Source organism: Pelmatolapia mariae, linkage group LG13 (genome assembly GCF_036321145.2).
Source record: "Pelmatolapia mariae isolate MD_Pm_ZW linkage group LG13, Pm_UMD_F_2, whole genome shotgun sequence".
NCBI classification, from domain to species: domain Eukaryota; kingdom Metazoa; phylum Chordata; class Actinopteri; order Cichliformes; family Cichlidae; genus Pelmatolapia; species Pelmatolapia mariae.
In genome coordinates this window covers 27,602,011-27,674,099 of record NC_086238.1, presented here as the reverse complement: position 1 = coordinate 27,674,099, position 72,089 = coordinate 27,602,011, and the positions used below count along the sequence as shown (strand labels likewise).

General features: G+C 42.7%; 1 protein-coding gene across 5 annotated transcripts; it reads right to left on the bottom strand.

Annotated features, from left to right (window-relative positions):
• Positions 1-31,747: 31,747 nt before the first annotated feature.
• On the bottom strand, positions 31,748-36,566 carry LOC134640355 (peroxisomal membrane protein PEX13-like). 5 transcript variants are annotated; one of them, XM_065471882.1, is made up of 5 exons: positions 36,460-36,566; positions 34,460-34,831; positions 33,327-33,550; positions 32,815-32,937; positions 31,748-32,646 (listed from the first exon to the last, which is right to left on the bottom strand). In XM_065471882.1, exons 3-5 carry the CDS (start codon positions 33,484-33,486, stop codon positions 32,525-32,527), a joined length of 405 nt encoding a protein of 134 aa, XP_065327954.1. In that variant the 5' UTR covers positions 33,487-33,550; positions 34,460-34,831; positions 36,460-36,566; the 3' UTR covers positions 31,748-32,524. The 5 variants fall into 5 exon arrangements, with proteins under 5 accessions (XP_065327954.1, XP_063348160.1, XP_063348161.1 ...); XM_063492090.1 differs by having other exon boundaries at positions 34,464-34,831; XM_063492091.1 differs by having other exon boundaries at positions 34,464-34,880; positions 36,460-36,560.
• Between the last annotated feature and the right edge of the window lie 35,523 nt (positions 36,567-72,089).

Below are 72,089 nucleotides of genomic sequence, written 5' to 3'. Positions count from 1 at the left end.
AAAGCTTTGCAGTTCTGTGATAATGGGGAATCAGCCCACAAAACTCACTGTTGACGAGCAGTGACTAGAAAAGAAATGTCCAGGCGCCGGACAAATCAGTGCTTGTAGATGAAGAAATCCTAAGAAAAAAAATGTCCCAATATACATTCACCCATATCAGGAGGAACATAGTAATCCCTTATCAAGTGAAAAATTAGAGATCAAAGTAGAAGTTTAAAAAGAGTTGGATACAGACCCAACTGAATATATATAAACACTCTTAGGAATAAAGTGGAATAAACAAAAGGTTAAATCAAATTAGAGCTTATCTCTACTATATTCAAACTAATAATAGGGAGCATAGCAACCTGTAAATTGGCATTACCAAATGAAACAAAATTGGTTAAATAACCATGCCCAGAATGAATAGAATGAATGAAAGTAGATAATTCACACGAAAACATCTTAAATAAATTAGAGAAATGTATAAGGTATATTAAGGCTGCGTCATTGTTCAGCCAAGGAAAGAGTGTGAAAAGGTAGATGTCTCCAGCTTGGGAGGGGTGAAACTGCAGATCACCCCCAGCCCTCGATGGATACATAATAAAATATAAAATAATAAACTATTGTATATTAGTAGTATAGTAGTATATTCTAATATATTAATAAATATTGTAATGTACTATTGCTGTTATAAAAAAATTATAATAATAATAACATTAATAATAATAATAATAATAATAATAAGAGGCACCTGAGTCAGTTATGATGTGAGGTGGGTAATTGTTAAAAGTAGTCTGATTTACGCTTAAGGTTTGCTCAAATTCAGTATAATGATATATGAGATGAAGAAAATAAGGAAAACACCTAAACTAATCAGGTGCATAGAGACACTTGAACTGATTGAAAACCTGTCATCCTAGATGAGACATTGTTAAGATGAAGAGCAAACCTATACTAACAACTAATACGCCAAAACCCTGTATACAACAACTAGAGCTACAGGTTTGAAAAGCTGAATTAAATATGTGGACACTACTAAGCTAATGAGCAAGTTACACACTTTTTATTTTTATTTTATTTGTCTTTTAGAGCAGAAGCTGCATATTAAAAGCCATTTGTTTTTTGTTTTTGTTTGTTTGTTTTGTTGGTTTGAAAAATAAATTTGTGATCATACTTGTGGATCACAATGACAAATAATGATTAGGCATATGATTTACTAATGCCTAGTTTTAGAGCTGTGAGCAATGAGCTGTAAGCAATGCAAAGTTTTTTCCAAGTTAGAAGTTTGACATATGTAACATGTGTGAGATGTATGAATTCTTTGATAAAAATAGAAATGACCTAAATGCCTTAAGTCAAATTGTAGTCTTGCATCTACAAAGAAAAGAAATCAGAAGAAGCATTCAGTAACTTGAAAATAACCTTTCTACTTACATGTAGATGGGGGTGAAGGTTATATGAGGTGCAGTTTTACCACAGGCATTTGGAGAAAAACAACGTCCGCTTGCATTTTACTCCTGCAAATTAGACTCTGTTGTTTGCAGGCCTGTGCAGCTGCAGCAGAGGCAGTAAAAAAGTCAGCTGACATTGTTTTAGGCCACACTTTGATCATCCAAGTACCCCACGCAGTGACCTCAATTTAAAAAAACAGGAGCAAATTTGTCTTGTCTCACACATGTGAGTCAACTCTCAAATGCTGGACACTTATTGTCGCTATATGGAAAGTTCGACAGAGAGTTCGATTAGTCTGCAAAAACTAACTAATGCAAAAACAGGAAATATGTGTGCCTGTGGTGTGTCTGTGACAGGAAATCGTGTGTGTAACAGGAACTACATGCCCATAAAAGGAGCTGTCTGTGTCTAAGAAGCAGACAGAGAGACGCACAGAAAGTCAGTATGTTTTTTTTAGCAGTACATCGTTTTGCATTTGGCAGCATAGAGGAATGATTAAATCTACTGGAAACCCAGTACAACATGGAGATCTTCTAAAGATACTATTAGAAGTGATTACATTGCCAAAACAGTTGGCATTGGGTAAATGTGCTGCACATCAGAAAGATAAATCAGAAATAACTAAAGGTAACAACTTTGCAGATCAAGCAGCTAAGTTAGCCGAACAACAAACTGTAGACACATTAATGTCTGCATCCATTATGCAAATATGAATAAAGAGCAGCGCCGACTACAGAACAGGAGAAATGGTTAAAGTGTGGAGCACAACTATAATATGATTTGATGTTGTGAAGGTAAACCGATACTCCCCAAGTCCCTGTGCAGAACAGCAGCATTAGTGACACATGGGGTGACCCATGTGTCCTCAGGGCGGATAGTCCAGGTCCTTAATACACACTTTTATACTCTAGTGATTATAGATTTATTCACAAAATGGCCAGAGATTTATCTAGTGTAAAAAGCAGATGCAATCTCAGTTGCAAAAAGTGAACCTTAGAAAAATCCGTCAGAGAAACAACTCTGGCAGAATGGATGGCAAAACTACTAGAAAATAAGGATATTGTTTTGAACAATAAACTGCCGTAAGACTCTCTAGTCTCTTGCAGGTTGAAACCAAGTGTTATTGACAACACCCACAGCCTGTAAAATTGCAGAGAGACCCTCCTGGATACATCAGAGCCACTGCAAAAAGGTTGAGGTCCCGGGAAGCCCCGACACCAAGGAGGAAGCGCCTACGCTTGGTTGTTTCGGGGGTGAGGGTGGTAAGTGCGTTCTTGGGGCCCCCGTAGGGTAAGCCCGCACTCCAATCTCTATCCGATCAACTTTAGGCAGCCAGGTGTAGGTGTGAAGGGGAACCCTGATGGTTACCTTGACTACAAAGCTCACCCTTAGAGGACCCCAGCCGATGCCAACAGCAGCCGAGCCACGAGGCAGACAGGGAAGATGGACGTACGACAACTTACACCTAATGGACATGACACAAGATCACATCCATCCTTGGATGAAAAATGCCTGATACAGATATGTGTTTAACAAAACCACAGAGAAAGACTGTTACGTCTGCTCGCACATGCCGAGCACATTAACACAACCATATATGGGAAACACCCTGGGACAGGTGCACTAATTCTGATCTCTGACCACCTTCAGAGTGACATTTGTAAAGTGCACAACAACAACAACAACAACATCATCCTGATCCAGGAAGAAACGCTCAACTTCAACAGTCAGACCACATGACTCAACCTGGGAAACCGACGTACCTGAAGAATTCAAACTCTGGACAATTGGACAAAAGGTACTCAACTCACTCTTCCTGTGGGCAGGAGTTGGAAAACATGCTCTCAGAAGTGAGATAATGGACTATAGATTCGGCTTGTTTCTCAAAGCATCCTGCAAGGTCAACGAGGGACAAAATCAAGAAATAGACGCTCTCAGAATTGCTGTAATGCAACATTGTGTAGCACTGCACATGATTTTGGCTGATAAAGGAGGATTGTGTTTTATTCAACACAAACGCTACATGCTGCACCTACATACCAGATGATGTACATTATTGGAACATGGCTTCAGATGCTATAGAGACTGTTGACTGTTTTCCTGATTTTATTTTGTTTTCTTTATTTGAGTTATTCCTTGTTTAAAAGCTGTAATTTCACAGATGATAAGTTTATCATTCACAGCATACGCAGATGTACTGAAATCTATGAAGATCATGAAGACTTCTTTTCCTGTTTGTTTTATGAAGATGAAGTGTAACTTATGATGTAGTAACTAAGAATGTGAAAGACAAGGAGTTACTTATTGTACATTTCATTTTTCTGATAAACGGGGCCGGATGTCAGAAGAAAATTATGTTTTGATCAGTTACATGAAATGTATTCTTTTTATAATTAAGCACATGTCTATGTGACTTTTCACCTAGTAACTTGTGTGATGAACCTATGCAGCTACTAACCGCTTCCTGTCTTCAGAGAACATTTAGATGTAGAGAAGAGAAAGCTCAGCTCTTTTACGAGAACATACAGATATAGAAAAGGGAAAGTCCCGCTACTGGAGTGATGATGTTATCTTTGTAACACACACACACACACACACACACACACACACACACACACACACACACACATATACAGATCAATCTTGTATAAATAAAGAACGCAGACGGTGACAAAGCGCGAGTCCATGAGTGTCTCCTGTGCGAGCGCTCTGTGACCGTCCTCGCGAGTAAAGAACTGCAGTGTGCTAGTGTTTTCTAACTCAGACATCTCAGCTGAAGAACGGCAGGGTGATTTGAAGAAAACCCCTGTCAAGTACATTGGTTTTGCACACAGATGTTTTGCTTTGGCAGGAGCTTAAACAATTGAGTTGAATTAACACAAGTTATCCATATTCAATAAACCTGTGCAATTTGTGTTGGTAAAATATAATTGAAACATGTTTTGGTGAAGTAATTTGAGCTCTTGGAATATTTTAATCCTTCAAAATTTTCACACTTTATTCCAACACTATTCAGTGACAAACAAACAAAACACTACATTTTCTGAAATACTTGTGGCTTTTTTTTCTCGTTTGTTTTTATACTACTTGAACACTAAAGTGACCCTCCAATGTGATGACAGTGCCAGCAGTGGCCCACAGCTCATTTAATGCTTTCTCCTAATCGGCTCATAATAGTCTCTCATATGTATGAACTATGTAGGCTATCTCTATTTTAAAATAATGAGTGGGCAATGAGAGCATTTCCTCACGGTGTACTTTACTGAAAACAGGAAATCAGGAAAATACAGGGTGAAATTAATGATATTTACACCCAGGAGGACCTAAATAATTTAACCTTTTTGAGGCAGAAATACTATGAGATAGGAGGGAAATCTGCAAAATATTTGGCACATAAATTACGCAAACAACTAGAGGAAAGTACGATATATCAAATTAAGGATCCCAAAACTAACATTTTGGAAACTAAATTAGAAAATATTCAGGAATGTTTTGAGACCTTCTTTAGTGAACTGTATTCACAACCGAATGCTACTGAGGAGAACTGTATTGATGCTTTCTTAAGTCATTTAGAATTACCTTCACTCCTTGTTTCTCAAAATGAGTATTTAATACATCCCATTTCAGCAGAAGAAATTAATGTAGCTCTTTCCAGATCAAAACCAGGTAAGGCAGTTGGGCCGGACGGGTTCAGTTCCCAGTGGTACCGGACCCTGAGGGCAGATCTACTCCCCATATTGCTGAAGTCATTTAACTATACTCTACAGGAGGGAGAAATCCCACCCTCTTGGAGGGAGGCAATTATTTCAATCATCCCAAAAGAGGGGAAAGATAAACGAGAATGTGGAAATTATCGACCAATCAGTGTCCTTAACCTGGATTACAAGTTATTTACTTCTATTCTTGCTCACAGACTGGAGAAGTTACTACCTGTCCTCATCAATTTAGATCAGACTGGTTTTATTCATTATAGACAAACAAGTGACAACATTAAGAGAATATTACACATTTCTACTCAAATACAAAAAAATAAAATTCAATCAATAATAGGAAGTTTCGATGCCGAGAAAGCCTTCGACTCTGTCAGATGGGTATTTCTATACAAAGTTCTGGGGAAGTTTGGCTTTCAAGATAAGTTTATTAGAATAATTCAAGGTCTTTATGCTCAACCCTCAGCCCGAATTAAGGTGAATGGCGATCTCTCTAAACCCTTTATCCTGGAACGTGACTGTAGACAGGGTTGTGCAATTTCGCCACTTCTCTTTGATTTATTCATAGAAACATTAGGCCAATCGATTAGACAAAATTATAACATTAAGGGCGTTGCACTATCAGGAGTTGAACATAAAGTAGCAATGTTCGCCGATGATGTATTGGTTTGCCTGGAGGACCCAGAGAGGTCTTTTAGTGAGTTGATGTCTACCTTAACTGATTTTGGGAAGTTATCTGGCTATAAGATTAACATTTCAAAAACACAGGTGATGACCTTAAATTACACAGCTTCTGCAGCTTTACGTAGGAAATTTAAAATAAATTGGGATAATGAGAAAATCAAGTACCTGGGAATATACCTGACTGCAGACCTCTCTGGGCTCTTCCAGGCAAACTATGAGCCAATATCTGCAAGTATAAAAGATGATCTGCATAGATGGAATCTGATCCCTTTTTTGAGTCTCAGCTCCCGGATATCCGCAATCAAAATGAACATACTTCCCAGACTGCTTTACCTTTTCAGAAATTTGCCAATAGAAGTGTGTGATCATCAATTTATTGAGTGGGACAAATGGATCTCCAGATTTATCTGGCAGGGTCGAAAGCCAAGGGTTAAATATGCCACCCTACAGCTCCCCAAGGAAAAGGGAGGATTGGGCCTCCCCTGCCTCAGGAACTACTATTATGCCGCTCAAATAACCCCTCTCCTATACTGGTGCAACGAAACATATACAGCTAGGTGGAAGGAACTGGAATCCAACCTAGTGGACCGGCTCCCTCTACAAGCTGCTATGGCAGATAAGGGTTTAATGTGTCGGCTGGAAACCTTGGGGAACCCCTGGCTAACTCACACGCTCCAAGTTTGGCAGAGGGTAATTAGTATTTGTGGGATACATAAAATGTTAAAAATTTTCAGGTGGTTTGCTTTTGATTCAGATTTTATCCCAAATAGACACGACTCTAATTTTAAAGCATGGATATCCTACGGCCTTACGACTTTCCTCTCTCTTACTCATAGAAATATTGTGCTCAGATTTGAGGCCCTGCGGGATAACCATTATTTGACAAAATACGATTTCCACAGGTATCTACAGCTGAGATCATATATTGATCATGAATGCAAATTGTCTGACTTTAGTGATGTTGAGTCGCATTTTTTCCTTATTCTGAAAAATGCTACAACCACGATTCCTACTAAATCCATCTCCAAATTATACAAAGCTCTCTCTAGTGCCAGCAAGGATAATACTTTATACACCAAAGATAAATGGGAAAGGGAATCAGGGATTGTTATTTCTGGGGGTGAATGGGAAAATGTTTGGCACTGTCAGTGGGCTACATCCAGTTCTATGAGTTGGAAGGAACATGGCTGGAAAAATATCATTAGGTATTTCAAGACACCATACCAGGAGAGATACAAAGGGGTCCATATGCAATGCTGGAGTCAATGCGGCTTGACCGTGGCTAACAACTTTCATGTCTTTTGGGATTGTCCCAAGTTAAAAAATTTCTGGATGGGTGTCCAGACCTCTTTAAGTGCAGTTTTCAATGTCCAAATACCTTTAGATTTTAAGGTTTTATATATGGGTCTGGTCCCCTTTCTGGAGCGTAAGAGTGAGATTAAGTTGGCACAATTACTTTTGGTGGCAAGTAAAAAAACAATTACTAGAAGATGGTTAAGCCCAGTCCAGCCTACACTAGAGGACTGGTTTGGGATCATTCTAGAGATATTTAGGATGGAAAAATTGACATATTTGCTAAGAAACCAAAAGGCCAAATTCTACGAAATTTGGAACAACTGGATACAATTTATTACCCCCACCAGAGCTGACTTCACATGATTCTCACTGTTACCTGTTTTTTTTTTTTGTTTTGTTTTGTTTGTTTTTTTTGTTTTTTGTACCATTATTATTTGTTTATTTATTTACCTGTTTACCATGACAGCAGCACGGACCTCCCCCCAATTTGTGCTTATAGTTCTATGTAATGTGTTCTAAGCATCTCCCTTTGGAGAGCAGGTGAACAACTCTCCCAGTAATGGCCAAAGGAGGGTAATATGTATTTGCTGATTATTGTTGTTTATCATCTGCTCTCCTAAACTAAATTTAAAAACCCGGAATGGACTCTGCTCATATGTTACTTGTATACTGCTATGCAGATGCTTTATGTTGTCCTATCTCTACTTGTCCAATCCAAATAAAGATATAATTTAAAAAAAAAAGACCAGAATAGATGTGAGCAGGTCTCTGGGGCAATCTTATAGAAGGAGCAAAGAGTGTCTATATCCCTCTTATATTTTTGGAGGAAGCATTTAACAGGGTAGAATCTATGAATTAGCTTAAATGAAATTTCCTTCATTTTGTTAGAAAGGAGGAATTTTTGTGGCAAACACCAAACTTTTTTCCAGTCAATGTCCTTGACAAAATTAGACCAGAAGGAAATGGAAGGAGGAATGGAGACAAGTGACTCTTGAAAAAGAGACCTAATTTTGGCATTCACACCTTTAGAAGAGGAGAAACAAATCTGACCTAAAGGAGTCTCCCAGGACAGGGCGGGACAATAACAGGAGTAAGGAGGCAGTGGTATTTCTAAACAACATGGACAGACCAGACGGTATGACATGAAAAACAATACAAAACTCCCTTGGGGATACTGGGATGTTATATCTGGATAGGAACTCTGAGTAATTGTATAATAAGCCTGCGGTATTCAACAGCTGACTTACCAGAAGAATACCATTATTAAACCAGTTTTCAAAGAACAGCGACTTATTCTTGTAAAGAATGTTACAGTTGATCCAAATATAATACCTTTGTGCATAAAAGTTATGTTTATAGATTAAAGACCATGCCAAAAGAGCTTGTTGATGAAAGTTTGAGAGTTTAATTGGGATTTTCTGAATATTGTAGTTGCAGAGTAGTTGAGATTTTTTTAATCCAATTTATTTTGAAAGTGTAATTTAGGGAGCTGAAATCTATAAAATTTAAGCCACCATTGTTATAATTGTTCATAACTACGGATTTGAAAATGTAGTGAATTTTGTTTTTCCACAGAAAATTAAATAATATTTTATCAACAGATTTGCATGTAGAGTTATTGACATGTAAAGATTGAGCAGCATAGGTCAGACGAGACAAACCCTCGGCTTTGGTGAGCAGTGTTCTACCCTTTAGGGACAAATCCCTTTGCAACCAATTGTTGAGGACATTTTGAGTTTTATTGATGATAGGGTTAAAGTTTAGAGCGTTCCTAGAATTCATATCCTTGGTAATAACGATTCCCAAATATATTACACAACTTTTCACTGGGATACCGGAAACATAGGACACGGTACACTTGTTCACTGGTAGCAGTTCACACTTATTGCGGTTTAGGAAGAGGCCCGATGCTCTGGAGAAAGACTCAAGGGTGCTGATTGCAACTGAAACCTGAGAAACATCTTTAAGGAAGAGCACTGTGTCATCTGCCAGCTGACTGATAAAAATCTCTCTTCCTGAGGTCTGAGTCCAGCTTTGCAACTCCAGCCAGGTCACATGACACAGGGGTGTGTTCTGATGTCAGCAGGCAGGTCAGTGGAGCCCTCTGGTGATGGATATATGTCAGTGAAACAGGAGGAGGCCTGAGAACAGACAGCAGGCTTAACTAGCAGGACAAAGTAGCATGTAGTACTTGAAGGAGTCATCACAGCCAATCAGTTCTCAGGAAAATGGAACATCACATAAATATTTCTCTTCTTTGATTTTCATCAATGTATTTCCTTTGATATTTTTTCTGTCAATACTTCTGCCTGATTAGAAGCTCATAGGCAGTTCCTGTCACTCTACAATAAAATAATGTAAAGGCTGCCCTCTCTGCCCTCCCACTAGCTGACCTAGCTGACACAAGTAAACTGTGCTAAGATACCCTACATGGACTAAGGTTCTTGGCCACATACGTATAGATTTGCTTGGCTCCCCTACCCATTTATTATGAACAAACAGCACAACGGTTTTTGCTTTTTCTTTCTTTCTATAATACACATGTATGATTTAGATTTGTACTTATGTGGCATTAGAAAAGCCCCGACATCGCACAAGTAGTTTGGTGTTTAAGTGGCTCAGAGGATCAAGGACAGGAGCAGTGACAAAAGTTATCCTCTCATCACGGTGAATTGTGTGCGCCTTATACAACAGGACAGCAGAAGAGAGCTGGACCATTTTTGGTGCCTAGGTATTTTGTGCAGGTGAAGCAATGAAAAACTCACAACTGCATTTCTTAGTCTGACAGGACAGGATGATCACCCTGAGGCGCTTAAGAGAAGAAATCCAGACCCTTTAACGTTCAAGGAAATTGTGTCGCATTAGTACAAACAAATAATCGTTAATAAATCAATATCAGTGACTTAAAATCACAGGAGATGCAGGATGAGTTTTCCAGATTCATTTAATAATTAACCAACAAATTTAGATTGTCCAATTAATGTTGCTACTAATTCCCTGATTGATACATTTCTTTACATTTGCCCATTTTTTTGTTGATTCAGAAATAATTAATTGATCAAATTAAACTCCAATTCCTCCAAGCTTTGGCAAAGCTGAGCATGTTCGGTCTGTTGTGTATACAGTTGTGGCTCTAAATACAAACTGAAGTGGCAAAGTGCACAAAAGCAAACTTTGTACCACTGACAAAACATTAGACCACAACAGTATTCATAACTCAGGCTGACTCAGGCTCTGTTAGAGCTTCTGCTCTGTAACCCTGTTTTGCTTGGCATCAATAAGTCATTTGAGCCAGGGATGATTCTGAAGTTCCTCTAGGGTGAGGCGGTCTTCATGGTTCTGACAGTAACAACCCAACAGAAAACACTTGCAATCTGTTCAGAAATACAACAGAGGGGTCTGAGTTGATCACGTTGGTGTTTATATAAGTCTGCGTGTGCATTAGTGATACAGAAAAGACAGATAACACCGAAAACAGAATTTTCAAGCCTTGTAATGCGACAGGTTAAAGAATTAACATTCAGCTTACCCTCTGAAATGTCAGTGTGCATCTCAGATGTGTTGTTGTCATCAGGGATGATGTGACGTAGCAGCCAATCCATCACCGCACCCAGCTGCAAAGCTGTGACGCAATCTGCTGTGGTGGCATTAAAGTCCTGCCAGTTTACAGCGGCTGATTTGGTCCATAAAATCTAGAGAGTAATTATTCATGGTAAGGAATTCATGTGGACACTAAGCGTGTGGACACTAAGCGTGTGGACACTAAGCGTGTGGACACTAAGCGCGTGGACACTAAGCGTGTGGGCAGGCAAGGACATTTAAACAGTGAGGCTGACGACCTACCATTTCTTCGTGTGACTGCTTCTGGTCTAAAAGGGACTCCAATGCCAAAATCGATCAATTTGACACATAGAAATGCTGGATGATCAGGCGATGTGTCAAACACAATATTGTCTGGCTTAATGTCTCGATGGAAGACACCCTTGGATTGCATTTCAGCGGTTGCATGTACCAGCTGTCTCATTATGACCTGACAGACAAATGAAAAATACGTTCAAATAATCAGATTTACATTATCCATTAAAGATTGCCATATATGTTATCTTGCCACTCGCTGACCTTAACCTCCCTCTCGTGCACAAAGGTTCTTCTGTTTGCCAGGTAGGCTTCCAAGTCTATGTTTTTTTGGCCTTTCAAAGACCATAATGAGTTCCTCTTCCAAGTCATACCAGTCGTTTAAAGCGGGCGTCACATTGCTGCTCGTAGCCTCTGGTCCTGCCCCCACTTTTATTAGCAATGCCACCTCCTTGGGAATCTCGGTCATTTTACCATTAAGAAGCTTGAGAAACAGAACATCAAGGTCAGTGTTCAAACATTAGGCTGCTTGAGGTACATGTTGGGGGAAAACAACAGAAAAAGACAAACATTTCTTACCACTGGTAGGTAGCTGACTAAAAACTGAGCAACATGCTTAATCACCACCTGCATTACAGAGAAAATGTGTTTTAGAAAAAGAGAACAGGAGGAACTAGAAGAACTGTAAAGTGCACACATAAGAAGCCATACTGGGAAATTGTCTTCTCTGCGTTTTCCAAAGAAGACAGTCCCAAAGCCTCCTTCACCCAGCTTATCCTGCTCTTCGTATTTTTCTTCAAAGTCCTCTACAGAGAGACAAAACTAACACAGGGGTTGTGATTAGTTGTATGTAGGAAAGCTGACTTTGCCTCAATGTACACATTCATACAGTCTTTGTTAGAAGCTTCCTAGTGATTAGCAGATGGATACCAGCTAAACTCTGAGAGCTTGGGAAAGAGGCTCTATCACTGCAGGTGTGGTGTGAACTTACCTATGTACTTCTTACCTTTAGTGTGACTTTTGTATGTGCTGTGTGTATCTGACTCGTAGACGGAGCAGCTGGCCTCCTCCTGTGAGCTTGATGTCTTGCTCTTTTTACTGCGTGGTTGTTTTGTTCCATCGCTGCTTGACTTTCCTTTGCTGCTCTTCTTTCTGAAAGCAGCTGCAAAAACCAAAACCAATTAGACCTCTGAACTCCACACAGGCCTACAGATGATCAATAACTGTAAAACAAAAAATCTCTGAATGTCTCACTTACACTTCTCCAAGACAAGATGGCTGAGGCCTGGGGTTGGACTTTTGCTGTCCTTGCTTCTTTTGGAAGCTTTTTCCAGTCTTTCTGTGGCACAATCTTTGCGTTTGGAGCTCTTGATTCGCCCATCTGACGTCCTGTCCTCTATCCTGAGGAACCAGGGATCAGTGTGGCGGTCTGCAGTTTGTACAAAGATCACTTGGTTACTACTGAATCAAAACACCTGAAGTAAAAGCCCCAAATTAAGATGAATTTAACAGGTAAAGGAGACTTTACTCACCTAGATATTTACGCACACCCACAGCACGTGGTGTGGTAAAGGTCGGCCAAGATTTTGACCACATGTCAGAAACTGGTTCAAAATTGTACTAAACTCACTTGAACTCTGACTTTGTCTGCACTTAGAACTATCACAAGACATTAAAACAAAACATCGGGCATTGATGACATCACAGCAATCTAACATTCTAATCTATGCAAACTGTCTCCAAGGCTACATAATATCAAATTAAATCATAGCAAAGGAGTAAAAAGCAGGATCAGTCTTAGGGTGTATGTTACATGTTTGCCAGTTTGGATGAGTGAGTGCAATACTTCATCGGCCTGTGTTGTAGCAACCTGTTAAACCTGCTGAGAAACTTTTCTTTGTCCACTCTGCCCCAAACTTCACATGCTCCATAAAGGTCGAGGCCTAGAGACCTCTGCATAGTTATTGCAATTAGCATTAGGTTATCAGTGTCATCTGATATACAGTGGATTGCAAAAGTATTCGGCCCCCTTGAACTTTTCCACATTTTGTCACATTACAGCCACAAACATGAATCAGTTTTATTGGAATTCCACGTGAAAGACCAATACAAAGTGGTGTACACTTGAGAAGTGGAACGAAAATCATACATGATACCAAACATTTTTTACAAATAAATAACTGCAAAGTGGGGACACCTGGCTGGAGATGCTCACTCAAGGACAACACCATACCATCCAAATGGCAACCCATTTCCAGCTGAGCCATTTAATTGGATATTTCTTCAAATGCTAAGGACACTGGAGGAGAAGGCAAAGAGCAGCTGGAAAGAGCATCTGCCTCAGATAGTACATGCATACAACTGCACCAGGCATGAGGCAACAGGCTTTTCACCCCACTACCTCTTGTATGGTCGACACCCCCGTCTCCTAGTAGACTTAATTTTTGGCCTGTTAGCCAGAGATGGGACTGAAAGACCTCAGAGCTATGCCAGATTTGCGTCTCTACTGTGATGTCAAATATCAATACCAGAATGTGTGTCGATGTATGTGCATTCATTTGTGCATGCGTGGAGATCTGAGGTTGGCTGGTAGGGTGGACCTCTGTGCATAATCACAAGTGTGTGCAACCATTTCCATGATTGGATTTCTTGGAATTTGGTTTCTTTGGGGGATTTTTTCAAGTTTTTGTAATGTGACAGGTTAAAGAATTAACATTCAGCTTACCCTCGGAAATGTCAGTGTGCATCTCAGATGTGTTGTTGTCATCAGGGATGATGTGACGTACCAGCCAATCCATCACCGCACCCAGCTGCAAAACTGTGACGCAATCTGCTGTGGTGGCATTAAAGTCCTGCCAGTTTACAGCGGCTGATTTGGTCCCTAAAATCCAGAGAGTAATTATTCATGGTAAGGAATTCATGTGGACACTAAGCGTGTGGGCAGGCAAGGACATTTAAACAGTGAGGCTGACGACCTACCATTTCTTCGTGTGACTGCTTCTGCTCTAAAAGGGACTCCAATGCCAAAATCGATGAATTTGACACATAGAAATGCTGGATGATCAGGCGATGTGTCAAACACAATATTGTCTGGCTTAATGTCTCGATGGAAGACACCATTGGATTGCATTTCAGCGGCTGCATGTACCAGCTGTCTCATTATGACCTGACAGACAAATGAAAAATACGTTCAAATAATCAGATTTACATTATCCATTAAAGATTGCCACTAGAAGAATTGTAAAGTGCACACATAAGAAGCCATACTGGGAAATTGTCTTCTCTGCGTTTTCCAAAGAAGACAGTCCCAAAGCCTCCTTCACCCAGCTTATCCTGCTCTTCGTATTTTTCTTCAAAGTCCTCTACAGAGAGACAAAACTAACACAGGGGTTGTGATTAGTTGTATGTAGGAAAGCTGACTTTGCCTCAATGTACACATTCATACAGTCTTTGTTAGAAGCTTCCTAGTGATTAGCAGATGGATACCAGCTAAACTCTGAGGGCTTGGGAAAGAGGCTCTATCACTGCAGGTGTGGTGTGAACTTACCTATGTACTTCTTACCTTTAGTGTGACTTTTGTATGTGCTGTGTGTATCTGACTCGTAGACGGAGCAGCTGGCCTCCTCCTGTGAGCTTGATGTCTTGCTCTTTTTACTGCGTGGTTGTTTTGTTCCATCGCTGCTTGACTTTCCTTTGCTGCTCTTCTTTCTGAAAGCAGCTGCAAAAACCAAAACCAATTAGACCTCTGAACTCCACACAGGCCTACAGATGATCAATAACTGTAAAACAAAAAATCTCTGAATGTCTCACTTACACTTCTCCAAGACAAGATGGCTGAGGCCTGGGGTTGGACTTTTGCTGTCCTTGCTTCTTTTGGAAGCTTTTTCCAGTCTTTCTGTGGCACAATCTTTGCGTTTGGAGCTCTTGATTCGCCCATCTGACGTCCTGTCCTCTATCCTGAGGAACCAGGGATCAGTGTGGCGGTCTGCAGTTTGTACAAAGATCACTTGGTTACTACTGAATCAAAACACCTGAAGTAAAAGCCCCAAATTAAGATGAATTTAACAGGTAAAGGAGACTTTGCTCACCTAGATATTTACGCACACCCACAGCACGTGGTGTGGTAAAGGTCGGCCAAGATTTTGACCACATGTCAGAAACTGGTTCAAAATTGTACTAAACTCACTTGAACTCTGACTTTGTATGCACTTAGAACTATCACAAGACATTAAAACAAAACATCGGGCATTGATGACATCACAGGAATCTAACATTCTAATCTATGCAAACTGTCTCCAAGGCTACATAATATCAAATGAAATCATAGCAAAGGAGTAAAAGGCAGGATCAGTCTTAGGGTGTATGTTACATGTTTGCCAGTTTGGATGAGTGAGTGCAATACTTCATCGGCCTGTGTTGTAGCAACCTGTTGAACCTGCTGAGAAACTTTTCTTTGTCCACTCTGCCCCAAACTTCACATGCTCCATAAAAGTGGAGGCCTAGAGACCTCTGCATAGTTATTGCACTTAGCATTAGGTTATCAGTATCATCTGATATTCAGTGGCTTGCAAAAGTATTCGGCCCCCTTGAACTTTTCCACATTTTGTCACATTACAGCCACAAACATGAATCAATTTTATTGGAATTCCACGTGAAAGACCAATACAAAGTGGTGTACACTTGAGAAGTGGAACGAAAATCATACATGATACCAAACATTTTTTACAAATAAATAACATAGGTAAGAAGTACCTATGTACTTCTTACCTTTAGTGTGACTTTTGTATGTGCTGTGTGTATCTGACTCGTAGACGGAGCAGCTGGCCTCCTCCTGTGAGCTTGATGTCTTGCTCTTTTTACTGCGTGGTTGTTTTGTTCCATCGCTGCTTGACTTTCCTTTGCTGCTCTTCTTTCTGAAAGCAGCTGCAAAAACCAAAACCAATTAGACCTCTGAACTCCACACAGGCCTACAGATGATCAATAACTGTAAAACAAAAAATCTCTGAATGTCTCACTTACACTTCTCCAAGACAAGATGGCTGAGGCCTGGGGTTGGACTTTTGCTGTCCTTGCTTCTTTTGGAAGCTTTTTCCAGTCTTTCTGTGGCACAATCTTTGCGTTTGGAGCTCTTGATTCGCCCATCTGACGTCCTGTCCTCTATCCTGAGGAACCAGGGATCAGTGTGGCGGTCTGCAGTTTGTACAAAGATCACTTGGTTACTACTGAATCAAAACACCTGAAGTAAAAGCCCCAAATTAAGATGAATTTAACAGGTAAAGGAGACTTTGCTCACCTAGATATTTACGCACACCCACAGCACGTGGTGTGGTAAAGGTCGGCCAAGATTTTGACCACATGTCAGAAACTGGTTCAAAATTGTACTAAACTCACTTGAACTCTGTCTTTGTATGCACTTAGAACTATCACAAGACATTAAAACAAAACATCGGGCATTGATGACATCACAGGAATCTAACATTCTAATCTATGCAAACTGTCTCCAAGGCTACATAATATCAAATGAAATCATAGCAAAGGAGTAAAAAGCAGGATCAGTCTTAGGGTGTATGTTACATGTTTGCCAGTTTGGATGAGTGAGTGCAATACTTCATCGGCCTGTGTTGTAGCAACCTGTTGAACCTGCTGAGAAACTTTTCTTTGTCCACTCTGCCCCAAACTTCACATGCTCCATAAAAGTGGAGGCCTAGAGACCTCTGCATAGTTATTGCAATTAGCATTAGGTTATCAGTATCATCTGATATTCAGTGGCTTGCAAAAGTATTCGGCCCCCTTGAACTTTTCCACATTTTGTCACATTACAGCCACAAACATGAATCAATTTTATTGGAATTCCACGTGAAAGACCAATACAAAGTGGTGTACACTTGAGAAGTGGAACGAAAATCATACATGATACCAAACATTTTTTACAAATAAATAACTGCAAAGTGGGGACACCTGGCTGGAGATGCTCACTCAAGGACAACACCATACCATCCAAATGGCAAACCATTTCCAGCTGAGCCATTTAATTGGATATTTCTTCAAATGCTAAGGACACTGGAGGAGAAGGCAAAGAGCAGCTGGAAAGAGCATCTGCCTCAGATAGTACATGCATACAACTGCACCAGGCATGAGGCAACAGGCTTTTCACCCCACTACCTCTTGTATGGTCGACACCCCCGTCTCCTAGTAGACTTAATTTTTGGCCTGTTAGCCAGAGATGGGACTGAAAGACCTCAGAGCTATGCCAGATTTGCGTCTCTACTGTGATGTCAAATATCAATACCAGAATGTGTGTCGATGTATGTGCATTCATTTGTGCATGCGTGGAGATCTGAGGTTGGCTGGTAGGGTGGACCTCTGTGCATAATCACAAGTGTGTGCAAACATTTCCATGATTGGATTTCTTGGAATTTGGTTTCTTTGGGGGATTTTTTTAAAGTTTTTGTAATGCGACAGGTTAAAGAATTAACATTCAGCTTACCCTCTGAAATGTCAGTGTGCATCTCAGATGTGTTGTTGTCATCAGGGATGATGTGACGTACCAGCCAATCCATCACCGCACCCAGCTGCAAAACTGTGACGCAATCTGCTGTGGTGGCATTAAAGTCCTGCCAGTTTACAGCGGCTGATTTGGTCCCTAAAATCCAGAGAGTAATTATTCATGGTAAGGAATTCATGTGGACACTAAGCGTGTGGGCAGGCAAGGACATTTAAACAGTGAGGCTGACGACCTACCATTTCTTCGTGTGACTGCTTCTGCTCTAAAAGGGACTCCAATGCCAAAATCGATGAATTTGACACATAGAAATGCTGGATGATCAGGCGATGTGTCAAACACAATATTGTCTGGCTTAATGTCTCGATGGAAGACACCCTTGGATTGCATTTCAGCGGCTGCATGTACCAGCTGTCTCATTATGACCTGACAGACAAATGAAAAATATGTTCAAATAATCAGATTTACATTATCCATTAAAGATTGCCACTAGAAGAATTGTAAAGTGCACACATAAGAAGCCATACTGGGAAATTGTCTTCTCTGCTTTTTCCAGAGAAGACAGTCCCAAAGCCTCCTTCACCCAGCTTATCCTGCTCTTCGTATTTTTCTTCAAAGTCCTCTACAGAGAGACAAAACTAACACAGGGGTTGTGATTAGTTGTATGTAGGAAAGCTGACTTTGCCTCAATGTACACATTCATACAGTCTTTGTTAGAAGCTTCCTAGTGATTAGCAGATGGATACCAGCTAAACTCTGAGAGCTTGGGAAAGAGGCTCTATCACTGCAGGTGTGGTGTGAACTTACCTATGTACTTCTTACCTTTAGTGTGACTTTTGTATGTGCTGTGTGTATCTGACTCGTAGACGGAGCAGCTGGCCTCCTCCTGTGAGCTTGATGTCTTGCTCTTTTTACTGCGTGGTTGTTTTGTTCCATCGCTGCTTGACTTTCCTTTGCTGCTCTTCTTTCTGAAAGCAGCTGCAAAAACCAAAACCAATTAGACCTCTGAACTCCACACAGGCCTACAGATGATCAATAACTGTAAAACAAAAAATCTCTGAATGTCTCACTTACACTTCTCCAAGACAAGATGGCTGAGGCCTGGGGTTGGACTTTTGCTGTCCTTGCTTCTTTTGGAAGCTTTTTCCAGTCTTTCTGTGGCACAATCTTTGCGTTTGGAGCTCTTGATTCGCCCATCTGACGTCCTGTCCTCTATCCTGAGGAACCAGGGATCAGTGTGGCGGTCTGCAGTTTGTACAAAGATCACTTGGTTACTACTGAATCAAAACACCTGAAGTAAAAGCCCCAAATTAAGATGAATTTAACAGGTAAAGGAGACTTTACTCACCTAGATATTTACGCACACCCACAGCACGTGGTGTGGTAAAGGTCGGCCAAGATTTTGACCACATGTCAGAAACTGGTTCAAAATTGTACTAAACTCACTTGAACTCTGACTTTGTCTGCACTTAGAACTATCACAAGACATTAAAACAAAACATCGGGCATTGATGACATCACAGGAATCTAACATTCTAATCTATGCAAACTGTCTCCAAGGCTACATAATATCAAATTAAATCATAGCAAAGGAGTAAAAAGCAGGATCAGTCTTAGGGTGTATGTTACATGTTTGCCAGTTTGGATGAGTGAGTGCAATACTTCATCGGCCTGTGTTGTAGCAACCTGTTGAACCTGCTGAGAAACTTTTCTTTGTCCACTCTGCCCCAAACTTCACATGCTCCATAAAAGTCGAGGCCTAGAGACCTCTGCATAGTTATTGCAATTAGCATTAGTTTATCAGTATCATCTGATATACAGTGGCTTCCAAAAGTATTCGGCCCCCTTGAACTTTTCCACATTTTGTCACATTACAGCCACAAACATGAATCAATTTTATTGGAATTCCACGTGAAAGACCAATACAAAGTGGTGTACACTTGAGAAGTGGAACGAAAATCATACATGATACCAAACATTTTTTACAAATAAATAACTGCAAAGTGGGGACGCCTGGCTGGAGATGCTCACTCAAGGACAACACCATACCATCCAAATGGCAACCCATTTCCAGCTGAGCCATTTAATTGGATATTTCTTCAAATGCTAAGGACACTGGAGGAGAAGGCAAAGAGCAGCTGGAAAGAGCATCTGCCTCAGATAGTACATGCATACAACTGCACCAGGCATGAGGCAACAGGCTTTTCACCCCACTACCTCTTGTATGGTCGACACCCCCGTCTCCTAGTAGACTTAATTTTTGGCCTGTTAGCCAGAGATGGGACTGAAAGACCTCAGAGCTATGCCAGATTTACTACTTTGATGTCAAATATCAATACCAGAATGTGTGTCGATGTATGTGCATTCATTTGTGCATGCGTGGAGATCTGAGGTTGGCTGGTAGGGTGGACCTCTGTGCATAATCACAAGTGTGTGCAAACATTTCCATGATTGGATTTCTTGGAATTTGGTTTCTTTGGGGGATTTTTTCAAGTTTTTGTAATGTGACAGGTTAAAGAATTAACATTCAGCTTACCCTCTGAAATGTCAGAGTGCATCTCAGATGTGTTGTTGTCATCAGGGATGATGTGACGTACCAGCCAATCCATCACCGCACCCAGCTGCAAAACTGTGACGCAATCTGCTGTGGTGGCATTAAAGTCCTGCCAGTTTACAGCGGCTGATTTGGTCCCTAAAATCCAGAGAGTAATTATTCATGGTAAGGAATTCATGTGGACACTAAGCGTGTGGGCAGGCAAGGACATTTAAACAGTGAGGCTGACGACCTACCATTTCTTCGTGTGACTGCTTCTGCTCTAAAAGGGACTCCAATGCCAAAATCGATGAATTTGACACATAGAAATGCTGGATGATCAGGCGATGTGTCAAACACAATATTGTCTGGCTTAATGTCTCGATGGAAGACACCCTTGGATTGCATTTCAGCGGCTGCATGTACCAGCTGTCTCATTATGACCCGACAGACAAATGAAAAATACGTTCAAATAATCAGATTTACATTATCCATTAAAGATTGCCACTAGAAGAATTGTAAAGTGCACACATAAGAAGCCATACTGGGAAATTGTCTTCTCTGCTTTTTCCAAAGAAGACAGTCCCAAAGCCTCCTTCACCCAGCTTATCCTGCTCTTCGTATTTTTCTTCAAAGTCCTCTACAGAGAGACAAAACTAACACAGGGGTTGTGATTAGTTGTATGTAGGAAAGCTGACTTTGCCTCAATGTACACATTCATACAGTCTTTGTTAGAAGCTTCCTAGTGATTAGCAGATGGATACCAGCTAAACTCTGAGAGCTTGGGAAAGAGGCTCTATCACTGCAGGTGTGGTGTGAACTTACCTATGTACTTCTTACCTTTAGTGTGACTTTTGTATGTGCTGTGTGTATCTGACTCGTAGACGGAGCAGCTGGCCTCCTCCTGTGAGCTTGATGTCTTGCTCTTTTTACTGCGTGGTTGTTTTGTTCCATCGCTGCTTGACTTTCCTTTGCTGCTCTTCTTTCTGAAAGCAGCTGCAAAAACCAAAACCAATTAGACCTCTGAACTCCACACAGGCCTACAGATGATCAATAACTGTAAAACAAAAAATCTCTGAATGTCTCACTTACACTTCTCCAAGACAAGATGGCTGAGGCCTGGGGTTGGACTTTTGCTGTCCTTGCTTCTTTTGGAAGCTTTTTCCAGTCTTTCTGTGGCACAATCTTTGCGTTTGGAGCTCTTGATTCGCCCATCTGACGTCCTGTCCTCTATCCTGAGGAACCAGGGATCAGTGTGGCGGTCTGCAGTTTGTACAAAGATCACTTGGTTACTACTGAATCAAAACACCTGAAGTAAAAGCCCCAAATTAAGATGAATTTAACAGGTAAAGGAGACTTTACTCACCTAGATATTTACGCACACCCACAGCACGTGGTGTGGTAAAGGTCGGCCAAGATTTTGACCACATGTCAGAAACTGGTTCAAAATTGTACTAAACTCACTTGAACTCTGACTTTGTCTGCACTTAGAACTATCACAAGACATTAAAACAAAACATCGGGCATTGATGACATCACAGGAATCTAACATTCTAATCTATGCAAACTGTCTCCAAGGCTACATAATATCAAATTAAATCATAGCAAAGGAGTAAAAAGCAGGATCAGTCTTAGGGTGTATGTTACATGTTTGCCAGTTTGGATGAGTGAGTGCAATACTTCATCGGCCTGTGTTGTAGCAACCTGTTGAACCTGCTGAGAAACTTTTCTTTGTCCACTCTGCCCCAAACTTCACATGCTCCATAAAAGTCGAGGCCTAGAGACCTCTGCATAGTTATTGCAATTAGCATTAGTTTATCAGTATCATCTGATATACAGTGGCTTCCAAAAGTATTCGGCCCCCTTGAACTTTTCCACATTTTGTCACATTACAGCCACAAACATGAATCAATTTTATTGGAATTCCACGTGAAAGACCAATACAAAGTGGTGTACACTTGAGAAGTGGAACGAAAATCATACATGATACCAAACATTTTTTACAAATAAATAACTGCAAAGTAGGGACGCCTGGCTGGAGATGCTCACTCAAGGACAACACCATACCATCCAAATGGCAACCCATTTCCAGCTGAGCCATTTAATTGGATATTTCTTCAAATGCTAAGGACACTGGAGGAGAAGGCAAAGAGCAGCTGGAAAGAGCATCTGCCTCAGATAGTACATGCATACAACTGCACCAGGCATGAGGCAACAGGCTTTTCACCCCACTACCTCTTGTATGGTCGACACCCCCGTCTCCTAGTAGACTTAATTTTTGGCCTGTTAGCCAGAGATGGGACTGAAAGACCTCAGAGCTATGCCAGATTTACTACTTTGATGTCAAATATCAATACCAGAATGTGTGTCGATGTATGTGCATTCATTTGTGCATGCGTGGAGATCTGAGGTTGGCTGGTAGGGTGGACCTCTGTGCATAATCACAAGTGTGTGCAAACATTTCCATGATTGGATTTCTTGGAATTTGGTTTCTTTGGGGGATTTTTTCAAGTTTTTGTAATGTGACAGGTTAAAGAATTAACATTCAGCTTACCCTCTGAAATGTCAGAGTGCATCTCAGATGTGTTGTTGTCATCAGGGATGATGTGACGTACCAGCCAATCCATCACCGCACCCAGCTGCAAAACTGTGACGCAATCTGCTGTGGTGGCATTAAAGTCCTGCCAGTTTACAGCGGCTGATTTGGTCCCTAAAATCCAGAGAGTAATTATTCATGGTAAGGAATTCATGTGGACACTAAGCGTGTGGGCAGGCAAGGACATTTAAACAGTGAGGCTGACGACCTACCATTTCTTCGTGTGACTGCTTCTGCTCTAAAAGGGACTCCAATGCCAAAATCGATGAATTTGACACATAGAAATGCTGGATGATCAGGCGATGTGTCAAACACAATATTGTCTGGCTTAATGTCTCGATGGAAGACACCCTTGGATTGCATTTCAGCGGCTGCATGTACCAGCTGTCTCATTATGACCTGACAGACAAATGAAAAATACGTTCAAATAATCAGATTTACATTATCCATTAAAGATTGCCACTAGAAGAATTGTAAAGTGCACACATAAGAAGCCATACTGGGAAATTGTCTTCTCTGCTTTTTCCAAAGAAGACAGTCCCAAAGCCTCCTTCACCCAGCTTATCCTGCTCTTCGTATTTTTCTTCAAAGTCCTCTACAGAGAGACAAAACTAACACAGGGGTTGTGATTAGTTGTATGTAGGAAAGCTGACTTTGCCTCAATGTACACATTCATACAGTCTTTGTTAGAAGCTTCCTAGTGATTAGCAGATGGATACCAGCTAAACTCTGAGAGCTTGGGAAAGAGGCTCTATCACTGCAGGTGTGGTGTGAACTTACCTATGTACTTCTTACCTTTAGTGTGACTTTTGTATGTGCTGTGTGTATCTGACTCGTAGACGGAGCAGCTGACCTCCTCCTGTGAGCTTGATGTCTTGCTCTTTTTACTGCGTGGTTGTTTTGTTCCATCGCTGCTTGACTTTCCTTTGCTGCTCTTCTTTCTGAAAGCAGCTGCAAAAACCAAAACCAATTAGACCTCTGAACTCCACACAGGCCTACAGATGATCAATAACTGTAAAACAAAAAATCTCTGAATGTCTCACTTACACTTCTCCAAGACAAGATGGCTGAGGCCTGGGGTTGGACTTTTGCTGTCCTTGCTTCTTTTGGAAGCTTTTTCCAGTCTTTCTGTGGCACAATCTTTGCGTTTGGAGCTCTTGATTCGCCCATCTGACGTCCTGTCCTCTATCCTGAGGAACCAGGGATCAGTGTGGCGGTCTGCAGTTTGTACAAAGATCACTTGGTTACTACTGAATCAAAACACCTGAAGTAAAAGCCCCAAATTAAGATGAATTTAACAGGTAAAGGAGACTTTACTCACCTAGATATTTACGCACACCCACAGCACGTGGTGTGGTAAAGGTCGGCCAAGATTTTGACCACATGTCAGAAACTGGTTCAAAATTGTACTAAACTCACTTGAACTCTGACTTTGTCTGCACTTAGAACTATCACAAGACATTAAAACAAAACATCGGGCATTGATGACATCACAGCAATCTAACATTCTAATCTATGCAAACTGTCTCCAAGGCTACATAATATCAAATTAAATCATAGCAAAGGAGTAAAAAGCAGGATCAGTCTTAGGGTGTATGTTACATGTTTGCCAGTTTGGATGAGTGAGTGCAATACTTCATCGGCCTGTGTTGTAGCAACCTGTTGAACCTGCTGAGAAACTTTTCTTTGTCCACTCTGCCCCAAACTTCACATGCTCCATAAAAGTCGAGGCCTAGAGACCTCTGCATAGTTATTGCAATTAGCATTAGTTTATCAGTATCATCTGATATACAGTGGCTTCCAAAAGTATTCGGCCCCCTTGAACTTTTCCACATTTTGTCACATTACAGCCACAAACATGAATCAATTTTATTGGAATTCCACGTGAAAGACCAATACAAAGTGGTGTACACTTGAGAAGTGGAACGAAAATCATACATGATACCAAACATTTTTTACAAATAAATAACTGCAAAGTGGGGACGCCTGGCTGGAGATGCTCACTCAAGGACAACACCATACCATCCAAATGGCAACCCATTTCCAGCTGAGCCATTTAATTGGATATTTCTTCAAATGCTAAGGACACTGGAGGAGAAGGCAAAGAGCAGCTGGAAAGAGCATCTGCCTCAGATAGTACATGCATACAACTGCACCAGGCATGAGGCAACAGGCTTTTCACCCCACTACCTCTTGTATGGTCGACACCCCCGTCTCCTAGTAGACTTAATTTTTGGCCTGTTAGCCAGAGATGGGACTGAAAGACCTCAGAGCTATGCCAGATTTACTACTTTGATGTCAAATATCAATACCAGAATGTGTGTCGATGTATGTGCATTCATTTGTGCATGCGTGGAGATCTGAGGTTGGCTGGTAGGGTGGACCTCTGTGCATAATCACAAGTGTGTGCAAACATTTCCATGATTGGATTTCTTGGAATTTGGTTTCTTTGGGGGATTTTTTCAAGTTTTTGTAATGTGACAGGTTAAAGAATTAACATTCAGCTTACCCTCTGAAATGTCAGAGTGCATCTCAGATGTGTTGTTGTCATCAGGGATGATGTGACGTACCAGCCAATCCATCACCGCACCCAGCTGCAAAACTGTGACGCAATCTGCTGTGGTGGCATTAAAGTCCTGCCAGTTTACAGCGGCTGATTTGGTCCCTAAAATCCAGAGAGTAATTATTCATGGTAAGGAATTCATGTGGACACTAAGCGTGTGGGCAGGCAAGGACATTTAAACAGTGAGGCTGACGACCTACCATTTCTTCGTGTGACTGCTTCTGCTCTAAAAGGGACTCCAATGCCAAAATCGATGAATTTGACACATAGAAATGCTGGATGATCAGGCGATGTGTCAAACACAATATTGTCTGGCTTAATGTCTCGATGGAAGACACCCTTGGATTGCATTTCAGCGGCTGCATGTACCAGCTGTCTCATTATGACCTGACAGACAAATGAAAAATACGTTCAAATAATCAGATTTACATTATCCATTAAAGATTGCCACTAGAAGAATTGTAAAGTGCACACATAAGAAGCCATACTGGGAAATTGTCTTCTCTGCTTTTTCCAAAGAAGACAGTCCCAAAGCCTCCTTCACCCAGCTTATCCTGCTCTTCGTATTTTTCTTCAAAGTCCTCTACAGAGAGACAAAACTAACACAGGGGTTGTGATTAGTTGTATGTAGGAAAGCTGACTTTGCCTCAATGTACACATTCATACAGTCTTTGTTAGAAGCTTCCTAGTGATTAGCAGATGGATACCAGCTAAACTCTGAGAGCTTGGGAAAGAGGCTCTATCACTGCAGGTGTGGTGTGAACTTACCTATGTACTTCTTACCTTTAGTGTGACTTTTGTATGTGCTGTGTGTATCTGACTCGTAGACGGAGCAGCTGGCCTCCTCCTGTGAGCTTGATGTCTTGCTCTTTTTACTGCGTGGTTGTTTTGTTCCATCGCTGCTTGACTTTCCTTTGCTGCTCTTCTTTCTGAAAGCAGCTGCAAAAACCAAAACCAATTAGACCTCTGAACTCCACACAGGCCTACAGATGATCAATAACTGTAAAACAAAAAATCTCTGAATGTCTCACTTACACTTCTCCAAGACAAGATGGCTGAGGCCTGGGGTTGGACTTTTGCTGTCCTTGCTTCTTTTGGAAGCTTTTTCCAGTCTTTCTGTGGCACAATCTTTGCGTTTGGAGCTCTTGATTCGCCCATCTGACGTCCTGTCCTCTATCCTGAGGAACCAGGGATCAGTGTGGCGGTCTGCAGTTTGTACAAAGATCACTTGGTTACTACTGAATCAAAACACCTGAAGTAAAAGCCCCAAATTAAGATGAATTTAACAGGTAAAGGAGACTTTACTCACCTAGATATTTACGCACACCCACAGCACGTGGTGTGGTAAAGGTCGGCCAAGATTTTGACCACATGTCAGAAACTGGTTCAAAATTGTACTAAACTCACTTGAACTCTGACTTTGTCTGCACTTAGAACTATCACAAGACATTAAAACAAAACATCGGGCATTGATGACATCACAGCAATCTAACATTCTAATCTATGCAAACTGTCTCCAAGGCTACATAATATCAAATTAAATCATAGCAAAGGAGTAAAAAGCAGGATTAGTCTTAGGGTGTATGTTACATGTTTGCCAGTTTGGATGAGTGAGTGCAATACTTCATCGGCCTGTGTTGTAGCAACCTGTTGAACCTGCTGAGAAACTTTTCTTTGTCCACTCTGCCCCAAACTTCACATGCTCCATAAAGGTCGAGGCCTAGAGACCTCTGCATAGTTATTGCAATTAGCATTAGGTTATCAGTGTCATCTGATATACAGTGGCTTGCAAAAGTATTCGGCCCCCTTGAACTTTTCCACATTTTGTCACATTACAGCCACAAACATGAATCAATTTTATTGGAATTCCACGTGAAAGACCAATACAAAGTGGTGTACACTTGAGAAGTGGAACGAAAATCATACATGATACCAAACATTTTTTACAAATAAATAACTGCAAAGTGGGGACACCTGGCTGGAGATGCTCACTCAAGGACAACACCATACCATCCAAATGGCAACCCATTTCCAGCTGAGCCATTTAATTGGATATTTCTTCAAATGCTAAGGACACTGGAGGAGAAGGCAAAGAGCAGCTGGAAAGAGCATCTGCCTCAGATAGTACATGCATACAACTGCACCAGGCATGAGGCAACAGGCTTTTCACCCCACTACCTCTTGTATGGTCGACACCCCCGTCTCCTAGTAGACTTAATTTTTGGCCTGTTAGCCAGAGATGGGACTGAAAGACCTCAGAGCTATGCCAGATTTGCGTCTCTACTGTGATGTCAAATATCAATACCAGAATGTGTGTCGATGTATGTGCATTCATTTGTGCATGCGTGGAGATCTGAGGTTGGCTGGTAGGGTGGACCTCTGTGCATAATCACAAGTGTGTGCAAACATTTCCATGATTGGATTTCTTGGAATTTGGTTTCTTTGGGGGATTTTTTCAAGTTTTTGTAATGTGACAGGTTAAAGAATTAACATTCAGCTTACCCTCTGAAATGTCAGAGTGCATCTCAGATGTGTTGTTGTCATCAGGGATGATGTGACGTACCAGCCAATCCATCACCGCACCCAGCTGCAAAACTGTGACGCAATCTGCTGTGGTGGCATTAAAGTCCTGCCAGTTTACAGCGGCTGATTTGGTCCCTAAAATCCAGAGAGTAATTATTCATGGTAAGGAATTCATGTGGACACTAAGCGTGTGGGCAGGCAAGGACATTTAAACGGTGAGGCTGACGACCTACCATTTCTTCGTGTGACTGCTTCTGCTCTAAAAGGGACTCCAATGCCAAAATCGATGAATTTGACACATAGAAATGCTGGATGATCAGGCGATGTGTCAAACACAATATTGTCTGGCTTAATGTCTCGATGGAAGACACCCTTGGATTGCATTTCAGCGGCTGCATGTACCAGCTGTCTCATTATGACCTGACAGACAAATGAAAAATACGTTCAAATAATCAGATTTACATTATCCATTAAAGATTGCCACTAGAAGAATTGTAAAGTGCACACATAAGAAGCCATACTGGGAAATTGTCTTCTCTGCTTTTTCCAAAGAAGACAGTCCCAAAGCCTCCTTCACCCAGCTTATCCTGCTCTTCGTATTTTTCTTCAAAGTCCTCTACAGAGAGACAAAACTAACACAGGGGTTGTGATTAGTTGTATGTAGGAAAGCTGACTTTGCCTCAATGTACACATTCATACAGTCTTTGTTAGAAGCTTCCTAGTGATTAGCAGATGGATACCAGCTAAACTCTGAGAGCTTGGGAAAGAGGCTCTATCACTGCAGGTGTGGTGTGAACTTACCTATGTACTTCTTACCTTTAGTGTGACTTTTGTATGTGCTGTGTGTATCTGACTCGTAGACGGAGCAGCTGACCTCCTCCTGTGAGTTTGATGTCTTGCTGTTTTTACTGCGTGGTTGTTTTGTTCCATCGCTGCTTGACTTTCCTTTGCTGCTCTTCTTTCTGAAAGCAGCTGCAAAAACCAAAACCAATTAGACCTCTGAACTCCACACAGGCCTACAGATGATCAATAACTGTAAAACAAAAAATCTCTGAATGTCTCACTTACACTTCTCCAAGACAAGATGGCTGAGGCCTGGGGTTGGACTTTTGCTGTCCTTGCTTCTTTTGGAAGCTTTTTCCAGTCTTTCTGTGGCACAATCTTTGCGTTTGGAGCTCTTGATTCGCCCATCTGACGTCCTGTCCTCTATCCTGAGGAACCAGGGATCAGTGTGGCGGTCTGCAGTTTGTACAAAGATCACTTGGTTACTACTGAATCAAAACACCTGAAGTAAAAGCCCCAAATTAAGATGAATTTAACAGGTAAAGGAGACTTTACTCACCTAGATATTTACGCACACCCACAGCACGTGGTGTGGTAAAGGTCGGCCAAGATTTTGACCACATGTCAGAAACTGGTTCAAAATTGTACTAAACTCACTTGAACTCTGACTTTGTATGCACTTAGAACTATCACAAGACATTAAAACAAAACATCGGGCATTGATGACATCACAGCAATCTAACATTCTAATCTATGCAAACTGTCTCCAAGGCTACATAATATCAAATGAAATCATAGCAAAGGAGTAAAGAGCAGGATCAGTCTTAGGGTGTATGTTACATGTTTGCCAGTTTGGATGAGTGAGTGCAATACTTCATCGGCCTGTGTTGTAGCAACCTGTTGAACCTGCTGAGAAACTTTTTTTTGTCCACTCTGCCCCAAACTTCACATGCTCCATAAAAGTCGAGGCCTAGAGACCTCTGCATAGTTATTGCAATTAGCATTAGGTTATCAGTATCATCTGATATATATGACATTTACAGTACAGTACTCACACATGACATAGGAGGGAAGAAATATGAACTTTTTGACATAAATTTGATCACATGAAATTGGATTTTTTTTAAATATCAAACTTTTTCCTTCCGTCATACTTCAGAAATACAATATCTTAAGTTTTGAACATTTGAAAACATTTAAGTTTGCTGGTTGTATTTATAAGATCCTACATGGACGTGCTCCACAATCATTGGTCAGTCATGTTAAAATCCATTATCAGTGGAAAACAAACCTGATCCTCTACTAGAGGCGATTGTGCAATACCTTTTAGACATAACACTCAGCAAACAGTTGTTACAGAGGGAAAAGGGGACTGGAGATGAGACATGGACATAACTAAGCACAAACAGAACTTGATGGCTGGGGGGGGGAAACACACGTGACAGAAGGAATGGGTCACATGGGGAAAACATGTAAACGAGAGGAGGAGACGGGGGGAAAAAGACTTTACTGAAATACATGAAGGGCCAGGGCTGGGGCAGCCAACCAGTCACAGACAAAGAGCCACATTTTTTACTGTGTCACCGCAAAGAGCCACATCATACACCTGGGCACACATGAACATCACCCATCCATTCCTCTTTCCTGAGTTCAGTTCCGGGTTAGGGTATTGAACTCAGGACCCTAACCCTATCAGGCCGGGGTCTTTGTGTGGAGTTTGCATGTTCTCTCCGGCTTCCTCCCACAGTCTAAAGACATGCAGTTAGTGGGGATCTTCTCACCTTGTTCGCATTAACACAGAGATGCATTGAAGATAACCTTGTGGTTAGTGCCTTCTATTCGATGTACAGACTGAATAATAACACCTTCTAATTAGCATGCAGCCTGTTCTGTCTCCTATTGGTGCTTTTCTACGAGTAATCAGTGCTTGATGTCTTACTAACCTTAACTTTTTTCACAACATTGATAACAAACACGCACAAAACAACAACAACATATCTTATCTAAAAACAACTTGATTGGACCACAGTTTTGATGTTCATCCTACATGTTTATTGAGATTGTCTAATGTCTGCCACGGTATCTTCTCCCACGTCTGCGGACACCGGAGGCCTTGTGGGGTCTCCTGCGTCTGCGAACGGGGCGAGAAGACCTCGCATGTTTGCGTCTATACCTGCGTCGTGGCATTGTCCAAACGGCGGTACCTGCGCCACGTCACGGGTTCTATTTATGGACTCACCTGGCAACTTTAGTGATGTCACTGCTGATGTTGTCACTGTTGGTGTGACCTCATGACTCATTCATGCCATCTGAACTGTGGTGTAATTATGAGTCACAGGGGGACGTGTATTCATTCACAAAGTTGATAGATAGTTTGGGTCATAACTGAAAGACACAACGATGCAGTCAAATCATTTGGAATTAAATATCTGTAAATTACAAGATTTAGAGGGTTCTGACATCACATCCAGTCTCTCTGCTGTGATTTCAAATATCAATGCCCAAACCCCACCACCGACAAATAACACAGAACACGCAGCCAGTGACGCACCAAACACACACCACGTTTAGTGACCAATAAATCAAGCGCCACAGGTGGTGTAAATGACAGATCAGGGATGTGTAATAATGTTGATTTTTTTCTGTTCTTGTTCCTTTTTACCAAGCTGGGTTTGTTTGTCCTTGTTTCCCTCTCCTGCAGAGTTCCTCCTGACGGAGTTCATAAGCCAGTCAAAGATCTGCACGTCACAATGGACTGAGATGTCAACTTCCTCCCACCAAAAAAACAAAAAAAAGTAAAGTCGTCATGCAGCATGAGGACAAAAAGTCATACTACAGCTATTGCACCCTCTAATTTATTAGATTCTTTCAATTATGTTTCATAGGGGCCTCGGAGCACTTCTGCAAACCAAATGAGCTGTGCTGGAACTTACACCATCATGTAACCCAAAAAAGGAAATCTCTTATTCATAAAAAGAAAAAAATGTTTGCTTTGATTATTCCTTGAGAAACTGAATGTCACGGTCCTGGGTCGATGGCCCAGTGTTTTCTGTTTTGTTTTATTAATCTTTGATTTCTTGATGTGTCTTTGTTAGTTCTTAGGTTTTGGTTCTGTGTCCCCGCTGTTCTGTGTTGGTATTGTGCCTCTATATAAATAGCATCATAATTTCATATTTTGTCAGCACTTCCTAGTAGTATGTAACTACACCATAAATGTCAGGGTTTGCGTGTTGAGATATGAATGGAGGACCCAAGATGCAGGCACTGCTGATGTGAGTGAGCTTTATTCATGGAGAGTGACATACAAACAAAGGCGAGGGAGGCGAGAAACAAAACTAAGAAAACCTAAACTGGGAAAGCTGAGAACCAAATAACAAACCTGGACACAAGGGAATGGAGTTAAAACACAAAGGATGACAAGCAGGAAAAACAGCATGGAGGAGCACAGACAGACCAGTAACACACACAAGAGGACAAATGCTATAAATTAGTGAGGGCCCGCTTGAAGCTGACGCTCCGGCGCGTGTGTCAAAAAACACCAACACACCGCTTCAGAAGCACTCTGTCGATGCTTGATTCGTTTGGCCACAGTCACGTGATCAGTGATGTCCAATTGTGAATTGTGAATTGCACTGTGTAGAGTGGGCAATCATAATGAAGCAGTTCAGTTTTTTTGTAGATTCAAGCTGCTCTTCATATTTTTGACCACCAGATGTCACCAGAGAGGACTGTGTTAAAAAGCTTCCAGTAATGAATCGTTTTTCAACACAAGCTTCAATGCTTCAGAAAGCTTTGTTTGGCCATCACTACTATAAATACACACAGAGGGAAACGAGGAAACTGCACACAGGAGGGGGACACAGCTGAGCCTAATGAATCTGACGAGACTGAGCTGAAAGACGAGATGGATCATTCAAGTACTGTACATGATGTGGGTAGATGCTGTACGTTTATGGGCTGCAGGAGAGGCACAGATTAGGGTATTTGTGCAGACGAGGTTGTTTGGGGTGCCTGCGTGTTTGCCTGCTGGGCCTGAGCGAGCCTCTCATATCTGTGGCCCGGCGGTCTCTTCTCTTGCTGAGGATCTTAACGTAGTTGGCTGGGACGAGCATGTGGTCTCACCGTCCACACTGGCCAGGAGCCAGCCACGCACACGGGGCTGTAGCTCTAAACACGAGGGAGAGGAAAACACTGTGATAGATGTAAACATGGGGCACGCTCACACAAAAGAAGAGCCCTCATCTGTTAGTTGTAAGATAAGGAAAACAAAAATAGAAGGTTTTGGGTCAAAGCACTCAGAATCAAATGTCCCGCAGCCAGTAAAAAGCTCATCACCTTTAGGAGCGAGGTTGAGCATCTCTCCAGCTCGCATAGAAAGCTCCTCCTGAGAAGCAGCTGTCAAGTCATATTCTCCTCTGGCCACCACGTGGTCGTCCTCCTCGCTCGCCCAGTTAGTGTCTAAACCAAGCAAGGAAACTGAATGAAAGACATTCATAATTTTAACTGGTCTTAACCAAAAACAAGTCCTTCTGCTTTTCCTTACACTTGTAAAGTAACTAATGGCATATGGAGCTATGGTACCCAATTTATTTGCCACAGAGTTACACAAAGGCACATATGATGTCATACAAGCAGACTCATCTTTACACGTGTACTGCAGCCCTGAACATTACCAGGTTCAGATTCTATTATCAAACTTTACAACAGCAGCCTTAATTACTTTAACTCAAAACAATTAGCACCTGCAGCCACTGTCCTGTGTTGAGTACACCTCTCAAAACAACAAAATGTACTCATGTGAATATGTAAGTGCTTGCTGTTCCATCTCTTCCACCTGCTGCACAAACCTGCTGGGGGGGACGTCTTCAAGGTGAGGTGTGTGTCTGTATCCTCCCAGGCTGTAGCCACCACAGATGGAGCTCCCATAGAGGCTGTAAGAGGGGAGAAGGAGCTGTTGGATGGACGGTAGGACTGCTGGACCTGACGAGGGGGCACCGGGGGCGCCATCCTGGGCAGGACAGAAGAGCCAGCAGGGGTGGAGGAGCCTGTAGCTAATCCCAAATCTGTAGATCTGTTTGGTGACAACATAAAGATAGAATATCAGTAAAATCCACCCATAATTCATTGCAACATTAATTGAGCAAAGCATTAGTTCGAAACGTCATGGAGTCAAGCTAAACCACAAACTGAATGAACAGCTCATAGAGTGGCTCTCTTCCACAGCGTGTCCTTTGTCCTTTCTCCCTCCCCTCAACCCCAACCAGTCCTCAGAGGCTGCCCCTCCCTATACCTGGTTCTGCTGGAAGTTTCTTCCAGTTAAAATGGTGTTTTTCCTTCCCACAGTCACCAAGTGCTCACTCAAAAGGGGTTGTTTTGATCATTTAGTTTTCTCTGTATTACAATAGGGCCTCCACCTTGCAGAATAAAGTGTCTTGAGGTGACTGTTGTTGTGATTAACGCTATATAAATAAACTGAAATTGAATTGAGTCAACACTTCCTCCTGCCTCATCTCCAGCTCTGCTACTCTTCATCTGTACAGACTGTGGAAAATACACAATAAATTCACCATCAACCAGCAGCTAGTGGCAACTTTTAGCATGGGATGTTTTCTGACATGAGCTGACATTATGAACCAGTCAACACACCTTAAATATCATTATCACAGCTCTGATTGTTCAGCTTCTCCAATCTGATGACCATATTCTCTTAACCTTAAAAAGATATGTTGATATGTCCAAAAAAGATAAAGATGTGTCCAGATTTAATTCCATTTCCTCACTTAAAGCGGAAAAAAGTGTCAGGGTGGGGGGACTGATTGAACTGTGATTGTGGAATTTGCCTCACACAGGTGCGTTCACTATTGCTTGTTTGAGAATACTGCTGTATATATACAAATGCTGACTGTACAAACAAACTGTTGTACATATATTTTTAGAATTATCGGAAAATGTTGAGAAAAAGACAAGAAAAAACAATGACTTGCAGCATCAAGCGGAGGAGTTTAATCTTCTCTGGGTCTCGTTTAGGAGTTTGGGGACAGCTGAGCAGAGGACTGACAGATGAAAAAAAAAGAGCTTTCTCTAAGGGTGTTGCCTCTCCCTTAAAGACAGGCTGAGGAGTTCAGCTACTCAAAAGGGGCTCAGAGTAGAACTGCTATTCCTTCACGTTGAAGAGAGGCTGATGAGAAAAGGAGAAAGAGGCCCCAGGGCAGACCCAGGACACTCTGGAGAGGCTATATCTCTCAGCTGGCCTGAGGATGTCTTGGTGTTATCCCAGAAGAAGTGGAGGAGGTGGCTGGGGAGAGGGAGATGTGGGCTTCTCTGCTTAGGCTGCTGCCCGGGTAAACCAGTCCTTGATAAGCAGAAGAAAATGGATGGATAACAATAAAAAGCAGAAGAAGCTAAAAGACACAGACACAAATTTAAAATAAAACATTATTAGTTATGAATTGAAAGATATAATTATTCAGCTATATAATAACTCAGCTTATAAATATACATGTAGGCATTTTTTTAAAGTAAATTATCGGGCAAAGGAACTGAGTTTGTTGGCAAACAGCAACAGGAAGACAGCAGCTACATTTTCTTCTGAATTGACAGTTAGCAAGTACAGAACAAACAGAAATGCAATTACAATATTTATTTTATTAATTTAACTTATTACCCAGAACTGCAACAAAACAAACAAAAAACGCTCAATTAACAGAAGAGAGAGAAATCTAGCGAGACACTCTGACTAGGACACGGCCTCAGAGGACCAAACTAGCAGTCAGCCACTTGTACGGCTGTGCAGATAAATAATTAGTTGCCGTTTTTGTTTTGGGGGCTTTTTTTATTCCTGGGACTTCTGATCCTCTCCAAATACACAGGGAAGTACCTGATGCAGCTAGTTTTGGGTACTACCATCACCAAGCATTTACAAAATCTATTAGAGGATAATAAAGTGTTTTCACCAACTTGGCCCAGAAGAAAAACATATTTTAGCATATAAAATAGCAGTCTCTTCCAAACAAGTCCTTTAGCATGCTGATGTTAAAAAATATCATGTAGAGTAAGACAGGCATAGAGAACAGCACTGACTGGGAGAGGCTTTGAACAGATGACATACTCAGTTCAATTCAACATATAAGACTTTAAGAATGCACAAGCATCTATCAAAAACCTATTTAATCTATCATCTGTGATATTATTATATACAATTAAATAAATATTTAAGTAAAATTGTGTATGTTTCTGTTCTGTGTCCTGTGTACTGTTTGTTTGTATATGTGTCTTTTTGCTGCTGTTACAACCAAATTTCCCCTTGTGGGACAATTAAAGGATTATTCTATTCTAATTATAATGTATTGTTTATCTCCCTTAAATAAACAGGCAGCCTTCAGGTATGAAATATTCATTTGTCTACTGTTTCAGTGGCTTATAGTGCCCCACAGGCCTCAATGTGAGTTTGAAGCCATTATAATGTTTAAGTTGTTTAACGATAAACAGATTTTGAATGAAAGCCACGGAACTTCGGTAGCACAAAAAAGTCTATATTCTTTGTGTCCATATGGATCAGTCATATTACCATTATTTCCCCCTAAGGTTGCCAAAAGCACCAAGTTAATACTTGAAAAAACTGCAGCAATACACAAAAATATAATCAATATTCTGTTTACTTGGTGACAACGCCGCTTTTAGCCTTCAATCAGAAAGCCCTGAGTTGGCTAGTTAAGCATCGGGCTAACGTTTAAAGCTTTCACTTTGGAGAAGTAACTCGCATTACTGCTACTGCTGTGTAATCTTGGTTAAATTCACAGCATATTCCATAAATTACCCTGCAATAACTAACTGTTATAATAGCGGCACCGTATTGCATCACACTGAGTGCATTTCAATCATTTATCCCGCGAGTTTGCTAGCTAGCAAAATAATAAAAACGATTTTAAAAATTAGCATGTGTAACGTACACACTCGAGAAAATGATTTACTAGGACTTACGCAAACTCCCCCATTGTGAAAACGTACAAATCCTTCTTGTATTTTTGGTTTTCCAGCAAACACTCATTAAAACGGCCTCCAGGCACGTTAGTGCACTCACCCCCGACTGTTCGGGGAGGGGGTGGGGGGTCACAAATTGAAACAGACTGACGTGCAGAGCTACAAGGCAGCCCAGGCAGAGAAATGTTGCTTTTAGACTTTTTATTTCTCTATCTGATAAGAAAACTATTCAATCAGATAGTTATTTGTGGTGAATGAAATACAGTTTCAAGACGTTTTAAGCACAAAATCCCAAATAGAAGCACTACAATATTAAAATCCAAGATTGTTCAAGGATTTCAAGCACCCGTACGAAACCTGCATATGAAGTTGATGATTGTTAAAATAAAATAGAACATTTTCATCAATTTCTTGTACGAAATGACTATATACAGAAAAGCTCGACATGTTATGCAAAAGAAAAAAAAACAATTCTCGTAATTGTCAGTTTCGTAATTTCAAAATTCTTCAAAACTAACATTTTCTTTGATTGACTCATATTAAATTTCCTACGGTCAAATTCAGTGTGAACAATATTACACAAACAAACATGTGTGTGTGCGCCTGCGCATACATTAGAATCACTTTGATCCCTTGTGATGCGGTAACTTTGCTTTGATCCTGTATGACTGGTAGCTTTGCTTTGATCCCAAAACCCATAAATACCAGCGCTCACCTATTATACTTTATGGCATAACGGACGTTGACCTGACACCAACCCAAACCCTTTCGAGACGTTTTGAGAACATTTTAGGACAGAAACCAAAACAAGTTCAGTTTTGTTTCTAACCAATTCACAGAGCAAACAGACAGATCGTGGCTATTAAAGTCAACAAGAGCGACCCTGAAATTCTGCAACAGGCAAAACTGACCAAAGAACAATTTCAATACGAGACAGATTATCAGTCCAAGGAAAGTCGATATATAAAACCTAAGCGTTTCGATGACCTCAAACATCGACTGAAGGTTAGGCGAGGACCTGAAAATGGCCAACCATTATTTGTTAGTCTAATCAAACAGATGTTGGTCATGTTTCTGAGGTCGGTTTTCTCCTTTTTTATGTTGCTCTTTCAGTTTTTCTCCTGAGATGAGGTATGAAGTGTCTGTGGTGCAGCTGATCTGGTCTGTCTCGAGACAGTCCAGGCTGCACTCACCTGCAGCAGGTGGAGACTCACCAGAACATTCAGACCTCACAAATTTTGTCTTTCTCAACTCTTCTATAAAGGGTTTCTCTCCGGAGGAGGTCCACCTTTATAATGGGTGGCCAGGCGGCCCAGTCTGGGTTTTTTCTGCTTTCTTTCACACGCCTGAGGGGTGGTGCCACACCATCACGAGGGCTGGCTAGGCTTTCGCAGCCTGTCTGCACGACTGTGTTTATTGTGTTATATATTTCAAAAAGATGCACATCTGCAGTTTCTTTGGTGGATCTGGTCTCGTCTGTCTTGAGACAGTCCAGGTTGCACCCACCTGTAACAGGTGGAGACTCACCAGTACATTCAGAACTCTGAATGTGTGTGCAGTGTGCGCAAAATTTCGATGTTCGGATTTCTTTGGGGGAGTTTATCTCTGGATGTGTGTAAATGTATGTGCATTCATGTCTGCCTGCATGGAGATCTGAGGTTGGCTGGTAGGGTGGACCTCTGTGCATAATCACAAGTGTGTGCAAACATTTCGGTGTTTGGATTTCTTTGGGCCGGTCCATTAATGTAAAGAGCGAGGCGGCCCGCTCCCGGTTTTTCCTGCTTTCTTTCCCGCACCTGGAGGGCGTCGCCACCTCCTCATGAGGGCTGGCTAGTTTTTGGGAGTGTGTGTGTGTGTGTGTATGTGTCTGTACAACTGTGCTTATTGTTTTGTTTATTTCAAACAGATGCGTGTCCTCACCTCTGCAGTGCTGCCGTCTCCTGTATCCCGGCATGTTTCTAAGGTACGTTTTCTCCTTTTTTATGCTGTTCTTGTGGTTTTTGCCCTCAGATGAGGTTTGAAATTGGGACTATTTAACAGGATCATGACATCACATATATTTAGAATCTTACCACCAATTTGATCCTTTGATCCTTAAATCCATAAATATGGGTAAGAAGCGATGACTTTTAGTCCATTAATCACAGCATTTATGTTCGCAGAATTGAAACGTTCGCCAGAGAAGTATTTTGAAACATCTGGATCCTTTTCGGAGTAACTGTTTACAGATTCCAACATGTCTCAGAGAAAACAACCCTACAGATTTTTAAGGTAAGTTTTCTTTCTTTTTTCTGTTTTTCTGTTGTTCACTAAAAGAAAAGAGACTCACACAGGCTCACCTCTACACGGCTGCCGTCTCCTCTAACCCTGCATGTTTCTAAGGCAAGTTTTCTCCTTTTTTATGTTGTTCTTTTAGTTTTTGTCCTGAGATGAGGTTTGAAGTGTCTGTGGTGCACCTGGTCTGGTCTGTCTTGAGACAGTCCAGGCAGCACCCACCTGTAACAGATGGAGACTCACCAGAACATTCAGATCTCACAAGTTTTGTGTTTCTCAAATCTTCTGTTGAGGGTTTCTCTGAGAAGGGGAGGGCAGTGAGGCCTGGCGGAGGTCCGCCAATATGAAGGGTGGCCATGTGTGTGTATCTGTTAATATCTGGATGTGTGCAGACTTATGTGCCTTAGTTTGTTCATGCGTGGAGATCTGAGGTTGGCTGTTAGGGTGGAACTCTGCACATAGTCACTAGTGTATGCAACCATTTCCATGTTTAAATTTCTTGGATTTTGGGTTCTTTGGGGGACTTAATCTCTGGATATGTGCAGATAAATGTGCATTCATGTGTGCATGCGTGGAGATCTCAGGTTTGGTCATAGGGTGGACCTCTATCCATAATCAAAAGTGTGTGCAAACATTTCCGTCTTAGGATTTCATGGAATTTGGTTTCTTTGGGGGACGTTATCTCTGGATGTGTCCTGATGTATGTGCATTAATATGAGCATGCGTGGAGTCTGAGGTTGGCTGGTAGGGTGGACCTCTGTGCATAATCACAAGTGTATGGGAAGGGAACTCAAAACTGGATTATAGATGGCAGACAGTTGGTGTCGTAAACCACCGCCTCTGTTCAAAGATGGTCGCTCACAGTGGACAGAAATGTCTTCTTTCAGACGCCTTAACGGCCACTCACATCCTGGGCCATCTGACCTCAGGAAATCACATGATAGGGTGGGGCCAGGTTTCACAATAAGCTCACCCGAAACCCTGGCTGATTGTGACCCACACCCATTTTCACACCTTGGCTCATGTGATTACGTGGAGGATCATCAGGGCTTCCTTTTGTCTCTCTTTGGGGGGAAACTCCCACTGGGTTTAAATCTGGGACTCTCCACCATTTGACCCGTAGAACTGAAGAAGCTTCTCGGATGAGAGGTGAAACGTCTTCAAGCAACTTAAAAAAGTCCAGACGCTTTTCTTTCCAAGCTCCTTAGACTACGATGACCTGGATGACTGAGAACCTTCACAGACATACAAGTGTGTGCAAAAAATTCCATGTTTGGATTTCTTGGAATTTGGTTTCTTTCAGGGACGTTATCTCTGGATGTGTGCAGATGTATGTGCATTAATGTGAGCATGCGTTGGCCTCACTGGTGATGTCAGCATGCCGGTGTCCTCTGCCCTGCCTGGTGATGTCATCAAGCCTCTCTCATGTACCCTTTCAGGCGATTTCAGCTCTGGCCTGACAAATATGAAGAAGATTTTGCTGACCTGGCTTTTTATAGCAGAAAACCTTCAAAATATTCTGCAGTAGAACAAAAATAGAAGGAAACAATGACATATGAACATTACCTGATGTAGCTGAAGTGAAGAAGGCCAAAGTGAAGCGTCTGGTCCGTGCTTTGTGTTTAAGTCTTTTTGAGGAATCATTTACTGTTTTAGCTGTTTGGTGCTTACTGAAAAAGTTTTTTTGAGTTTTAATCTGTAATTATGACACTTCTGGCAAAGTACATTTGTATTTAAAAATCAATTTAGGATTTTAGTATGTCAATATCGCTTTATTTAATTGATTTTGAGTAGAAAATCGATTATTGAAACCCAGCCCTACTGGTGGCCAGTCAGGCCAGAGCTGAATGGGTTGCTGACATCACCAGCCAGGGCAGAGGAAAGTGGTCTGCTCAAACCAGAAGCCAGGGCATAAGAGAGTGCTCCACAATCATTGGTCAGTCATGTTAAAATCCATTATCAGTGGAAAACAAACCTGATCCTCTACTAGAGGCGATTGTGCAATACCTTTTAGACATAACACTCAGCAAACAGTTGTTATCAGTTAAAGGTAGTGAGATTTGGAGTGATACATGACACATGACGGAATAAGACACGCAGACTTAACATGACGAACCAACGAGGAACACGCACACTGTAAATACATACAGAGGGAAAAGGGGACTGGAGATGAGACATGGACATAACTAAGCACAAACAGAACATGATGGCTGGGGGGGAAAACACACGTGACAGAAGGAATGGGTCACAAGGGGAAAACATGTAAACGAGAAGAGGAGACGGGGGAAAAAGACTACTAAAATACAGGAAGGGCTGGGGCTGGGGCAGCCAACCAGTCACAGACAAAGAGCCACATTTTTTACTGTGTCACCGCCAAGAGCCACATCATACACCTGGGCACACATGAACATCACCCATCCCTTCCTCTGCCCTGAGTTCAGTTCCAGGTTAGGGTATCAAACTCAGGACCCTAACCCTATCAGGCCGGGGTCTTTGTGTGGAGTTTGCATGTTCTCTCCGGCTTCCTCCCACAGTCTAAAGACATGCAGTTAGTGGGGATCTTCTCACCTTGTTCGCATTTACACAGAGATGCATTGAAGATAACCTTGTGGTTAGTGCCTTCTATTCGATGTACAGACTGAATAATAACACCTTCTATTTAGCATGCGGCCTGTTCTGTCTCCTATTGGTGCTTTTCTACGAGTAATCAGTGCTTGATGTCTTACTAACCTTAACTTTTTTCACAACATTGATAAAACCTGATCATTGAGTACCGAAGTGGTAACTCCATTGATGCCTTAACTGATCTTTTGCCATACACATATTGAAGGGAAGCCCGGTGTAAAATACCATGTAAGAGTTCTCTCCAGCGTTTACACTGCCAAGGTGGGTGGCAGTGCTACCAAATCCTACTTAGATGAAATAAAGCAGGTGGCAAAACTGAGTGGCAAAAGTTTTGAAGAGGTACTGAAGTCGATGATGACAGAGATCAGTGAAATCATTGGGAGTTCAGAGACCGATGATGAATGTATGCTCTCCTCCATGCAAATTGATGATCTAAACAGGGAGAACCAGCTTCACCCCTCTCTTGAAACTTCTGAGATTGCACGCCAGCAGTTGTCTGAAGATCCACCATAGGTAGGATTGATTCAAGGTGGTGTGGAGCCACACTTACCTGTTGATTTCAAAAAGAGCCCACTTAGTGTGGCAAACAGTTTCAACCCACCTGAAAGTCAGAAAGTCATTGTGGAACACATCGTGAAGAAAGATGACTTGATTGCACATTCATATTCTCCAATGAGACTCCACTCATTCTCTGGCAGGATCCCCAGACCCAGCGGTGAGACAGATTATGACACATGGCGTTCACATGGCGAACTTCTCAGGAAAGACCCCGCCATGTCTGAACTTCAAAAATCTAGAAAGATCTTTGAGAGTTTGTTGTCCCCTGCAGCTGACATTGTAAACAGACTGAGCCCAGAAGCTACACCTGAAACTTACCTTCAGTTGCTGGATGCAGCTTTTGGAACAGTGGAAGACGGAGAGGAGCTTTTTGCCCCATTCATGAACACTCTTCAGGATCCTGGTGAAAAGGCCTCTGCGTAGCTCTGCCGTCTTCAGGCTGTGGCTCAGGAGGTAGAGCTGGTCACCTACTGATCAGAAGGTTGGTGGTTCAATCCCTGGCTCCTCCAGTCTGCATGTCAAGTATCCTTGGGCAAGATACTAACCTGAACTTGCTCTTCGATGCATCCATCGGAGTATGAATGTGTATGAATGTTGTTAGAAAGCACTATGTATAGATAAAGTGCTTGTGAGAATGGGTGTGATTGGGTGAATGAGGCATGTTGTATAGAGCGCTTTGAGTACTCCGTGAGAGTAGAAAAGCGCTATATAAGAATCAGTCCATTTACCATTCAGGGCGCATTGAACTTCACTCTGAAGAGGGGAGGAGTCTCTGCTGAGGATGCAGATACACACATTCTCAAGCAGTTTTGTCGTGGATGTTGAGACCACACCTTGCTCTCAGATCTTAATCTTGAAAACAAGAAAAGCCAACCTCCAACATTCTCAGAACTTCTATTAATGTTCCGAACAGAAGAAGATAGACTTGCAGCTAAAGCCACATGGATGAAGAAACACCTTGGCTCAACCCGGCAGCGGGTTGTGGCACACTGTCAAAAGACCTGCACCTGTAGTGAGCTACAGACAGTGACTCAATCTGATTCTGACCCATTGACAGATCTGAGGAAGCAAGTTGCATCCCTACAGAGTCAACTTACTAACTTGATGGCAAAGAAACAGAAGAAAAGCTCGAATGGCTATGGCAACACCTAACATCAAGGTCACACGTGCGAAACCTGCCAACTTGCAGCAGAGCACCCAGCCAAAACCATGGTACTGCTTCAAGTGTGGTCAGGATGGCCACATCTCAGCAAGTTGCAGTAATGACCCAGACCCCACTCTTGTCGCTGATAATAGGAAGCAATTGAGAGAGAAGCCTAGCATTTGGGAGATGCAAAACACTCCATCTGCTGACCAGGATTTTTAGACACAGTCTCAGTTGTGGGGCAAACTGGGACTGAAGCAGGTCAACATTGTCCCGCTAAATCTGGAAGACAAGCTAAACCAAGAGCACAGGCCACTTTGAGACAATCCCATGTTGGAGAACAACCTTTCAGACTACCTAAGAGGCTCATAGGCACAAAGAGTACAGGTCAAGTCACGATCAAAGGTAAGGTGTGCAGCTGTCTCCTTGACACGGGTTCTCAAGTGACCACTGTCACCAAGTCCTACTATGACCAGTATTTGTCTGAGCAACAGATAGAGCCACTACATGACCTTTTGGAAGTTGAAGGGGACAATGGGCAGCTTGTACCTTACCTGGGTTATGTTGAGATTGGAATCACCTTTCTTAAAGACTTTCTTGGTGCTGAACTAGAAGTCAAAACGCTAGCTCTAGTAGTCCCAGACACCAGGACATTAACGAAGACTTGTGTATTGATTGGAACAAATACTCTTTTTTTTTTTTAAGTATGTTTATTGAGAGTTTTTGATATAAGACAAAAAAGAGACCCAAAAAAAACAAAAACAGACAACACAACAGCAAGGGCAAAAACACACAAATAAGGCAAAAGATTACACTGCAACGACAAAAATACTACTTCAACACTGACAATAAACAGAAATAAAACGCTAAGGTGGTAAGCTGAGTTATTGGTGATCGATCAAACAGGACTTTGTTTTAATACATGGTCTAAAAATGGCTGCCACACATCAAAGAAATTACTAAGTTTGTCAGCTAATGTGTACCTAATTCTCTCCATATGCAGTAAAGCAGTCAGTTCTGTCAGCCACATTTTGAATTGAGGTACAATATCCGACTTCCAGATAGTCAAGATAATTTTCTTAGCAATTACCATTCCGAACAAAACTGTAGTTTGTGCCGCAGAGCTGAGGTGTAAAAGGGAAGAGGAAGATCCAAACAATGCAATTATTGGGTCCGGCTGTAATGTGCAATTATAGATATCAGAAAAACATTTAAAAATGTCCAACCAATAGTTATGCAATTTGGGACAAGTGCAAAATAAATGAGTGAGAGAGCCTTCTCCAAGTTTTACAACGATCACATATTGGACTAATAGAAGGAAAAATCCTGTGCAGTTTAGTTTTTGAATAATGAAGTCTGTGAAGCACTTTGAATTGAATTAACTGATGCCTTGCATTTATAGAGCAAGAATGGATCCTACACAGACTCCTCTCCCACACCTCATCTCCAATTTGCAAACCAAGCTCCTCCTCCCATGCCATCTTCAAAAAGTCAGATTTAAGATTTAAATACTCAGAAAAAGCTTTCACAAAACCAGAAACCAACTTTTTAGAATCCGGGGAACTCAGAAGGACTGTAAAAATTGACCCCTCTTCCGGAAGAGATGGAAAATTAAGGATACTCTGACGAGCGATAGTTTCTTATCTGTAAATAATGAAAAAAATGTGACGCAGGGAGAGAGAACTTGTTCTGCAACTGAGTAAATGATGCATACTGCCTGTCAATATATAAGTCTTTGAGAGTAATAATACCTTTCTGTGTCCAGACCTCAAACGAGGCGTCTAAACATGAGGGTGGAAATGCATGATTACAATATATTGGAGTATGAATCGAAGTGTCTGGTAGAGCACAGCCTTTTTTGATCTGACTAAAGATTTTAACACAGTTCGAAACTATAAAATTATTGACCTTGGTTCGTGGATTAGAGGACGAAAAAAGAAGAGCAGGGAGGGAACTATTCTCAACCCCACCACTCTCTATGACCACCCACGGGGGGGTATCGGCAGACATGACCTTTTTGTACCCTTCCTGCCAGTAAGCAAGAGTTCTAGCATTTGCAGCCCAATAATAAAACTGAAACAGTGGCAGAGCAAATCCACCCTTAGGTTTAGACTTACATAGATGAACTTTTGATATCCTGTGAGTTTTAAAGCCCCAAGCAAATGGTAATACTACTGAGTCGATCACTTTAAAAAATTGCTTATTCAAAAAAATAGGTAAGTTTAAAAATAAATATAGAAATTTAGGAAGGGAAACCATTTTTTTTCCTCTTTCTTTTCTTTCTCAGCACTCTTTGTGTGGTTTGAGAAAACAGTCCAGTTGTTAAGAACTATGACTGAGAAGAATCCGCCTGTGTACAGCAGCAGGCTGCCTTCCTAGAATTTGGATATCCTCCGTGCGCTCGTCTCTGCATTATGTACATTACCTCTCTTGGAACGTTAAAACCACAGCAGCTTTTTATACTTTTTTTCCATTCACTATCAGCTTACACGTAAAGTCTACTCTGAAGAAGATTATTCAAAACATGCAACACAGTCACCAATCCCAGCAAATTCACCCCTAAGTCCGACTTTACAATACAGAAAATAAAAGAGCTACATCTCAGACTCTACAGGCTTCAGTTAGCATGTTAAATGTGAAAGTTCAGTTAGAAAAAGACTGAACAAAAACAGCCTGAGTTGAGCAATTGACCAAAGTGACAAACATTGCTCTAAATAATACTCCCCTAATCCAAGTAGTCACCCAAACCTGGATGTGGATTTAGAGGCCTGAGGGCCATCTCACACATTTATTCAGAATAAAACAAGTTTAAATTAAAATTAAACAAATCAAAATCTTATGGACGTATCCCTTTTACATGTTGGTAAAATGTTTAGGATGACATGGAGATATAACACTCATGCACCCTGAAAAAGGTCTAAATATGTATCAAAGGGACTCACTGTGTCACGGTGAGCTGTGTGGCTGTCAGTGGCTGGACCCACGTGCAGGACTCGGAGACAAAACATGAACTTAAACGGCAGCTTTATTTGCTGGTGAGACACACTTGGCCATACATAAACAACAACTTAAACTAACTAGACTGCAAATGCATATGACTTTAACCTGAAGGTAGACGACCATGAATACACACACAACAAACGTGGAGGACGCAACAACAGGCAGGGAAAAACACAGGGCTTAAATACATACTGAGGTAATTAGGGAATGTGAAACAGGAGGAGAGCACAGCTGGGACTCATCAGACATCACAAGACAAGGGGAGGCAAAACTCAACACACTGACATAGAACACAGACTTTCAAAGTAAAACAGGAAACTGAACAGAAGTAACAGAACCACAACCTAAGAACTAGAACACAAGAAATGCCAAGGAACTAGGGATACTAACAACAGAAATCAAAACACATCATGAAATCAAGGAAAACTTAATACAAACAGAAAAACACTGAGTCCACAGACTCAGGACCGTAACAGTAACCCCCCTCCAAGGGCTGGCTCCAGACAGCCCAAACCCGAAAACCAGAGACACAGAAAAACCAAAAACAACCCAACCAGGGCGGGCGGCGGGGGTCCAGGACGGAGGGACCAAGACCAAAACAAAAAGGGCACAGGAGCACAGAACAGTCCCAAACAGAATAGGCGTCAAGACATCAAAAACACCTAGATCTGGAGGCCGGCCCGGAGGCCGGCCCGGAGGCCGACGACACAAAAGCCCATCGCTCAACAGTTCAGGAGGCCGGCCGGGAGGCCGACGACACAAAAGCCAAAACAGTTCAGGGGGCCGGCCATGCATCCGGCAATGGCGGCGGCGAAACGAATCAGGAGGCCGACCACTAGGAAGGCAGTGGCGGCCACTGAGCAGGTCCGGAGGTCGGCCGCGATGCCAGCGGTGGCGACGAACCCTGTCCGGAGGTCGTCCTCGACGGCCATGATGCAAACTTAGAGGCCTGGAAAGCGGCCGGCAGAGGCGAGGCGGAGCAGGACGAGCTGGGCCAGACGGAGGCGGAGCCGAAGCTGGGCCAGACGAAGGCGGAGCAGAAGCAGAAGCTGAAGCTGGACCAGGCGAAGGCGTAGCAGAAGCAGAAGCTGAAGCTGGACCAGGCGAAGCAGAAGCAGAGGCTGAAGCTGGACCAGGCGTAGCAGAAGCAGGGGCCGAAGCTGGACCAGGCGTAGCAGAAGCAGGGGCCGAAGCTGGATCAGGCGTAGGCGGAGTGGCTGCGGAACCTGAGGGCAGCGGGACGGCTGCGGAACCTGAGGGCAGCGGGACGGCTGCGGAACCTGAGGGCAGCGGGACGGCTGCAGGCGTGGATGAAGCTGCGGCTGCAGGCGTGGATGATGAGGCGGCTGCAGGCGTGGATGATGAGGCGGCTGCAGGCGTGGATGATGAGGCGGCTGCAGGCGTGGATGATGAGGCGGCTGCAGGCGTGGATGATGAGGCGGCTGCAGGCGTGGATGATGAGGCGGCAGGCGGCGATGATGACGATGTGGGTGACGGCTGAACAGCCCTCCCCGGACCGCCAGCCGACGGAAGGATGTGCTGTCTGGGTCTTCCAGGACCCTCAGCTAAAGAGGTGTGGTGCTGGGTGGGCTCCTCGGACCCACCAGCAGACGTGGCATAAGGCTGGACGGGCGACTCCGGCCCTCCAGCTGACGACACTTGAGGCTGGACGGGCGACTCCGGCCCTCCAGCTGACGACACTAGAGGCTGGACGGGCGACTCCGGCCCTCCAGCTGACGACACTAGAGGCTGGACGGGCGACTCCGGCCCTCCAGCTGACGACACTTGAGGCTGGACGGGCGACTCCGGCCCTCCAGCTGACGACACTAGAGGCTGGACGGGCGACTCCGGCCCTCCAGCTGACGACACTAGAGGCTGGACGGGCGACTCCGGCCCTCCAGCTGACGACACTAGAGGCTGGACGGGTTCTCCTGAACCCCCAGCTGACAAGACATGAGGCTGGACGGGCTCCTCGGGCCCTCCAGCAGACGAAACCTGAGGCTGGACGGGCTCCTCGGGCCCTCCAGCTGACGAAACCTGAGGCTGGACGGGCTCCTCGGGCCCTCCAGCTGACGAAACCTGAGGCTGGACGGGCTCCTCGGGCCCTCCAGCTGACGAAACCTGAGGCTGGACGGGCTCCTCGGGCCCTCCAGCTGAAGCAGATGCAGGACCAGAGGCAATTGGGACCCCTGGCAGCATAGGTAGCTGAATCGGTGCTTGCACTAATTGCCGAGTTACCGGCTGGGCGGTTGACTGAAACAGAAGTTGTAGTGGTGGTCGTGATGACGGTCGTGCTGGGTGTAGTGATGGTTGTTGAACTTGCAACAGAGCGGGTAACCAACTCTCAGTAACTCTTCTCCGGGGAACAGGGACGGGTACTGGGCCTGGCCGAACATCAGCCATCCCCGCCTGAAGAGCAGATACAGGTCCAGGGAAGAGCTGTGTTCTGGCTGCCTTACCCCTGGGGGCCGGTGTGGGTGCAGGAGCTAGCTGGACCGCCGCTGCTCCCACCCGAAGAGCTGAAACGGGTGCAGGAGTCAGCGGGGTCTCAGTTGCCCCCACCCAGGGAACCAGAACAGGCAATGACCGGGCGCCCGCCATCCCCACCCGAGGAGCAGATACGGGTGCAGGGATGAACGGAGCCATAGTCTGCCTGGGAACTGGATGCGGAGAGCGGAGCAGAGGAGCTGTAACAGTCACAGGGAAAACCAGGTTTATGGTACCAGACATGGTTCTAGAAAACCAAGACTTATGGCAGGCTGACCTTGGTAAGACTGCTACTCCAAAGTCGTCCAGGTTAACGTTAGCAGTTTTAGAAAAGATAAGTTCAGGGGCAGTCACAGGTGCTGGAGAAATCATACAAGCGGTATCTGAAGAAACTGGGTGCGAAGCAACATTAAACACAGTCTTACAAAACCCAGCCTGGGAAGTTGCACACACAATGTCCAGGGCTACTGGCTGAAAAGCATGGCGCACAGAGTTGTACAGACATGATCGTGGAACCGAAACTTTAACTTGAGCAACCAACTCTGCAGTGTTCAAACCAAGCATTTTTGCCAGCTTGTTAACAGCAGATGACACCTTGTTGCTCTTAACCTGGACAGTCACAGAACCCATAGTCTTGAAGAGTTCACAATGAGCAACACAAACAGTCTTTGAATAAGCATACTCTGGGCTTGTGAAATTTAACTCAGGGGAGGTTATGGAAACATGAGGTTTATCACAGGCAGCCTCAGAATGAACTGGCTGGTGAGCCGCGTAACACATGGGTGAAGCAACACCAACAACAGCCTGAACAGCATAGATGGAACTTGGCTGGGAAATTGAACTGTCCCTGTTTAGTTTAGGAGTAGGAGAAATTGTCTTTTGATCAGCATTTTTAATGTCCTGAGTGAGATTATGATTGTCCAAGTCAGAAAATTCCATAACAGATTCACATATGTAATCTACACCTGAAAGCTCACAATCGACTAGTACTCCCGAAGACATCGTTGTACTGTTAACTGATCCAAAAACAGGTGGCTCGGAATCAACATAACTTGGCTGAGAAGTGAAAACAGAAACCCTAGCCTTTTCAGAAAGAAACCCAGAAACACCACTCTCAGTTACAGAACACAAAACTTCTTTTGACTCTGAAATAAGGTCATCTGATTCCTGAATTCTCTCAAACTTAGAAGAAACAAAAGAAAAATCATTAGAATGTTCTGAGTCCTGAAAGGCATCCTCAGAGTCAGCCATCTTAGGACCATCAGTTTCTAATTCAACAGACTCAGAGTTAATAGTCAAAAGGTTAACTGACTCTGAATTTACTGGCTCAGAGCTTGAAATTCCCCGCGTGGAAGAGGCCGGGTGAAAATTGTTCTGTTCACTCACCATGTCCAACAGTTCAGAGCAGGAACTGGACTCGGGTTGCGGTGAGGGACGGCGACGACGAGAACGCCGCTTTCTCTTGGAAACGGGAGCGGCAGGGGAAACGGAAGGTGTCGGAGCAACGGTGACCAGACCCTCATCCTCCGACCACATTCCTGCCAGGCACGAGGCAGGTGAAGGGTGGTCGGAACCAGACGTGAGGGAGGAAAGAGTCCGATGCTGCGACTGCAGCTGCTGCAGCGGGGCTGAAGAAAGCTCTGTCCGCTGCGGCGGTGTGAGAGGGCTTGCTCGCTGTGACTGAGGCAGTGTGGATGAGGAGATGAGGGTGAATTGGGCCAGCTCCCGGGCTTTGACTGCCTCCTTAGCCTGGGTCAGCGAACGGCCGAACTCCGAGGCAATAGAAAGCTGGCGCAGTTGAGGACTTCTGTCGAATATGGCTTGTATGGCATTCAACCCGACAGAGAATGTCTGCAAATCCGAGGCGTGGCTAATGCGAGTCATCAGTCCGAGGATGCGAGCAAGGTCCACCTCCCTCTCGAGGTGAGCTGAGTCCGCTGGGTCCATGTTATGGTTGCGTCCTTCTGTCACGGTGAGCTGTGTGGCTGTCAGTGGCTGGACCCACGTGCAGGACTCGGAGACAAAACATGAACTTAAACGGCAGCTTTATTTGCTGGTGAGACACACTTGGCCATACATAAACAACAACTTAAACTAACTAGACTGCAAATGCATATGACTTTAACCTGAAGGTAGACGACCATGAATACACACACAACAAACGTGGAGGACGCAACAACAGGCAGGGAAAAACACAGGGCTTAAATACATACTGAGGTAATTAGGGAATGTGAAACAGGAGGAGAGCACAGCTGGGACTCATCAGACATCACAAGACAAGGGGAGGCAAAACTCAACACACTGACATAGAACACAGACTTTTAAAGTAAAACAGGAAACTGAACAGAAGTAACAGAACCACAACCTAAGAACTAGAACACAAGAAATGCCAAGGAACTAGGGATACTAACAACAGAAATCAAAACACATCATGAAATCAAGGAAAACTTAATACAAACAGAAAAACACTGAGTCCACAGACTCAGGACCGTAACACACTGAACATCAGTGGATTTCTATGGGGCAAACGTACTTAAACCAGCCACTGTGACCATTGCGGCAGAGGAGAATGAATGATACTGATGGGGACTGTGAGGGGGTTTGTAGTTAAATTCCTGCTCTTACAGGATCAGTGAGTGTCTGTTTAAAGATTATTAACATACTTTTACATCACTATGGAACACCAGCATTTCTGCACAGGAGAGAACCACCTGCCTTAATCTACCATGATGCTCTGTGTTGTGTTGTCATGGCAATATGAAGTCAAATAAATACAAATGTAGAAAAATGCACATTTGAAGGAGGACAAGAAGACAGCCAACTGGAAGAGCTTTTGAAGCAGGAAAACTTTTCTGGACTTCTCTTAATTTAACTGGAAATTTTGCTAATACAAGTCAAGGAGGAAACAAGGAGGCAGGTTGGATTACATCTGAGGACAGGACGCATGAAGGAGAAGCATGAGGAGAAAACAGCAGAGCGATGGTGCAGAGCTAATCGTGGATCAAGTCAAAGAAGCAAGCATCAAAACTGTGAGTAAACATAACACACAAAGAGTTACAAATTACTGTGCTGATTAAGGAAACATTAAATTGGGTTAGTTTGGGGTCTGGAGCTTAAGGTTTGTGGGTTCAGTTGGTCTCAAAATTGAGGAAAGACAAAAAATGTTTCTTTTGAAAGGCTGTTGGAGGATTCTTACTGTGAGAAATATCTGGGTGTGCATCTGCTTTTATTTTAAAAAAAGTTGAATTTTATTTCGTCACATTGGAAAGGGAGAATTGGAGGATCAGGACAATAATGTGGCCAAATTTACTGTTTCCTTAGTCAGAACAATAATTTTGATCTGAACTAGAAATGTTGAAATGGGTTATTTTCTTTCTTCTCTACTGATCACTGTGTTACATGTTGAGTTACTTGTCAGTCTACATTAATGTTAATGGTACTTTTAAAAAATGCAGTTTATTCGTAATTTTGTAGAAAAAGGCTCTGCACCTGTGAAAAAAAATAGGTATCCACACCCCCAAAATCACTGTAGATCAGAGTAGCTAAGCCCTGGTTAACAGCAATTATATTACAGGAGATGAAAAATATTGGAATGATTGAAAGAAACAAAGATTGCTTTAAGGTTTGAAGATTCGACTTTCTTATTTTTTTTCTTTTCTTTTTTGTCTGTCCCATTTGGTTCTTTAGCCATCAGAATTGTTGTCTGAAGACCAACAAGGATACCAAATGGATTTATTTTGCCAAATGGATCATCATGGCATTGCCGTATTGGTCCATTTGATCAAACTTTGTTGTTATTATTTATTTTATTTTCAGTTGTTACAGATGGGACAGACATGACTGGGGGATAGGAAAGGGAGAAAGAAAGAAAGAGAGGAAGGAAAAGAAAAACAGAAGGGAAAAGGGACAGTGAGAAAGGGCACTTACAAAGACAAAGAGAAAAAAAGAAGAAAAAAGAAAAAAAAAAATCTCCTGGATCACCTGTTGAGAGAAAAAGAAGAGAAAACAAGCAAAAAAACCCCCCCAAAAAACAAAGCAACATACTAAACACAACACCATCACGTTAATCTAGCTAAGTGTAAACAGCAGTAAATACTAAATACTGAATGTTGTTGTGCAGCACGCAGGACAGACAGCGCACAATGTGCTTTGAAGTAGCAGCTAAGAAAGGTGTAGTTTATGTCTACGAACAGTGAACACCCATGTGCACACCTGTGTGGATCAGCGCGCTTGTATACAAAAGGTTTCTCCATGTAACGGTCTGCTAGAGGGTGTGGAGGGCCATAGCCCCGTCCCCCAGGAAGGGAAACCATTTTGATTACATTAATGCGACCTACCTGACACGGTTTTGTAAACGGACTCAGGCGCAGACCAGGAGACCTTTGCAGAAACTGATAGTGCGTTTATTTACAGTGGTGTCACCGGGTGATTATATATATACAAGGTGCTCGGGGAAGGGGTCCGGGGCTCCAGGGGGAAGGGTCCAAAACCACACTCTTTTCCACTCCAGTCGCTCCTCTCACTCACTCGGGGGTACAAGGACGGGTCCGGGGGGAATCTATGCATACACAGAGAAAATCCAGTCAGCACAAGATCATGAGGAAACTCACAGACTAGACAGATTGCTGAAGCACTAACGCGGGTGACTCAACGTTCCAGCGACGAGTAGTGTAGGTCTGCCATCTTAAAAAGCCCTTCTGATTGTAGTAACCAGCGCCAGGTGTGATGATGAGCACAGGTGTGGGGGCCAGGGGCGGAGCCCACAGTGAGCACCGCTGTGGCCGGGGAAAGAGGGAGAGAGAGCACAAGAACAAAACAAATGTTGCCAAACACGGAATCAACCGGTGAGGCACGGGGACCGTGACACTACCATGGAAATAGGGATAGCCCTCCATTTCTCAATGTCCTTTTTCAATTTTTCAACTTGTTCAAGATAATTCAACTTAAAGATCAATTTAGGATCCTTAGGCAAAATAACACCCAAGTATTTCAATCTGTCTGTAATTTTAAAAGGCAAAATTTTCAAAAAATCAACATCCAAGTTTGCAGTTAAAGCCACAAACTCACTTTTCTGCCAATTAATTGTATAGCCTGAGATTTCCCCAAACGACCTCACCACATCTAAAAGTACAGGAACAGATCGCTCAGGATTTGACAAGAGCAAAACAACATCATCCGCATATAAAGAAACGTAGTGCTGACAGGGTCAATGGAGGGCTCGTTCCTAATGGCTACTGCAAGAGGTTCAATAGAAATTGCGAAGAGCAAAGGGCTCAAAGGGCAGCCTTGTCGTGTCCCGCGGTGTAAAAAAAAAAGGCGCTGATCTATCTTGGTTAGTAAGAATGGAAGAAGAGGGATGCCTATATATCATATCAACCCATGATATAAACTGTTCGCCTAAACCAAACTTCTCCAGTACCCGAAGCATATAGGCCCACTCGACCTGGTCAAACGCCTTTTCAACACCTGAGCTCAGTACTGCGATCTTGGAAGCCCCCCAGTGCCTATGATACATAATATTCATCAATCTTCGAACATTAAAGAAGGAAAACCTCTGGAGGACAAACCCAGTTTGATCCGGGTGGATGATTGATCCAACATGTCCATTTAATCTGTTTGCCAAAATTTTAGAGAAAATTTTCATATCCAAATTCAACAAAGCAATAGGTCGATAAGAAGAACATTCTGTTTCATCTTTTCCTTCTTTCAATAACAAAGAAATATTAGCTTCTTCAATAGTAATATCTGAGTTTAAAGCCTCTTGTGCAGCGTCATTCATTTTCGGGAGATCCAGCTTCCCTAACCAATCAGAAATATTGCCCCAAGATTTCGACATATAGAGCTCTTCATAATATTCTCTAAATCTCTCATTAATAGCTTTAGGGCTAATTAAAATTTCGCCTGATCTTGATTTAATTTTATGTATAGCCCTACTGGCCTGTAGGCCTCTCAGCTGCCGAGAAAGAAGCTTATGAGGCTTATCTCCAAACTCAAAATGCTTCTCTCTGATCCTAAATAGTTGATCTGTTACTTGACTAGATAAAATTGTGTTATACTCAAACTTCCTTTTAATAATGTCTTGAAACAAAGAGGGACAAGAGGAGGCCTTGTGGTCCTGTTCTAACTGTGTTAATTCAATTTCTATTTCTAACAGGCGTTTCCGGTGTTCTTTTTTTAACGAAGATTCAAAAGAAATAATTTCTCCTCGCATTACCACTTTAAATGTTTCCCATAAAATTGAATCAGAAACGTCTTGTTTATCATTATGTAGCCCTGTCTGCAATTATTCGGGCTTGCAGTATAAAGAAAAGAAAAGTTTACGGTTATAAAAAATGGTTAAAATATAAATAGTTGATAAAAGGTTTAAAAATCATATACTTGGGTACCAATGTATTTCATTTGCAGTTAGAGTCCAATAAATAAAAGGGTTTCATGATTTAGAGTTCATTTACTGTGCAGAAGCAATATGTTGGGGTGTAACCTGAGTTTGTTTACCCATCTAATGTCAGTTATCTTAATGTTGTATTGTCATTGGTTGTTGTGCTGACGAGCCAGTCAATGTCACTCTTCTCTGTTATGGGGGCGGGACGAGTGGTAAGGTTGTGTGAATCTGTGGGAGCGGACACAGAAGCTAAGTCCGAAGAGAGAGATGTCGTAAGGCAAACGTGGTGTGGATTTTGCATCTAAGTGTATCATTGAGGTCGACTACCCGTGGTCCTGATATTACTTATTTGTGATCTGCAAGAGGTAAATGAGACTGTGTGCCTTGACATTTGTACTGTAACTATTCGTTATAGTGGTAAAATGGCATGATATGTGATGCTAACTAGCGGCTTGCTAATTAGCGCAGCTTACCGCGTTATGTGCTATGATACCATGCTGTATGTTTAGCTCTGTGATTTTCAGTCAAAGCATGCTAATGCTAAATCGTTATGTGATAGCATTTGGTATTGTAGCTCAAGTGTTTTAATATGTTTAGAAGCCGAGGGACGCTGTGAAAGGCGAGGGAGAGAGAAGTTTCTGCCCAGATGGACCCTGCTGTTTTCTTGCCCCTGACTGTCTTCACTACTGGTGAACTAACTGCTATCTGCCCGTTTCTGATTGCCCCACTAACAAACTCATTGGACTTGTGAGTACTAACTGGAACTAAAGTGCACGTATTTTGTTTATTGCTCAGTTTGAGTGAAGCGGCCATCAGTTTTAGGCCTCACCGCACCCGAACTTCGAATCAGGCCTGCAACAAGCACTGTGCTACAGGTGTAGTGTGGACAGGTTAAAGTGTGTGTGTGTGTGTGGGCCCACTGTTACAAATTTGGTTTAAATTGAGTAAGTGTGTAGTTATAATTAAAGTTATTTACAAAGGCTGAAATTCATCCCTTTTAAAGGTGCGAGCGGTTGTAACCGAAATAACAGTTGGTACGCTGAGTAAAAGTTATTTTGTTTTGATAATCTTTCATTTATAACCCATGTAGTCACATTTACAGTGGTTTTGTTTGTTTATTTGAATTCAATTCATTTCATTTTATAAAAGTAAGTGTTTATTTTATTTATTTCATTTTTATCTAAATAAATACCCGGTGAGGGATTTAATTTGTGTAAAATACAGTGTGGTGGTCCTTATTAATTCAATTAGAGGGTATCAGGTATCATTATTAATAGCACTACGAACCCAGGCCCAGTCTCATTGTACTATACACTCTAGCTTTACCATAGCTACGTGGGACCTGGGTTACAATTAGTTTCCAAGAATTCTGATATTTTAGTTGTCATAAATTGGCAAAAGGATGTCTCAGACAGGAGTGACGGGTGAAAACGCCAGTTACCCTGTTGTTTCGTACCACAGAAGTCCAGGACTAAAGAGGTTGGAGAGTGATCCGAGATCAAGATGTTGTGATAAGTTGAGCATACAACTTTAGACATCAATTTAGAATCAAGCAAAAAATAATCTATTCTGGAGTACGATTTGTGCACTTGTGAAAAATAAGAGTAATCTCTACCAGTAGGGTTACACAGTCTCCAAACATCATTATCATTATTAATAGCACTACGAACCCAGGCCCAGTCTCATTGTACTATATACTCTAGCTTTACCATAGCTACGTGGGACCTCGGTTACATAAATGGAGGCACCGCTGGGATTGTTAACTAAAGTAAACTAAAATTATTTTTGGACCAAGAGAAAAAACAGGTCGAGCCCACAACTGTTAAAGAGTTAAAGTAGTCAAACGTGCAACAACAACCAAAAACAAACCAGATAGCAATGATGACACACCAAATGAGCAGACCGTCACAACTTGAGTTGGTCAACTGGTGTAAAGGGGAATCAATAGATTTGAAACATGCTCTACTATTGTATGGGGTACCGGAAGGTGTTTCGAGAGATGAAATAGAAGAAACAGCAGGGACTATCAAAGCTTTGGGAAAGGTAGTAGTTAAGGGAAAAATGTCTAACTCTCAACTACAATCGTTAATGGTGTTTGTGTGAGTGTCGTGAGGAGATAAACCCCATGACAATCCCCCCTGAGATAATGCCAATAAGTGGTGGAAGTGGCTGGAAAGCAGTGTACTACATTGAACCTCAGCCAGATGACTTTGAGGGAAAGTTACTCACTTTTCTGCAGAATGAAGGGAAAATCTTAGACGTTACGCACCCATGGAGGGGGAGTGGATGGTAATTCCGAAGCCATCATTCATACAGACGTCTAAGGACATTTTCCGGGGTCAGTCCCACCCCAGCTGGGGAAGAAGCCTTAGAGATCTGGTTGGAGCAAGCGACACTTCTAGTAGACGAAGGTGAGTGCTCCGATAAAGAAAAACGTTGACGCATACTGGAAAGTCTCAAAGGGCCTGCCTTGGAGATCATTCAGGCTGTGCGTCTGACTCAACCTGATGCTAGTTCCCAGGACTACATAGAGGCTATAGAGACCATTTTCGGCAGAGTAGAGTCCGCAGAGGAGCTCTACCTGTCATTCAGAGCCCTTCACCAACAGCCTGGTGAGCGCCTGTCTGAGTTTGTGCGAAGATTAGAGAGGTCTCTTGTCAAAGTAGTCCAGGGAGGTGGCTTACCAGTTAGCGCTGCTAACAAAGCTCGGTTAGAGCAGTTAGTTAAAGGATCCACTTCTGAGCTTATGTTGCTTCAGTTGAAAATAAGGGAGCGAATGGATAGTCCTCCCTCATTCCTGAACTTGTTAAGAGAGGTGATGGAAGAGGAAGGCCGCCAAGCAGCCAAACAAAGCCAGACCCCATCTAAGTGTCACCAAAGGGTTCGCACAGTTCAGGTGGAAAAGGAGAAAGAGTCTGAATCGGTCACGCAGAGTGAACGGCAAGCTCAGATTCGAGAGTTGAGAGCACAGTTAGAGGAAAGAAGCCACTCAGGAATTCAACCACCGTCTGATTGCATTTTCAAACCCCCAACAGAGAAGCAAAAACAGAAAAGTGATTCGCAGAATGAAATACGGTCACTCAGAAAGCAAGTGAAAGCACTAGAAAATAAAATGAGTGTGATGGCGGTGAAGTCTACAACTGACCCCCCACAAGAACACTCAACTCAGTCTCGTAGACACAAAGCAGCTTCTTGCCCCAAGCCTGCTTCTTTTAAAGCATCATCTTCTAGAGAGAGTGATGAATATTTCTGCTATAAATGTGGAGAAAATGGCCACATAGCTACAAGGTGCACTGCACCTGAGAACCCCCAGAAAGTCATAAGAAAACTTATACGATTAGTACGAGGAGTATCTGGTCCTAACAAGGAGGACCCAAATCCTACAGGAGAAGAGCAATGCGTTGCTCGAACCAACAAGGTTGAAGTCCCAGAAACTGACACAGGCCTGCCTGAGGGTCTTGTAGGCCCGTCATTTATTCACACAGTCAAAGTCAATGATGTGGCCTGTGATGCTCTTATTGATAGTGGGTCTAACGTGACTATAATCTTTGAAAGCTGGTATAACCAACACTTGGCAGATGTCCCCATAAAACCTCTCTCTCGTTTGGGACTCTGGGGACTTGCTGACACAGAGTATCCCTACAAAGGCTATGTTGTTGTGGAGATGGAGTTTACCAAGGAGATCACTGGTGTCTCCGGGCGAGTAGAAGTGCTCGCATTGATTTGTCCTGACCCGAAAAACCAGCAACAAACCCCCGTGTTGGTTGGCACCAATACGTCTCTGTTCCGCCGCCTATGGGACTTGGTGCAAATGAAAGGTGACCAGAACACAGTGCATTCTATGAGAATTCAGTCTGTGTATGCCCCCATTAGGGCACAGGAGCAACTGCCAAAAAATGATGTGCTGGGACAGATAACATGGAAAGGGCCCTGTCCACCCTCTCTATCGCCCCAGGAGCAAATTGCTATGCCACCTGCAAAGTAGACAGGCACAGTGCCCCCTCCAAAGACCTTATCTTGATCGATGCACCCTCTACCCAGTTACTCCCTGCCGGCGTGCTGGTACAGCCAGGTGTGCTCTCAGATGCTGGCATAGACAGCAATAGCTTGAATGTGCTCCTCCAAAATGAGTCCACAAAGACAGTGTCCATACCAGTGGGATCTGTCATTGCTGAAATGTTTGCCGTGGATACAGTCACCCCAGTCCAACCCTCTGACCTTGCCACTGAGAAAATAGATCCAAACCTCTTCGATTTTGGGGACTCCCCTATCCCTGAGGAGTGGAAAAGTAGACTTCGGCAGAAGTTAGCTGAGAGGAGAAATGTTTTCTCAATGCATGAGTGGGACGTCGGCTTGGCTAAAGGGGTTGAGCACCACATTCGTCTACATGACCCTAGACCTTTCCGGGAGAGGTCAAGGAGACTAGCCCCAGCCGACATTGATGATGTGAGGCGACACATACAGCAGCTGTTGGCTGCTGGAATTATAACAGAGTCCCGTAGCCCCTATGCCTCCCCAGTTGTTGTTGTGCGGAAAAAGAACGGGGCTATACGAATCTGTATCGATTACAGAACACTGAACAACCGCACTACACCTGATCAATATACAATGCCCCGCATTGATGATGCCTTGGACTCCTTGTCAGGCAGCCGATGGTTCTCAGTCCTAGATCTGCGTAGTGGCTACTATCAGATAGAAATGGCTGAGGAGGACAAGGAAAAGACGGCATTTATTTGCCCCCTTGGTTTCTATCAATTTGAGCGCATGCCACAAGGGATCACTGGAGCACCTGCAACGTTCCAATGCTTAATGGAAAAGGCTGTTGGGGACATGCATCTTCTGGAAGCCCTTGTGTACTTGGACGATATCATTGTCTTTGGCAGAACGCTTGAAGAGCATGAGAAACGCCTCTTTAAGGTGTTGGACAGACTAGAGGAGGTTGGTTTGAAAGTCTCCATTGACAAATGCCAATTCTGTCGTCCTCAAGTTAAGTATGTGGGTCACATTGTATCCACCAATGGAATAGCCACTGATCCAGAGAAGGTTGAGGTGGTGAAACACTGGAAAGTGCCCACTCACTTGAAACCTCTCAAGTCTTTCCTCGGATTTTGTAGTTACTATCGGAGGTTCATAGCTAACTACTCCGCCATTATCCGTCCTTTGTCAGAACTCACTAAGGGTTATGCACCCACTTGGAAAGGCCCCAAAGCCAAGAAGAGTGTAGACCCAAACCAAACCTATTTTAAAGCATCCGAGCTGTTTGCGGAACGATGGACTCCAGCCTGCCAGGCTGCTTTTGAACAGATCCGTGAATGTCTGATCAATGCTCCAGTATTGGCATTCGCTGACCCCACCAAGACATACATCTTGCATGTGGACGCCAGCATGAATGGTTTAGGTGCTGTCTTGAACCAAGAACACCCTGAGGGCCTAAGGCCGGTAGCTTTCGCAAGTCGAAAGCTCAAAGACTCAGAACGTAACTATCCAGTTCATCAACTGGAATTCTTGGCATTAAAGTGGGCGGTCGTGGATAAATTTCACGACTACCTGTATGGTGCCAAATTCATTGTCAGGACTGACAATAACCCCTTAACGTATGTATTGACTTCGGCTAAGCTCAGTGCTGTAGGGCATCGCTGGCTCGCTGCCCTCGCCACATATGACTTCACCATACAGTACCACCCTGGGCGCCACAACATTGATGCTGACTTGCTGTCCCGACAGTATGCCCAAGAGGAAGTTGGAGAATGGACTTCCATCCCGCCTGCTGGCATTAAAGCTCTCTGTAAACAGGCCTGCATTAGGGAAGGAGCAGTTGTACCTGACAGATTGGTGGATCAACTTGGTGCTCCTGCCTCTGCAGTACCGGAAGCCTATGCATTTCCTGTGAATCTCAGCGTAAACATCCTCGATCAGCTGAGTCCAAAAGACATTCAAACATCACAAGATATGGACCCTACAATTGGGCCATTGAAGAAAGCAATCAAGAGCAATAAAGGGTTTGCTCGCTCTAAAACTGACTCGCCAGAGACTGTGATGCTCCTCCGTGAAAGTCGCAAATTGGAGTTGAGTGATGGATTACTCTATAGAGTAAGAGGAAAAATGTGTGGAAAACAAAGCCGGCAGCTTGTCTTGCCAGCAAGATACAGGTCTATGGTGTTAAGGTCTCTGCATGATGAGTGTGGGCACATGGGAGCAGAGCGAACAACAGAACTGATTAAAGAGAGGTTTTACTGGCCTCGTATTGCAGCTGAGATTTAGCAGTACATTCGCACTTGTGGGAGGTGTATCTCCAGGAAGACACTCCCTCAGCGTGCCTCGCCCTTGAATCAGATAACAAGCAATGGCCCTCTAGACTTGGTCTGCATTGATTTCTTACAGATAGAGCCTGATTCTAAGGGTGTTGCAAATGTGTTAGTTGTGACAGATCACTATACACGTTATGCACAGGCATTTCCTACCAAAGATCAAAGAGCCATTACTGTTGCAAGAGTCCTGTGGGAGAAGTACTTCGTGCACTACGGTCTACCCGCACGAATACACTCTGATCACGGCAGAGACTTTGAGAGTCGACTGATCAAGGAGCTGTTGTCCATGTTGGGGATTCGGAAGTCACGAACATCTCCCTACCACCCGCAAGGTGATGCGCAACCGGAAAGATTCAACAGAACCCTTCTAGCAATGCTTGGTACCATGGACACTGTAAAGAAACAGTGCTGGAGCCAGCATATCACCTACCTGGTACACGCGTACAATTGTACAAGGAGTGATGCCACAGGGTACTCACCTTATTATCTCATGTTCGGGAGAGAAGCTAGACTGCCCATCGATGTCTGCTTTGGAATCTCACCAAATGGTGAAAGTGAGTCCTCCTACCAACAGTATGTTTCACGGATGAGAAAAGAGTTGCAGGACGCATACAAACTCGCATCCGATGCAGCTACAAAAAATCATCTGAAGAACAAAGCACACTATGACCAACGTGTGAGAGATCTGCCTTTGGAGAAGGGAGACAGGGTTCTCATTCAGAATGTTGGAATAAAAGGCAAGCATAAAATGCAGGATCGTTGGAAATCTACACCATATGTTGTAGTGGAGAAGTTACCTAACTTGCCTGTTTATAAGGTAAAACCAGAACATGGTCCAAGTATAGTCAAAACTCTCCATCGAGACCACCTGTTGCCCATTGGTTATATGGTCAGGATGCCTAATCCAGTGGATGACACAGGACACATTAGGAGACCCGTAACCAGAGCACATCGTGCCCAGAAAAGTCGACAAGCAGTTAAACCTCCTGATCCAGTGGAAGAAAGTGACACAGCATCATCAGATGAAATGTTTGAAACTGTCCATAATCCGCAAAGTTTTGGTGTGCAAGAGGTCAGGAGACAACTGGCAACGCCACGTCAAACTTCAGAAGAGGAGGACAGTGCTGAGGAGGAACATTTTGAAGCGGCAGAAAGCCAACCAGTAGGAGAAAGTGAAAGTGAAAACTCATCTGGAGATGATATACCTACTATGCTGGAATATGATGCTCAAGAGACAAATGAGTCCATGGGAGAGCAAAAAGAGGAACGGGAAACAAATTCACCTTTTTCAAACAGAACACGAAGTGACAGTTCTCATAGAAGTACAAGAAATGACAGTGAACAGTTTTCCACATCCCGAAAATCCCTGAGAAAACCAAAACCACCTATGAGATTGACATATGAAAAGCCAGGTCACCCATCTTGTGAGCCTGTTACCATCATGCACCATGGTATGGTCATTCAACTAAAATTAAACCCTCCAGACATCAGTGAACCAAAGTCCTTTGACTACAATGACCTGGATGACTGAGAACCTTCACAGACGAACCAAAGGGACGTTCTAACACTTCGAAGAAGTTCTTAGGAGGTGAGGAAAACCATCTCCCTGTAAAGCTAAAGAGAAGTCAGAGGTGTGATGAGGACATCTACACGGTTAGAAGGGGGAGGGTGTAGCCCTGTCTGCAATTATTCGGGCTTGCAGTATAAAGAAAAGAAAAGTTTACGGTTATAAAAAATGGTTAAAATATAAATAGTTGATAAAAGGTTTAAAAATCATATACTTGGGTACCAATGTATTTCATTTGCAGTTAGAGTCCAATAAATAAAAGGGTTTCATGATTTAGAGTTCATTTACTGTGCAGAAGCAATATGTTGGGGTGTAACCTGAGTTTGTTTACCCATCTAATGTCAGTTATCTTAATGTTGTATTGTCATTGGTTGTTGTGCTGACGAGCCAGTCAATGTCACTCTTCTCTGTTATGGGGGCGGGACGAGTGGTAAGGTTGTGTGAATCTGTGGGAGCGGACACAGAAGCTAAGTCCGAAGAGAGAGATGTCGTAAGGCAAACGTGGTGTGGATTTTGCATCTAAGTGTATCATTGAGGTCGACTACCCGTGGTCCTGATATTACTTATTTGTGATCTGCAAGAGGTAAATGAGACTGTGTGCCTTGACATTTGTACTGTAACTATTCGTTATAGTGGTAAAATGGCATGATATGTGATGCTAACTAGCGGCTTGCTAATTAGCGCAGCTTACCGCGTTATGTGCTATGATACCATGCTGTATGTTTAGCTCTGTGATTTTCAGTCAAAGCATGCTAATGCTAAATCGTTATGTGATAGCATTTGGTATTGTAGCTCAAGTGTTTTAATATGTTTAGAAGCCGAGGGACGCTGTGAAAGGCGAGGGAGAGAGAAGTTTCTGCCCAGATGGACCCTGCTGTTTTCTTGCCCCTGACTGTCTTCACTACTGGTGAACTAACTGCTATCTGCCCGTTTCTGATTGCCCCACTAACAAACTCATTGGACTTGTGAGTACTAACTGGAACTAAAGTGCACGTATTTTGTTTATTGCTCAGTTTGAGTGAAGCGGCCATCAGTTTTAGGCCTCACCGCACCCGAACTTCGAATCAGGCCTGCAACAAGCACTGTGCTACAGGTGTAGTGTGGACAGGTTAAAGTGTGTGTGTGTGTGTGTGGGCCCACTGTTACAAATTTGGTTTAAATTGAGTAAGTGTGTAGTTATAATTAAAGTTATTTACAAAGGCTGAAATTCATCCCTTTTAAAGGTGCGAGCGGTTGTAACCGAAATAACAGTTGGTACGCTGAGTAAAAGTTATTTTGTTTTGATAATCTTTCATTTATAACCCATGTAGTCACATTTACAGTGGTTTTGTTTGTTTATTTGAATTCAATTCATTTCATTTTATAAAAGTAAGTGTTTATTTTATTTATTTCATTTTTATCTAAATAAATACCCGGTGAGGGATTTAATTTGTGTAAAATACAGTGTGGTGGTCCTTATTAATTCAATTAGAGGGTATCAGGTATCATTATTAATAGCACTACGAACCCAGGCCCAGTCTCATTGTACTATACACTCTAGCTTTACCATAGCTACGTGGGACCTGGGTTACAATTAGTTTCCAAGAATTCTGATATTTTAGTTGTCATAAATTGGCAAAAGGATGTCTCAGACAGGAGTGACGGGTGAAAACGCCAGTTACCCTGTTGTTTCCTACCACAGAAGTCCAGGACTAAAGAGGTTGGAGAGTGATCCGAGATCAAGATGTTGTGATAAGTTGAGCATACAACTTTAGACATCAATTTAGAATCAAGCAAAAAATAATCTATTCTGGAGTACGATTTGTGCACTTGTGAAAAATAAGAGTAATCTCTACCAGTAGGGTTACACAGTCTCCAAACATCAACTAGGTTAGTAGAACTCAACATATTATTCAAAACAGTCGAAGCGTTAGACAACTGGGAGATTTGAGTAGATCTATCCAAGTGTTTGTCAAGTACACAATTAAAATCGCCTCCTAAAATTACATGAGTATCAGCGAGACTAGGTAATAAATTAAATATTTGTCGAAAGAAAGCTGGGCTATCAAAATTAGGACCATATAAATTCAATAAAGTAACATGGGTTGCATGAATATGGCCCGTCACCAGAACAAATCGACCATTCGGATCACTAACCGTGGACTCATGTCTGAATGGGACTGTTCTACGGGTCAATATAGCCACTCCACGGGCTTTACTGGAGAATGTCGACTGAAAAATCTGATTAGCCCAGGAGCACCTGAGCAACCTCTCTTTAGTCGGTTTCATATGAGTTTCCTGAAGATACACAACATCAGCAGCTAGCGATTTGAAGTGAGAAAAAACCTTCGCTCGTTTGTGCACATGCCCAAGTCCTCGCACATTCCAGCTCACAAATCTAATGCCACCACTTAGCGATGATGAATTAGCATTCACTCCAAAAATAATAAATAGCAGTGTACACATGAATTGCCCTTGTATAACATTAATAAGTACAACATACCGACAACACAAAAAACATAACCCTCTTCACCCCCATCCCACTTTCCTAAACAAAGAGAAAACCCCGCATACTCACAGAGTATGCGGGGTTTTCCATGACCATTACGAAATAAACGGTCCAAGGTGACGAGCTTTCCAACCTCCCCCCACAAAAGAAAAAAATATATATATATACCCTCAATGCCAACATAGTTGAGAAAAAAATGAAATAGTCACATACATCCCGATGCAATGAGTTTCAAATGAGATGTCAGAGATTGTAAATTAGTCTCTGCCTTCCTGTATAGTTCCCAAAAAATCCTCAGCCTCACATGGCGTGGAGTACTTTTAGACAAAGCGCCTCGTTATCCGCTTGCAATTTTAAAGATGTTTTCTCAACAAGAGAAAGACGATGGTCGTGATCAGAGCTAGCGTTTTCAACCTCGTGTAGCCGACCGCAGATACTCGTCAAAGATGCCTGTGCTGTAGCCAGAGACGCTTCAAGACCGTCAAACCTTTCAGTCATCGTGATATTTATTTTCTGAATTTCAGAAAGAACCTTGAAAAAACTTTTATCACCATTGTCCGCGTCTTTAGAAGGCTCCGAGGTTAGCTCAGCTTCGTCAACTGGTTCAGGGGGAGCGGTGTCGGTCCCGTTCAGAGGCTTATCCTGCTTTTTTAGCTTTTTCATCTTTTGATTTGGGCATCCTTTTTGAGTTAGGAAACAAGTATTCTTCAGTAAAAGCAAGAATTGTAAGGGATAAGACAATAAAGTCCGAAATGTGAAGAGAGTATGAGGAGCTCCACAGAAACACGTCTACTCCATTCGGTGCTCACTAGCGCCCCCGGAACAAGCATTCTTGATGTAGTGTATGAAATGTACACAGAGGCAAACACAGAGGGCTACCAACCGTACTCAAAGTACTGGAGTTGCGGCAAAAGCAATGTTCAGATGAAAACGTTGGATTAGTGAGGATGCGTGGCAAGGAAGTGATCGTCCCAGCTGGGAAAACAGTCGTTCTTGAGGGGACAGTATCAATCAAGCAATTTTACACTGAGATATCTGCCCTGTTGGAATATCTTTCAGTATATTCCCTACCTGGGGGGCTTTTAGTACAAACCTGTCTCCTTGACTTGCCGAGTAACCAGTCATGCAAACTACCTGTAGTAGTTTCCAATGAGTCAGAGCATGACATTACCATCCCAGCTAAGAACGTGATTGCCGAACTCAGTGCAATACAGACTGTCCTACCTCACAAGCAAAGTGTGAGTGAATCATCAGAGCGTGAACCATCCAAGACCTCTAGTGTGACATTTGACTTTGCCGACTCTCCCATCCCTTCTGACTGGAAAGACCACATTACTCAAAAGCTGAGCAGTATGCCAGAGGTCTTCGCCCAGACTGATCTGGATTTTGGAAGGACGGACAAGGTCAAACACCACATTAAGCTATCAGATGAGACACCATTTAAACACAGAGCCCGACCGATTCACCCGCACGACATCATCTGCAAGAGCTTCTCGCAGCCGGAGTAATCCGCGAGAGTGAGTCTCCATTCTCCTCGCCAATTGTTGTGGTCAGGAAGAAGAACGGTCAGGTACGTCTGTGTGTTGACTACCGTAAGTTAAACTTACAAACAGTGAAAGACGCATACGCCCTCCCAAGACTGGATGACACCTTCACCGCACTCTCAGGTTCCAAGTGGTTCAGTACACTCAATCTTAAGTCCGGCTATTATCAGATTGAAGTCGCACAGAGTGATAAGCCCAAGACTGCCTTTGTCTGTCCACTAGGTTTCTGGGAGTTCAACCGTATGCCACAGTTCAATTCAATTCAATTCAATTCATTTCAATTCAATTCAATTCAATTCAATTCAATTCAATTTTATTTATATAGCGCCAAATCACAACAAAAGTCGCCTCAAGGCGCTTCATAGGTACAGAGAAAAACCCAACAATCATATGACCCCCTTTGAGCAAGCACAGGGGGTCTTCCCTTTTAACAGGAAGAAACGTCCGGCAGAACCAGGCTCAGGGAGGGGCGGCCATCTGCTGCGACCGGTTGGGGTGAGAGAAGGAAAACAGGATGAAAGACATGCTGTGGAAGAGAGACAGAGGTTAATAACAGATATGATTCAATGCAGAGAGGTCTATTAACACATACTGAGTGAGAAAGGTGACTGGAAAGGAAAAACTCAATGCATCATGGGAATCCCCGGCAGCCTACGTCTATTGCAGCATAACTAAGGGAGGATTCAGGGTCACCTGGTCCAGCCCTAACTATATGCTTTAGCAAAAAGGAAAGTTTTAAGCCTAATCTTGAAAGTAGAGATAGTGTCTGTCTCCCGAATCCAAACTGGAAGCTGGTTCCACAGAAGAGGGGCCTGAAAACTGAAGGCTCTCCCTCCCATTCTACTTTTAAATACTTTAGGAACAACAAGTAAGCCTGCAGTGCGAGAGCGAAGTGCTCTAATAGGGTGATATGGTACTACAAGGTCATTAAGATAAGATGGGGCCTAATTATTTAAGACCTTGTATGTGAGGAGCAGGATTTTGAATTCAATTCTGGATTTAACAGGAAGCCAATGAAGGGAAGCCAAAACAGGAGAAATATGCTCTCTCTTTCTAGTCCCTGTCAGTACTCTTGCTGCAGCATTTTGGATCAGCTGAAGGCTTTTCAGCGTGTTTTTAGGACATCCTGATAATAATGAATTACAGTAGTCCAGCCTGGAAGTAATAAATGCATGAACTAGTTTTTCAGCGTCACTAAGAGACAGGATATTTCTAATTTTAGAGATGTTGCGCAAATGGAAGAAAGCGGTCTTACATATTTGTTTAATATGTGTGTTCAAAAATGACTCCAAGGTTCCTCACAGCATTACTGGAGGCCAAGGTAATGCCATCCAGAGTAAGAATCTGGTTAGATACCATATTTCTAAGATTTTCAGGGCCGAGTACAATAACCTCAGTTTTATCTGAATTAAGCAGCAGAAAGTTAGCGGCCATCCAGGTCTTTATGTCTTTAAGACATTCCTGCAGTTTAACTAATTGGTGTGTGTTATCTGGCTTCATGGATAGATAGAGCTGCGTGTCATCTGCATAGCAGTGAAAATTTATGCTATGTCTTCTAATGATGCTGCCTAGGGGAAGCATGTATAATGTAAATAGAATTGGTCCTAGCACCGAACCCTGTGGAACACCATAACTGACCTTAGTGTGTGAAGAGGACTCTCCATTTACATGAACAAATTGGAGTCTATTAGATAGATACGATACAAACCACTGCAGTACAGTACCTGTAATACCTACAGCATGTTCTAATCGCTCTAATAGGATATTATGATCAACAGTATCAAACGCAGCACTAAGGTCTAGCAGGACAAGCACAGAGATAAGTCCACTGTCAGAGGCCATAAGAAGATCATTTGTAACCTTCACTAAAGCTGTTTCTGTGCTGTGATGAGCTTTGAAACCTGACTGAAACTCTTCAAATAAACCATTCCTCTGCAGATGATCTGTTAGCTGTTTGACAACTACTCTTTCAAGGATTTTTGATATGAAAGGAAGGTTGGAGATTGGCCTATAATTAGCTAAGACAGCTGGGTCTAGAGATGGTTTTTTAAGTAAAGGTTTAACTACAGCCACCTTGAAGGCCTGTGGTACATAGCCGATTATTAGAGATAGGTTGATCATATTTAAGATTGAATAATTAGTTAATGGCAGGTCTTCTTTGAGCAGTTTTGTAGGAATGGGGTCTAAAAGACACGTTGATGGTTTGGAGGAAGTAATTATTGAAGTTAACTCAGAAAGATCAATTGGAGAAAAAGAGTCTAAATTAACATCGATGGTACTAAAAGTAGCTGTAGATAATATTACATCTGTGATATTATTATTGGTAATTTTTTCTCTAATGATAAAAATTTTATTTCTGAAGAAATTCATGAAGTCATTACTAGTTAACGTTAAAGGGATTGTTGGCTCAGTAGAGCTCTGACTTTTTGTCAGCCTGTCTACAGTGCTGAAGAGAAACCTGAGGTTGTTCTTATTTTCTTCAATCAGTGACGAATAGTAAGATGTTCTGGCTTTGCGGAGGGCTTTCTTATGAAGGGCTTTCTTACACTAAGCGTGTGGGTAGGCAAGGACATTTAAACAGTGAGGCTGACGACCTACCATTTCTTCGTGTGACTGCTTCTGCTCTAAAAGGGACTCCAATGCCAAAATCGATGAATTTGACACATAGAAATGCTGGATGATCAGGCGATGTGTCAAACACAATATTGTCTGGCTTAATGTCTCGATGGAAGACACCCTTGGATTGCATTTCAGCGGCTGCATGTACCAGCTGTCTCATTATGACCTGACAGACAAATGAAAAATACGTTCAAATAATCAGATTTACATTATCCATTAAAGATTGCCACTAGAAGAATTGTAAAGTGCACACATAAGAAGCCATACTGGGAAATTGTCTTCTCTGCTTTTTCCAAAGAAGACAGTCCCAAAGCCTCCTTCACCCAGCTTATCCTGCTCTTCGTATTTTTCTTCAAAGTCCTCTACAGAGAGACAAAACAAACACAGGGGTTGTGATTAGTTGTATGTAGGAAAGCTGACTTTGCCTCAATGTACACATTCATACAGTCTTTGTTAGAAGCTTCCTAGTGATTAGCAGATGGATACCAGCTAAACTCTGAGAGCTTGGGAAAGAGGCTCTATCACTGCAGGTGTGGTGTGAACTTACCTATGTACTTCTTACCTTTAGTGTGACTTTTGTATGTGCTGTGTGTATCTGACTCGTAGACGGAGCAGCTGGCCTCCTCCTGTGAGCTTGATGTCTTGCTCTTTTTACTGCGTGGTTGTTTTGTTCCATCGCTGCTTGACTTTCCTTTGCTGCTCTTCTTTCTGAAAGCAGCTGCAAAAACCAAAACCAATTAGACCTCTGAACTCCACACAGGCCTACAGATGATCAATAACTGTAAAACAAAAAATCTCTGAATGTCTCACTTACACTTCTCCAAGACAAGATGGCTGAGGCCTGGGGTTGGACTTTTGCTGTCCTTGCTTCTTTTGGAAGCTTTTTCCAGTCTTTCTGTGGCACAGTCTTTGCGTTTGGAGCTCTTGATTCGCCCATCTGACGTCCTGTCCTCTATCCTGAGGAACCAGGGATCAGTGTGGCGGTCTGCAGTTTGTACAAAGATCACTTGGTTACTACTGAATCAAAACACCTGAAGTAAAAGCCCCAAATTAACCCTTGGATGCACAACCTACCAATACCTACACTCTTCCAGAAGTGGGGTCAAAAATGACCCCAAATAGAAACAATGCATTTTGCTATAAACTCGGTTGTTATTCTTCAAAATCTTTAAAACGAAGAGTTGTAATATTTTCATATTTGAGGTATTCCTCATAAAACATGTTTGTGACATGAGGCCCTTTGCATTTTTATTTATTTTTTTATTAATTTTAAGAAATTGCAGTTTTTGTATCACTTGTATCACTTTTGTATGCTTGCTCTGCATATACTGCAGAAGCTGGGTCTTCCCTCTGAAAGGCACAAATTGTTCATCCACTGTAACACAATCACTGAGGATGAATTTCTGCCTGCAGTTGACCAGGAACAGGCCCCATATGTAGCGGAAAGCTGCCATGTGATTTGTTTTCAGTCAGTAGGCTCTGGTCCTCTTGTCATCAAAGTGCAAGAAACGGCGAATATCTTTAAATCTTTGAATTGACATAGTGGCCTTGTACAATGGGTTATGCAGAGGACTCCCAAAAAACACACTGACTGGTACATCCCAGTTCTTCTCACTTCCTGCAAGAATGATCAATCAAATGAAGGCTAGGAGCTTATGTTTGATTACTTTTTTCTACTCTTTTCCCCTGTCAATGGCTACTCTTCATGCCTCCTTGTTTGTGCATGTCAGAACCTCTTCTATTATATTCTCAGACATGAACATCTTCCATGCATCTATTGGGGAGACTAAACCCAGGTGGAAGCCCTGGCCGACTAATTCAGAATATTGTGGCTAGAGCAGTAAAAGGGAGGATCATTCTGTTAGACTCAATATCCATTTCCTCTTCAGAGGACTCATCAGAGGACTCCTCTGTATCTGACTGGCCTTGTTCAGTGGGGGGGACAATAGTCTGGGTCCTCTATATCTTAGATGCCAGATTCTGAGTCAGTGCCTCCGATGGGCCCTTCATCCCATCCGTCTTGGATCATTTGTAGGGCAAGGTCTACAGGGATCCTAGCTGGCCTCATAGCAGCCATGTTACTTTAGATATTAAAAAAAACATCAGAAAGGACAATGTTTGAAATGCAGAGGAAATTATAAACAGGGCTGCACATAAATGGTGCGCAGGTGCGCATTCGCTGTCAAAATAAAAGACGCGCACCAGATAAGAAGTTGGAACGCGTGTTTGCGTACATAAGATGTTCTGGAGGAGGACAGACATTTGTTCAGAACTCTTAAGATGTCGAAGAAGCAAGCTCCGTAAGAAATTACTTTGGTGTTCCTCCACCACAAAAGAAGCGCGTATTCTCTGAATTTCCGGGAATACTTTTATTTTGACAGTGAATGCACACCTGCAGACCACTTATGTGCAGCCCTGACTATAAATCATGTATGTTATTGTGTAAAAATTAATTCTTGATCCATCAGAAGTGTAAGAGGGTCAGTCAGAGTTGCTAAGAATGAAAGTTTCATAGAAGATTCCATAGGAACTGCTTGGGGTTAGCCAGAGATGGGACTGAAAGACCTCAGAGCTATGCCAGATTTGCGTCTCTACTGTGATGTCAAATATCAATACCAGAATGTGTGTCGATGT

Bases quoted from the DNA above. Each gene is read 5' to 3' on its own strand.
- LOC134640355 (XM_063492089.1), bottom strand. The intron at 32,938-33,326 runs GTTTGTGCAGCA...TGCTTGGTTTAG, and splicing joins GAAGACGTCCCCCCCAGCAG to ACACTAACTGGGCGAGCGAG. The intron at 32,647-32,814 runs GTGATGAGCTTT...CCTCGTGTTTAG, and splicing joins GCTCAACCTCGCTCCTAAAG to AGCTACAGCCCCGTGTGCGT.